Source organism: Gobio gobio (genome assembly GCF_949357685.1).
Source record: "Gobio gobio genome assembly, chromosome: 5".
Taxonomy (NCBI): domain Eukaryota; kingdom Metazoa; phylum Chordata; class Actinopteri; order Cypriniformes; family Gobionidae; genus Gobio; species Gobio gobio.
This window is the reverse complement of record NC_137101.1, coordinates 4,241,456-4,310,936: the sequence shown is the minus strand read 5'-3', so window position 1 is coordinate 4,310,936 and position 69,481 is coordinate 4,241,456. Positions and strand designations below refer to the sequence as shown.

Below are 69,481 nucleotides of genomic sequence, written 5' to 3'. Positions count from 1 at the left end.
GATGAGGAGCCTCAGAAGCGCGTATGATGTGGAGGAGTTCAGGAGAAGATCCGGAGAGATGAAGCTCAGACGTGGATCAGTTCCTGGTGAGAGTTTGTTTACTGTCGTTTTCATCACATCTATCAGGTTATTGTGGATTTACATGGTCTGTGGTTTGGCATTTCCTTCCAAATTAGCATCGTAACTCGTAAATTGTCTGTGAAGACGAATCAACTCGTCAGACCGTCACTGCTGTTTGATTAAAGGTGCAGTGTGTAATATATTGACAGCCAGCGGCTGAAAAACGATTGGATCTGCCCAGAACCACTCTGGATCTGCTATAACCAATCGCTAACGTTTGGTCGTGACCATAGTTGCCAAGACCGTGATAACATACGACTTTGGGCTTCTTTTTTTTTTGGCAAGTCTCGTTAAAAAAATCACGCGGGTTGCGTTTTTTTGGGCTTATTTTTTAAAAATGTGGTGGCTTGTTGGGAAAATATAACAAGCAACTTTGTTTCTTTACATTTATGGTTGCTGTTTTGTCCAATACATTGGCTGACACTGTCTTCTCACCGCTAATAGCCATTCAGTGCAACGATACAAGTGCTGTAGTAATCCGTCCTTATATATCCCGCCTCCTTCTCCCCCTTAATTGTTGAAAAATCGCATTCAACGTGCAGGCATGTGATGCTATAAATGTATGAAGGTAAATTGATGCCATAAAGAATCGCGAGCGCAGGGTAAGATTTGTGAAAGTGTACATAAGATTGCAAGCGTAAATTAAATTTGCATGCGCAAGAAAAGTTTTGTAAAGGTGTAAATTGCCTTTCAAGTGTAAGAAAAAATATAGAAGTGTTCTGGCGTCTGGGGTGTTTATTGAACCAATCAGATAAGGGTAAATCGAGAGTCAGCAAGCAGCTCATTTGATTGGCTACAGAAGAAGGTGGACCCGCCTTCCTCCTCGCGCTTGCAAAACTCAGCGAGTGAGAGAATCGTGCCAACTTTAAGCGCAGCTAAAAGAAAGACGGAACTGTACAAATCGGTTTCTCTCGGGAAAATTTTTGCCCTACGTACACAAGTCATTTAGACATTTTTACACAAAGGTTGGTTTTACACGGTCAATCTGTTTTGCAGTTCGTGACTCTGATGTTTTCGCTAATCGATGTTCACATTCATGCAATGATTTTGGCCGCATCTTGGCGAAAGAAACATGTCAAAAGTCTTAGCACGGAAAAATGGAAGTCAGAAGAATACAGTCATATTTATTTTGCGTTAACATGAAGCTGCAGTTTCACAATACATACACTTACGAATAACAGTAAAATGCTGCAAATATTTTTTTCTTACACTTGAAAGGCAATTTACACCTTTACAAAACTTATCTTGCGCATGAAAATTTAATTTACGCTTGCAATCTTATGTACACTTTCACAAATCTTACCCTGTGCTCGCGATTCTTTACGGCATCAATTTACCTTCATATAAATGCATGTAATGTTAGTTAGTAGACGAAAATAGACATTTTCACAAACAATGCCACCAACAGAGATGTACAGAGATGGAGAGGAAACAGGGAGAAGAGGTACCTAATTTAATTAAAAAAATATATTTTTATAATGTATTTATCATTACAGGCTATTATAAAAAACAAAAAAACAAGTATAGTACTAATAATAACAGTAGGTATGGTTCGAATGTATTTTATTATAAATAGTGGCTATATTGCAGCGCTCCCTTATGCTGCGTTCACACCAAACGCGAATAGAGCGTCAAAATCGCATCTAGTTGGACGCTTGAACATTTTGAATTAATTTGCGCATCCACAGCGAATTGGACACGCGTATAAATTGAGCGTTTGAAGCGAAATAGACGCGTGTTCAAGGCGCTCCAGGAGAAATATGTCATAAAACACCACTCTGCCTCTTTTCATTTTCATTAAAAATATATATTAAACATTAATAGCCACACACATGTGGTCCAGGAAACGCCTACATTATCTTCACTGCATATATATTTAAATATCCTTAAAAAATAAAGTTATAAAACTTCTCTTTGCCCTCAGTCAAAACGATTTGGCAGACAACAAATTATAGATTCATGACACCAAAGATCGCCCATAAGATCCACACAAGATGAACCACTACAGGACATCAGAACCAGCGGCAAATGTCAGAAGGACTAGCCGAGGAAAGGCTGCTCTCGCTGGGGTTAATGAGCGGTGAGTGCCGCTGATCCACTGGATCTCACAACTCCAAAAACAAAAGATAATTTTGTTTAAATAGGCGCTCTCTTTATAAATAAACCACAGATTTGAGCTTTAAACAACTACATTCTCACCTGAAAAAGTCTTAAAACTACATTTTGTGACACAGTAGTATTTTAAAATTATGCGGGGTTTCTCATCACGTCACTTTACCACGTGACAGCAGTAAGCAGGCTCCTGATTGGTTAACGCGGCGCGAATTGACGCCAAAGTTCAAAATTTTCAACTTGGTCGTCAGATGCGAATTCGCTTCAAATGCGTGAATGCACAAAAAACACCACTCGCGCAAGACGCTCAATTTGCGTCCACTTCGTGTAGAGGCGAAACGCGTCTATCGCGCAGCAGGACCTCCAGACACGCGTCAACGCACCTTTCCATTGACTTAACATTGAAATCACTCGCTCCTGACGCTCTATTCGCGTTTGGTGTGATTTGCAGTGTGTGTGTGTTCACTCATGGGTTACCATAATTGGCCTACACGTCTCTTTTTGCATCTCCAAACTTCTTCTGTTCACAGCTGATCGGAGGATATTGCGTGCCTTTTATCGCAATTTGATGATTTTTGTACAATCACATCGGTTTTTGCTTTTCAAACTCTGAGAGTTTTCTGTTTAATGGGCCTCATTCATGAAACACGAGCAGAACGAATTTGTGTGTAAATCGTTCGTAAAGCCGTTCTGACGTAAATTTTCGGATTCACGAATATGTTCGTATTTTCAAAATGTTAGTTGGTACGAAAGAAATTAACACCTGCTCCCTACCACGTGTAGATGGTGCGTAAAACATTTGAACGTTCAATGTTGTAATTTAGGCAAACTGACAACATTGCATTTTGATGCACTATGTACCATAATTATATTTCAAGAGTTTATTTCCCCCGTCTTTTTTTAAATATTTTTTTTTACTGTTCAACATTGGGTAATAGGCAGCACTCGTCACTGTCCCTTTTTACCCGGCCGTCCAATCACAGTGGAGGAGGGGCGGGACAAAAACTACACCGACCAATCATCCCACTTGTACACCGTCTGAACAACAATAATGGAGAAGTTAATACTGCTTTTTACTGAATTTTTTATATTCAGTAATATTCTTCAAAATGAGATACTAGTAACACATTACACACATGGATATTCTGTATCATATTCATAGCAATAAAAGTTATCTCAGTTATTTCAGATGGAAAAACGCTGCCCTTGCCACCAGCTGGCCGTTTTCAGAAGAGCACCAGGCATTTTTAGCTGGCTAAAATGCTTTGATGGACACACGATAATTGAATATTTATTGCTAGGCATATGGCCAATTAGTCTCTTTAGCATTTATGCAAAATACTGGAGCCAAACCTGAGAAAGAAGTCACGAAGTTTCCACAGCGTTCCTGGCCGTGTCATTTGCAGTTGTAACTCATGGGCGGGGATTATGCAAATGATGAATGAGTGTGCACGCGGGTCCTATTTACTGTTTGGAATTCATTAATATACACACGTTTTACTACCGAATCCGTGGTATATGAAGCGTTTGTGAATCTGGAGGAGAGTTTACGTAAATGTAAATTTTACGCACAAATTACTCTGAATTTGCTCATATATTTACAAAAGTTTCATGAATGAGGCCCAATATGTTTCAGGCTCATTTATTGATAAAAAATTAGTGATCATAAATTATATTGATGATAATACATAATATAATAATATCGGGCTTGTTTTTGAAGCTGCGGTTGTTTATTTGTCTCGCGAGAGTTGGCACTCTCGTGACACTGGTCGTGACGTATGTCATCTAAAACATCTAAAAAAATCGGATATAGTCACCAAATCGAAATTGTGCATCAAGACCTGCAGTGTAAATGCAACTTAAGAGACTAGGGACAACCCTTTTTGGCCATGAGCCGGGCGTCCCGACTGTTTTTCTGTCGTTAAACTAGCCAAAGATGATTCGGACACTGGGACACGGCCTAAATGCACGCTTTAGACCATGCGCTCAGATCATGAAACCCACATTTCGAAGTAGAATAACTGGCTGTTGCTTTGTTTTTTAAAGAAACATGTAGCTTATGTGAACTTAATATGTTTGCAGATATTTACGAAACATGCTATTGGTATTATGCCTAAAAAAATACATACAGCACCTTTAAATGCCATTTTCCATCAGCAAAAACGTTTCTTTTCGGCATCATTTGGGCTGTTTGTATTAACGTAAGATTATTTGTAGTATTCATTGTGCTAATATTCAGTGTTTATTTTACATTTATGTATTATATACATAAATATAAATGTTTAGAATTGATATATTATATGTGTATACATTTTAGTGGTGCTTGCGTAGCAAGGCATCACTATTACTATCTAGCCCGAAAACGGTTTTAGTGATGCCTTGCGAAGCAAGGCATCACCATCACTCTCAAACATACATATTAGTGTTGCTTGTGAAGCAATGCATCAATATTGTTATTCTCCATATTTTTATTATTATTGGGGCTTGCGTAGCAAGCCATAAATATTAATATCTCGGTTTATTATTCTTCTTCTTCTGGACACTTTTTCGGCGCGCTACTCCTCCCACAAATTTTGTCACAGACCCATGAATGAGGCGTCAAATCGACCGGCCTATACGGGAATGGTGTGCTATATCTTTTCTAAGGGATCGGGGGTGCGCTGTTCGCCCCAGGGGCGAAAAAGTAGCCGAAAAGTCAATGGGATTTAACATTGCGGAAACTTTGACCCCTCATAGCTCCGAGCGAGGATTTCGGAGAAACTTGTGTGTCACCACATTTGAAGAGGCTGGCAGGCCCTGTAAGATGACACATCTCAATGGGGTATAAGTTGTACCCCTGGGGCGCTAGAGCTGCCCAAATTTCCTCAAATTTCCCCATTGACTTATAATGGGGAGGGACGTCCCATAAAACTCATGCGTTTCTCTTACTATAGGAAATTGCATAGGGATTTTGTATTGACCATAGCTCTGGCTCACAGTGTCTCAGAGACAAGGGGGTGGGCTCAATTTACTCAGACAGCCAATCACTATCTCAGGATGATTGTCAACCTATGAAGCCACGCCCTAGCAACCATTTAGAGCTCCCTAGCAACTGATCCCATAGACTTCCATTGAAAGAGATCAAAGGGATATCTTTTGATAGAAGTGTCATAGAATTACGAGGGTGGGTTTGTTTGACTCGGGGCATCAACAGCCAATCACAAATCACCTTCAACACTTCCTAGCCACGCCCTAGCAACATTATCAAGCAGCCTAGCAACCGTTTACCAACACCAATATCTCTGCCTCAGAACATCATAGAGGCATGGGGGTTGCTTTATATCATTCATACTGACAAGCAGCCTTTGGAGTATCATCATTGGATGCTGCCAAGCCACTCCATAGCAACCAAAAAGAGTACCCTAGCAACCGTTTACCAAGACCTATATCTCTGCTTCGGAACATCGTAGAGACATGGGGGTTGGTTTATATCATTCATACAGACAAGCAGTATCATCATTGGATGCTGCCAAGCCCCCCTAGCAACCAAACAGAGTACCCTAGCAACCGTACACCAAGACCTATATCTCTGCTTCAGAACATCATAGAGGCATGGGGGTTGGTTTATATCATTCATACAGACAAGCAGTATCATCATTGGATGCTGCCAAACCCCTCCATAGCAACCAAACAGAGTACCCTAGCAACCGTTTACCAAGACCTATATCTCTGCCTCAGAACATCGTAGAGACATGGGGGTTGGTTTATATCATTCATACAGACAAGCAGTATCATCATTGGATGCTGCCAAGCCCCTCCATAGCAACCAAACAGAGTACCCTAGCAACCGTTTACAAGGACCTATATCTCTGCATCAGAACATCGTAGAGGCATGGGGGTTGGGTCTTTTGACTCAGACTGGCAAATAGTCTTTAAATGTCACCCCATAAATTGTATAGCCACTCCATAGCAACCATGTAGAGTACCCTAGCAACCGTACAAACACATGAATAGGACATATCTCAGCTCCACAACATCGTATAGACTTGGGGGTGGCCTCTTTTGTTTCGGGTGAGAATCCAGTACACACAACATAGCATCCGAGATAATTTTTTTGCCACGGCAAGCACCACTCACATTTTCTTCAGGAAATGTACATTCTAGTTATTTATATTATTTTATTTTATTCCTGATCCAGTGAATGACTCGTGGAAGTTCATTGGTCGAAAGGTGTAGGAATATTATTTTCTAATTTTTGATTTGTTCAAACAAATGATTCATTCAGGATTGACGTAAACGGCTCTCTTTATGAACGAGTCATTGAATCATTGGTTCAACCGATTAATTCATTCAAACAGCTGATTCATTCAACAATGAAGTAAACGGCTCTCTTTATGAACGAGTCATTTAATCATTGGCTCACCTGATTGATTCGCTCAAACAGCTGATTCATTCAGGAATGAAGTAAACGGCTCTCTTTATGAGCGAGTCATTGAATCATTGGCTCACCTGGTTGATTCGCTCAACTCGGATTCATTCAGGAATTAAGTAAACGGCTCTCTTTATGAACGAGTCATTTAATCATTGGCTCACCTGATTGATTCGCTCAACTCGGATTCATTCAGGAATTAAGTAAACGTCCCGACTGTTTTTTTTTCCGTCGTTAAACTAGCCAAAATGATTCGGACACTGGGACACGCCCTAAATACATCGTGAGCTTTAGACCATGCGCTCAGATCATGAAACCCACATTTCGAAGTAGAATAACTGGCTGTAGCTTTGTTTTTCAAAGAAACATGTAGCTTATGTGAACTTAGCATGTTTCCTAAATACCTGCAAACATATTATGGTATTGTTATGCCTAAAAAACATACATACAGCACCTTTAAATGCCATTTTCCATCAGCAAAAACGTTTCTTTTCGGCATCATTTGGGCTGTTTGTATTAACGTAAGATTATTTGTAGTATTCATTGTGCTAATATTCAGTGTTTATTTTACATTTATGTATTATATACATAAATATAAATGTTTAGAATTGATATATTATGTGTATACATTTTATTTTATATTATTTTATTTTATTCCTGATCCAGTAATGAATGACTCGTGGAAGTTCATTGGTCGAAAGGTGTATATTATTTTCTAATTTTTGATTTGTTCAAACAAATGATTCATTCAGGATTGACGTAAACGGCTCTCTTTATGAACGAGTCATTGAATCATTGGTTCAACCGATTGATTCATTCAAACAGCTGATTAATTCAGGAATTAAGTAAATGGCTCTCTTTATGAACGAGTCATTGAATCATTGGTTCACCCGATTGATTTGTTCAAACAGCTGATTCATTCAGGAATGAAGTAAACGGCTCTCTTTATGAACGAGTCATTTAATCATTGGCTCACCTGATTGATTTGTTCAAACAGCTGATTCATTCAGGAATGAAGTAAACGGCTCTCTTTATGAGCGAGTCATTGAATCATTGGCTCACCTGGTTGATTCGCTCAACTCGGATTCATTGAGGAATTAAGTAAACGGCTCTCTTTATGAACGAGTCATTTAATCATTGGCTCACCTGGTTGATTCGCTCAACTCGGATTCATTCAGGAATTAAGTAAACGGCTCTCTTTATGAACGAGTCATTGAATCATTGGCTCACCTGGTTGATTCGCTCAACTTGGATTAATTCAGGAATTAAGTAAATGGCTCTCTTTATGAACGAGTCATTGAATCATTGGCTCACCTGGTTGATTAGCTCAACTCGGGTTCATTCAGGAATTAAGTAAACGGCTCTCTTTATGAACGAGTCATTTAATCATTGGCTCACCTGATTGATTCGCTCAACTCGGATTCATTCAGGAATTAAGTAAACGGCTCTCTTTATGAACGAGTCATTTAATCATTGGCTCACCTGGTTGATTCGCTCAACTCGGATTCATTCAGGAATTAAGTAAACGTCCCGACTGTTTTCTTTCCTTCGTTAATGATTCGGACACTGGGACACGCCCTAAATGCATCGTGACCATGCGCTCAGATCATGAAACCCACATTTCGAATAACCGGCTGTAGCTTTGTTTTTTAAAGAAACATGTAGCTTATGTGAACTTAGCATGTTTCCTAAATACCTGCAAACATATTATGATGTTGTTATGCCTAAAAAACATACATACAGCACCTTTAAATGCCATTTTCCATCAGCAAATAAGTTTCTTTTCGGCATCATTTGGGCTGTTTGTATTAACGTAAGATTATTTGTAGTATTCATTGTGCTAATATTTAGTGTTTATTTTACATTTATGTATTATATACATAAATATAAATGTTTAGAAGTGATATATTATGTGTATACATTTTACTTTATTTTATTCCAGATCCAGTTATGAATGACTCATGGAAGTTCAGTGGTTGAAAGGTGTACGAATATTATTTTCAATGCAAATTTTGATTTAAAATGTCTAAATTTTGTAGTATAACTGTGTCATAAAAACCCTATATAACCGGGATAAAGGCAAGATAGGCCTACATTACCAGCTCATTTGGTTTTCATCAAATTGGACAGTGTTGATAATACAGCGTTCTGCCAGAAGAGGACAGTATCAACTCTTGTATATACTTGTATGGCTTTATTATTTGACACATTATCGCATAAAAAGCGCATGATTTCAAATGATAGGCCAATGAAAGGGTAAATCATATATAGTAGACTCTTAAATGCCAAACTAACCCGTGTGCTTCAGAGTTGATCATCTATTGTAATGTTATTTGTTCCAGTAAAGGAATGAAAACAAGTATTTGGGAAATTGCAATGTTAATTTTCCAAGGAAATGTGTGTGTGTGTGTGTGTCTACTTCAAATAAACAACCTACCTTATCAAACTAATTGGACGAGGCTTGATAGACTCTAAATGTCAGCCGTTTCTTGCTCAATAAATGCCACACACATGCATTCATGTAGAAAAAAGGGAAATGCAGTGAAGCTGAGAGAGATCTGAGCCATCATGTGAACCTGCTTGATTTAGGACGGCAGTGTGTAGCCGGAGATCAGGTCAGTGTGTGTGTGTGCGCTTTTGTGTTTAATTGCATTAAATTGCTTTATATGCATTTATCATCTATCCTTTTCAGTTCATACATTTCATCTTTTTTACCTGCTTTTAAAATGGGGGACATTTGGTGCTTGTCACTGTTTATTAATGTCTGTTGTTTTGAAGTTGAGTGTTGATTAAACGGTGTTACTCTTAGTTATGACAATTATATTCAGCGTTTAATTTTGAATCGAATTAATTACACAATTTTTTTTGTTATTGAAATTAAATAAAATGTAAATATTAGGGGGGGATTACACTTAAATTTTATAAAACTAAAGTAGACTAAGTACTAAGTAGAAACTAAGTAGAAATATTTAAAATACTAATACAATTACAAACGTGTGTGTGTGTGTGTGTGTGTGTGTGTGTGTGTGTCACAAAGATGGCAATATCCAAAATCCTCGTCCTTGTGAGGACATTTTTTGGTCCCTATGAGGAAAACATCTTATAAATCAGACTAAGTGATGTTTTTTGAAAATGTAAAAATGCAGAATGTCTCCTGTGATGGGCGTGTGTGTGTGTGTGTGTGTGTGTGTGTGTGTGTGTGTGTGTGTGTGTGTGTGTGTGTGTGTGTGTGTGTGTGTGTGTGTGTGTGTGTGTGTGTGTGTGTGTGTGTGTGTGTGTGTGTGTGTGTGTGTGTGTGTGTGTGTGTGTGTGTGTGTGTGTGTGTGTGTGTGTGTGTGTGTGTGTGTGTGTGTGTGTGTGTGTGTGTGTGTGTGTGTGTGTGTGTGTGTGTGTGTGTGTGTGTGTGTGTGTGTGATGGGTAGGTTTAGGGGCAGGGGCAGTGTAGGGGGATAGAATATACAGTATGTACGGTATAAAAACCATTACGCCTATGGAAAGTCCCCATAAAACATGAAAACACAACCCTGTGTGTGTGTGTGTGTGTGTGTGAGTGTGAGTGAAAATATTAAGTAATTTAATATTTAAAAACTATGAAAATGACAAAAAAAGCACGTAACAAAATTTAATTAAACTAAAATAAAAATTTAAAATATATAATTAAATGCTTGTTTAAAATATAAAAAATACCATAGTATTAAAAAAGGGAAATTACAAAAAAAGCACATAACAAAATTTAATTAAACACAGTAAAATTTAACTGAAAATAAAAAATATAAATAAATTCTAGTTCAAATATTAATAAATACTGTAATATTGTTAAAAAAAACTAACAAAAATTAAAAAAAATAACAAAATTGAATCAAATCTTAAACTAAAATTAACGTTAAAAATATGTAAATAAATGTGATAAATATTAATAAATACCACAATATTGTAAAAATAAATTACAAAAAAAACATAAATTGAATCAAATCTTAAACTAAAATGAAAATTAAAAATGTTAAGTATGTCAATTTTCATTTTTGGCTGAACTACACCTTTAATAGTTTTTTATTAATATGGTAAATGAATTATACTCTAAATAAGAAGCTAAAACTTCCATTAGGTGGCGTTAATGTCTAAATGAATCGGTCATTGAGTCATTCATTCATTCGATTTGCTCAAACAGCTGATTCATTCAGGAATGAAGTAAACAGCTCTGTTTATGAACGAGTCATTGAATCATTGGTTCACCCGTTTGATTCGTTCAAACAGCTGATTCATTCAGGAATTAAGTAAACAGCTCTGTTTATGAACGAGTCATTGAATCATTGGTTCACCCGTTTGATTCGTTCAAACAGCTGATTCATTCAGGAATTAAGTTAACAGCTCTGTTTATGAACGAGTCATTGAATCATTGGTTCACCCGTTTGATTCGTTCAAACAGCTGATTCATTCAGGAATTAAGTAAACAGCTCTGTTTATGAACGAGTCATTGAATCATTGGTTCACCCGTTTGATTCGTTCAAACAGCTGATTCATGCAGGAATGAAGTAAACAGCTCTCTTAATGAATGAGTCATTGAATCATTGATTTACCTGATTGATTTGCTCAACTCAATTAATTCAGGAATGAAGTAAACGGCTCTCTTTATGAACGAGTCATTTAATCATTGGTTCAACGAAGCACCGCTGTGAAACTGAGCAAAAGCCGACAACATTGTTTCTAAAATATAAGAGAATAAACATATTTTTTGAGCTGTTGTATAAAATCAATATCATATATAGGCTATAAATGGAAGCTGTGAGCAGTTTTAGGTTTCTCTTTTGGTTCCCATGACACAGAGAGCTTGTGGATCCAGGACTTCTCCTTATGAAAGTGTCAAGTGTCAAAGTGAGAGAAGCTTTGTGTGTGAGGAACTGAGACACTGGCCTGAGGAAGCTCCTCAAACCACAGTCAAACGTGCCTTTGTTTCTGCACAATCAGGCTGTTTTTATCCACTAAAGGACATACACTGGCCATGAGACGAGGCCTCATATATTCAGAAGACCAGGAGAAGTTTCCAAAGTCTTGGCTGAGATATAAAAACAATTGAACTTTTCTATGATTGCTTTGCACATGATTTAATGCACACCGGCGGGGCATGTTGGATGTGATTCTAATGTTTATTGCAGTGTTGATATTGTGAACCAAAACTATTGGAAATCATTTTTTGGTTATTGAAATTAAATGTAAATGTAAATATTAGGGAGAAAATTTAAACTTAAATGAACAAAATTAAAATTAAGTAGAAATATTTAAAATACTAATAAAATAAAAAAAATCACGTGAGTGCGTGTGTGTGTGTGTGTGTGTGTGTTTGGTGTGTGTGATTCAAAATAATAAGTAATTTAATATATAAAAAACTATACAATTACAAAAAGCGCATAACAAAATTGTTATAAACCTAAACTAAAATTAAAAATATATAATTAAATACTATTTCAGAGTATTAATAAATACCAAAATATATATAAAAAAATAGGACAATTACAAAAACAATTTAATTAAACTAAAATTAAAATGACAAATATTTAATTAAATGCTAATTCAAAATATGAATAGATACCATAATATTGTAATTATTTTTAAAAAACTAATAAAAAATGACACAAACTTAATTCAATCCAAAACGTAAACTAAAATTCAAACAGAAATTTAAAGTATATAAATAAAAGCTTATTTAAAATATTAATATATACCACAATATTAACAAAAAGAAAATGACAAAAAATGCACTTTAATTAAACAAAATAAAATTTTAAAAAAGTATAATTAAATGCTTAAATATTAATAAATACCGTATTTAAAAAACTAATAAAAATGACAAAAAACTTCTAAATTGAATCAAAACTAAAATAAAAATGAAAAGCTAATTCAAATTTTTTATAATACCATAAAAAATAGGAAAATTACAAAAAAAACATAACAAAATTGAATTAAACTTAAATTAAACTTTAAATGAAAAATATACAATTCAATTGTAATTCAGATATGAATAAATACCTATATAATTAAATGCTAATTTAAAATATCAATAAATAACATATTTTAAAAAGACAATAAAGCAACTAAACTTAATCAAAACTTAAACTGAAAGTCACATTAAAAATTTAAAGTACATAAATAAATACTAATTAAAATATTAATAAACACCACAATATTTAAAAAAAGAACATTACAAAAACATAACAAAATTGAATTAAACAAACTAAAATTAAAAATATATTAAATGCTAATGCAAAATATTAATAAATACTGAATTTAAAAACACAAAAAAAAAACTAAATTGAATCAAAACTTAAACTAAAATTAAAATGACAAATGTTAAGTATATAAATAAAAGCTTATTAAAAATATGAATACATACCATATAAAAAAATAGGAAAATAAAAAAACTAAAATAACAAAATTTAATTAAACTTAAACTAAAATGATAATAAAAATATATATTTAAATGCTAATTTAAATATTAATAAATACCATAATATAAAAAAATAGGAATGACAAAAAACACATAACAAAATTTCATTAAACTTAATCTAAAATGAAAAATATATAATAAAATGCTAATTCAAAATATGAATAAATACCATATTTATAAAAGAAAACAACTAAATTGAATCAACTTAAACTGAAATTCACATAAAAAATATAAAGTATATAAATAAAAGCTTATTAAAAAATATTAATACATACCATATTAAAAAAATAGGAAAATTAAAAAAAAAATTTTGAATTAAACTTAAACTAAACTTATAATAAAAAATATACATTTAAATGCTAATTTAAATATTAACAAATACCATAATATAAAAAATAGGAAAATGACAAAAAACACGTAACAAAATTTCATTAAACTTAATCTAAAATGAAAAATATATAATTAAATGCTAATTCAAAATATGAATAAATACCATATTTAAAAATTGAATTAAAACTTAAACTGAAATTCACATTAAAAATAAATAAAGTATATAAATAAATACTAAACCTCAAGATTTATCTCATAATAAATTCAAAATATGAATAAATACTATAATATTAATGCTAAATATGACAAGCAAAACCAGTCATCTCACACAGCATGTGTATTTTATTTATTTGAGTAAAACAGGACCATTTATGACATAATAAACCGATACTTTGAATCCATAATGAGCTCGATATTTGAAACCCCCATTAAAATAACATGTTCATAAAGTCTATAATCGCCCAATTGTGTCCAAGAGGATATGTGTTCAAGCGCACAATAGAGGAAGTGCACAAATGAGACTCTCATTCAGGGGATTTAGGAATAAAACCGAACTTTCGGAGCAGGTTTACTGCAGACATATGAATCCTAATGACGTGAAGTTGTGTGTGTGTGTGTGTGTGTCGTCAGGAGACGATCCGGACCGGAGTTTGCTGAGGGACCGGAGCGCGGTGCTGAGGAAGAGCGCGGTGTACACCGTCTCACCAATGCCTCCTCCTGCAGGTACATCAGCATCTCACCTCCCTCACTGGAAACCACCAGCGGCCCAGACTCTGCACCACAGAGCAAATGCTCAAAACCACTCCGGACACCCTTGCAAAATGAGCCAGAGTTAGTTTACCACTCGCACTTTCTGAAGAAAATGTACAGTTGTGAGCTTTAGTTCTGTAGAAACACAGGAAGTGATGCACTACCCACAAACTGAACCTCCTCTACAAAATGGCCGTCATGTTTATGATTGTGTTATAGGTCAAATGGTGACATAAACAACTAGTAACTTAATTCTGAGATAATGAGATGTACTATGAGAGAAAAAGTCAAAATGATGATTTGCTAAGTCATAATTCTGATACGAAGTCATAATTTTGTCTTTTTATCTCATAGTTATGTCAAAAATGATGATAGATATTACCACATACTTAGATTTAAAGTCACAATTAGGACTTTCTATGTCATTTCAACTTTTATCTCATAATTTTAAGTCCATTTCGATTTAGTATATCATAATTTCAATTTAGTATGTCATAATTATGACTTTACATCATAATTTGAACTTTTATCTTTTTGTCTCGTTTATTACTTTGTCATAAGTATTACTTTCTACATCATAAAACGTTTAAATAATAACTTAGTTTGTCATAATTTTGACTTTCTACATCATAAAACGTTTAAATTATAACTTAGTTTGTCATGATTATGACTTTCTACATCATAAAACGTTTAAATTATAACTTAGTTTGTCATAATTATGACTTTCTACATCATAAAACGTTTAAATTATAACTTAGTTTGTCATAATTATGACTTTCTACATCATAAAACGTTTAAATTATAACTTAGTTTGTCATGATTATGACTTTCTACATCATAAAACATTTAAATTATAACTTAGTTTGTCATGATTATGACTTTCTACATCATAAAACGTTTAAATTATAACTTAGTTTGTCATAATTATGACTTTCTACATCATAAAACGCTTAAATTATAACTTAGTTTGTCATGATTATGACTCTACATCATAAAACGTTTAAATTATAACTTAGTTTGTCATGATTATAACTTTCTACATCATAAAACGTTTAAATTATAACTTAGTTTGTCATGATTATGACTTTCTACATCATAAAACGTTTAAATTATAACTTAGTTTGTCATAATTATGACTTTCTACATCATAAAACGCTTAAATTATAACTTAGTTTGTCATGATTATGACTTTCTACATCATAAAACGTTTAAATTATAACTTAGTTTGTCATGATTATGACTTTCTACATCATAAAACGTTTAAATTATAACTTAGTTTGTCATGATTATGACTTTCTACATCATAAAACGTTTAAATTATAACTTAGTTTGTCATGATTATGACTTTCTACATCATAAAACGTTTAAATTATAACTAGTGCTGTCAAACGATTAAAATATTTAATCGCGATTAATCGCATTAATGCCATAGTTAACTCACAATTAATCGCACATTTTTATTTATTCTAAATGTCCCTTGATTTCTTTTTGTCCCATTATTTTTTCTTATTTTAATGCTCTTATCAACATAGAAAAGTGGATCGGCTTGCTTTGTTCAAATGTTTGTTTTATTGAAAACAACATTGGCATACTGTAGTGTTCGATTTCACACCAACATTCTCACTTGAAGCAGTCATTCACACTTGGAGCAAATAATCGCTCACACAATGTAACACTGTCCATCAATAAAAGGGTGAAAAAAAATACTTTGTTGCACAAACAGCCCCTTCAACAGCCCTTTCTAAGGGATCAAAACAGGGTGATACAAAATAAAATTACAAAGTGCACATGCAAGGTAAACTAGGACTCCGCCTATAGTGCAGTTAAACCAGGGGTCGCCAACTAGCGGACTCCGGTCCAAATCCGGACCGCGAAGCCTTTTGACGTAGGCTAATGAAACAGTTAACGTTGCAATGCTCACTGTTGCGTTCAGACCCAGACGCGCGGTCAAGCATGCACACCGGACGCGAATGACGCGACATGCACGCCGCTTAATTCGCGCCGCAGAATGTCTATTTGCGTCTTTGCGTTGACTTAAATCACTCGCGCAAAACGCTTCATTCGCGTCCGGTGTGAATGCACCATCAGAGCAGAAAGCAGCGCTCAAGACAAGCACTTTTAGTTGAAGACCCCTGAGTTAAACCATGGCATAATACGTTTCTCATTTCGGCGTCTCACGCTTGCCATCCACGTCTACTCTTTTAATGGCCCAAACAAGTGTGGGCAGCCGCAGCGTGCCTGATGTTTTGTTTCCGGTCTAGCTACATCCGGAGTGGTGTTGTAGTTTTTCTAACGTTACTAGTTGCTGCAACAGCATGTGAAAAAACTACAAAGTTTGTTAGACCAAAAAGAACGTTAATCTCGCGATAAAAAAATTGACGCCGTTAAAATAGGTTTGCGTTAACGTCGTTAATAACGCGTTTAACTGACAGCACTAATTATAACTTAGTTTGTCATGATTATGACTTTCTACATCATAAAACGTTTAAATTATAACTTAGTTTGTCATGATTATGACTTTCTACATCATAAAACGTTTAAATTATAACTTAGTTTGTCATAATTATGACTTTCTACATCATAAAACGTTTAAATTATAACTTAGTTTGTCATAATTTTGACTTTTTACATCATAAAACTTTTAAATGATCTCAATTTTGACAGTATCTTAATTATAATTTAGTTTGTCATCATAATTTCAATTTATCTCATAATTTAGCCAGTCTTAATTTTGATTTAGCATGTCATAATTTTGACTTTTTACATCATAGAAAGCTTAAATTATCTCATAATTGCGACATTATGACTTTCTACATCATAATTTCATTTTTTGTCTCATAATTTCGACAGTATCTTAATTATAACTTAATATATCATAATTATGAATTTCTACATCATAAAAAGTTTAAATTATCTCATAATTTCGACAGTATCTTAATTATTATAACTTATGATGTTGAAAGTCATAATTAATGACATGCTAATTTCAAATTTTATCACAGAATTTCGACAGTATCTTAATTATAACTTAGTATGTCATAATTATGACTCTACATCATAAAAAGTTTAAATTATCTTATTTCAATTTATCTCATAACTTAGCCAGTCTTAATTTTGACTTAGTTGACTTTTTACTGAAGCATAATTTTTATATTTTTTATAATATTTTTGTCCCTTAATGCTTGTGTAAATATTACCAGTGCAGTTTTTACGAGCTCATTTTTTATGACAGATAAGTCTTTATGTGAAATATGGTGAAAGACTTACATGCAATTTTTTTACACCTACTATACAATCTTACATTTGAACAGGAAGGACCGAAGGAAATATTACAGATATATTATGATCATATCATGTCCTTTGTCTTGTTGTGTGGGTTAGATTACACTGACCCCTGCTGTTTGTATTGGAGAAGAATAAATACAAATAAAAAAACCTCTTTATTTTCCACTTTAGTGCTTCCAAAACCCAAATTCCAGTGTCCAGTGAAGATTTCAAGCGGAAACATCATGGATGGGGAGGAAGCCATGACAAACATAACCCGAGGGAGGACGTCAGCCGTCTCCAAATATTACAGACACTTAGACAAGAGGTGTGTGTACATGCATCAGAAAGACATACACTGTAATATATACAGTGGGACAAAAAAGTGTTTAGTCAGCCACCAATTGTGCAAGTTCTCCCACTTAAAAAGATGAGAGAGGCCTGTAACTTTCACCATAGGTACACTTCAACTATGAGAGACAGAAATTCGGAAAAGCAGATTGTCTGATTTTTAAAGAATTTATTTGCAAATTATGGTGGAAAATAAGTATTTGGCCAATAACAAAAGTTAATCTCAATACTTTGTTATATACCCTTTGTTGGCACAAGGTTTGTACACACTGTTGCTGGTAGTTTGGGATCATTGTCATGCTGAAAGACCCAGCCCCGTTTCATCTTCAATGCCCTTGCTGATGGAAGGAGGTTTTTACTCAGAATCTCACGATACATGGCCGCATTCATTCTTTCCTTTACACGGATCAGTCGTCCTGGTCCCTTTGCAGAAAAACAGCCCCAGTGCATGATGCCCCCCCCCCCCCCCCATGCTTCTCAGTAGGTATGGTGTTCTTCTTTCTCCTCCAAACACAACAAGTTGAGTTTTTACCAAAAAGTTCTATGTTGGTTTCATCTGACCATATGACATTCTCCCAATCCTCTTCTGGATCATCCAAATGCTCTCTAGCAAACTTCAGACCGGCCCGGACATGTACTGGCTTAATCAGGGGACACGTCTGGCACTGCAGGATTTGAGTCCCTGGTAGTAATGGGCGATATAAACGATATGCGATATAAACGATATGCGATATAAACGATACAAAATTGGCCTACGATAGAGATGTTAAGTCTATTGCACTATCGCGATAATGCACGTTGATGACAGAATCTACCCGCGAAATTTAGAGCCACGAGCTGCAACTGGCAGCAATGCATCGTCGTATTGGTCATCTTGAGTAAACATAGCTGAAAGCGAAACGGAGGAGCTGGTAAAAAAGACCGGTGCAACATCCACTGTTTGGACACACACACACACACACACACACACTCTCATTTCCCAACCGGAACCATTTTTTTTTTCCTTTCAAATGTTTCAAATAATTCTCTCTTTGTAAACTTTGTTCAATGCATGCGAGTGCTGCCGTATGTTCGAATATGTCCAGTCATTTCCGCCGTCATCACCCGGGTGTAGTGCCAGAAGAAGCGAAATGAGATGTCGCGCACGCTGTGAGATGTGTCTCTGTTCACTCATCCGAAAGTGTGTACACATCTCACATCGCGCAAATATTGAGTTATTTTTCAAGTCTTGCTCTTGAACGGACAAACTCACACAAAAAGTATGTCAACATGTCCATCTTGAGTATTCTAGCAGACATAGTCTGTATATGCCTTAAAGGGTTAGTTCACCCAAAAATGAAAATTCTGTCATTAATTACTTCCCCTCATGTCGTTCAACACCCGTCAGACCTCCGTTCATCTTCAGAACACAAATGAAGATATTTTAGTTGAAATCTGATGGCTCTGAAAGTCCTCCATTGGCACAATGCACTTTACACTCTCAAGACCCTTAAAAGGTACTAAAGACGTCATTACAAAGTCCATCTCACTACAGTGGTTCTACAATAACTTTATGGAGTGACGAGAATAGTTTTTGTGCGCAAAAAAACCCTAAATAACGACTTATATAGTGATGACGATTTCAAAACACGGCATCATGAAGCTTCGAAGCGTTATTAATCAGTGAGTCGAATCATGATTCGGATCGCGTGTCAAACTGCCAAACTGCTGAAATTTGGCGATTCAAACTGCTGAATCGACTCACTGATTCATAACGCTTCGAAGCTTCATGAGGCCGTGTTTTGAAATCGTCATCACTATATAAGACGTTATTTAGGGTTTTTTTGAGCACAAAAACTAATCTCGCCGATTCATAAAGTTATTGTAGAACCACTGTAGTGAGATGGACTTTGTAATGACGTCTTTAGTGCCTTTTAAGGGTCTTGAGAGTGAACCGTGCATTGAGCCAATGGAGGCCTTTCAGAGCCATCAGATTTACACTAAAATATCTTCATTTCTGTTCCGAAGACGAACGGAGGTCTTACGGGTGTCGAACGACATGAGGGTAAGTCATTAATGACAGAATTTTCATTTTTGGGTGAACTAACCCTTTAAGTAAACTTTATACAGGCGAGAAAAGATGACGCATATCCATGCATTAGGTCTTAAAGGGGCAGTAGCCTTTACTGCTGTCTGTTTAATGTCAAACAACAAAAGACAAGGACATCACTCACTCACTGCTCTTGATTGAAATGCTTTTGTAAGTTTAATAGGATTAATCTTTAATTTATACAGTCAAATATGCAATGTTATTTTACATTTGATCATTTTCTGTACCTGAAAACTAATGTTAGATGTGCCTGAAAAACCTGAAAAGCATAGTTTATTTTATTAGTATCTTTGCTCAAAAGTATTTATTTGTGCTGCTGCTTGTATTTAAATTATTTGTTCTTATTATTTTCTTTATTTTTATTTGACAGTAGTTCTTTTTTCCCGGAACATAGCAAATACTGAACCGTACCGAAACCGTGATACAAACCGAACCATGAGCAATCTGTACCGTTACACCCCTAACGCTATTCACTGCCATTATATGGATAAGCGCGTAAAGGACGTTTTTAAAACGTTCTGCTTTTTCTTTTGTTAAAGTCTCTGCAGCTAGTGTACCTGAATTGTATTTATCTGCAACAATATGTTATAATTACAGTTTTGCACAAGAAATGTTCTCAAAACTACAAACAACATTTCTTTCTTAAAAAAAAAAAAATTGTTTGGCTTTCCTTTGGGTCTAACCCGTTCTGAAATGGTTCTATTATAATTTTTATATCGCAATATATATATCGTTATCGCAAGAGGCTGCAATGTATATCGCAATATGGATTTTAGGCCATATCGCCCATCCCTAGTCCCTGGTGGCGTAGTGTGTTACTCATGGTAGCCTTTGTTACTTTGGTCCCAGCTCTCTGCAGGTCATTCACTAGGTCCCCCGTGTGGTTCTGGGATTTTTGCTCACCGTTCTCGAGATCATTTTGACCCCACGGGGTGAGATCTTGCGTGGAGCCCCAGATCGAGGGAGATGATCAGGGGTCTTGTATGTCTTCCATTTTCTAATAATTGCTCCCGCAGTTGATTTCTTCACACCAAGCTGCTTACCTATTGCAGATTCAGTCTTCCCAGCCTGGCGCAGGTCTACAATTTTGTGTCTGGTGTCCTTTGACAGCTCTTTGGTCTTGGCCATAGTGGAGTTTAGAGTCTGACTGTTTGAGGTTGTGGACAGGTGTCTTTTATACTGATAACGAGTTCAAACAAGTGCCATTAATACAGGTAACGAGTGGAGGACAGAGGAGCCTCTTAAAGGGTTAGTTCACCCAAAAATGAAAATTCTGTCATTAATTACTCACCCTCATGTTGTTCGACACCCGTCAGACCTCCGTTCATCTTCAGAACACAAATGAAGATATTTTAGTGTAAATCTGATGCTCTGAAAGGCCTCCATTGACACAATGGCACGGTTCACTCTCAAGACCCTTAAAAGGTACTAAAGACGTCGTTACAAAGTCCATCTCACTACAGTGGTTCTAAAATAACTTTATGAATCGGCGAGAATAGTTTTTGTGCGCAAAAAAACCCTAAATAACGACTTTCATAGTGATGACGATTTCAAAACACGGCCTCATGAAGCTTCGAAGCGTTATGAATCAGTGAGTCGATTCAGCAGTTTGAATCGCCAAATTTCAGCAGTTTGGCGGTTTGACACGCGATCCTTCAAAAAAACCCTAAATAACGACTTACATAGTGATGACGATTTCAAAACACGGCATCATGAAGCTTCGAAGCGTTATGAATCAGTGAGTCGAATCAGCGGTTTGAATCGATTCATGATTCGGATCGCGTATCAAACCGCCAAACTGCTGAAATTTGGCGGTTTGATACGCGATCCGAATCATGAATCGACTCACTGATTCATAACGCTTCGAAGCTTCATGATGCATTATTTTGAAATCGTCATCACTATATAAGTCGTTATTTAGGGTTTTTTCGCGCACAAAAACTATTCTCGCCGATTCATAAAGTTATTGTAGAACCACTGTAGTGAGATGGACTTTGTAATGATGTCTTTAGTGCCTTTTAAGGGTCTTGAGAGTGAACCGTGCCATTGAGCCAATGGAGGCCTTTCAGAGCCATCAGATTTACACTAAAATATCTTCATTTGTGTCTGAAGATGAACGGAGGTCTTACGGGTGTCGAACGACATGAGGGTGAGTAATTAATGACAGAATTTTCATTTTTGGGTGAACTAACCCTTTAAGTGGGAGAACTTGCACAATTGGTGGCTGACTAAATACTTTTTTGCCCCACTGTATATATATATATACATGTGTGTGCCCTTCTTACTCTAAATCCTACACCTTTTCCAGTGTATTTTGTGGAACTTAAGCCGTGTTTAAGATGATTAGAAGCATAAATTCCACCTGTTGACTTGTACAGTACCACATAATTCATAAATAGGGCAGTGAAGGGAAACTCACCCCCTCATTTCTCTCTGTAACCCTCTGCTCCGCATTTCAGACTTTCACTTCCTGTTGCGTTAGACGCAGTGTTTCTCATCTAACGCTCTCTTCCAGTGTCACCAGAGCCACACCAGACCATTCTCCACTCATCGAAGCGCCCGTGAACCCCGAGGTTTTCTCTCAGGAGTCCGGCTGGCACGTGTGGTCGGGCTGGTGGTCTGAAGAGGTCAAAGGTGGAGGTGTGTTTGAAGAGCGAGTGACGAACGCAGAGCATCTCCTGTCGCCGTCAGAAACCAGCGAGAGTGGAAGTGCTGGACAGGACCAAGAGGACGAGACTCGATGGCTGGAGGACGTCCTAAATGAAGAGACGCAGAACATGGAGAAAGATGAAGACAAACATGTGAGCTAGCATCGCTATTGTAGTCTCAGACTCTGTGTTAGGAGTGTGAATAAATGCCAAACACTTCAAATTAATGCTTGTTAGATGATAAAATGGGTGAGTAATAATACTAAATAAAATTGCTTTTGTATTATTATAATATTTTTTAACTATTACCATATTTAAATGAATCATTTAACATTATTAAAGTTATTAAAATTATACAATTATTCATTATAATGATCATTTTTAAAAGTAAATTATTTAAATGATTCATTTTAAACTTATTTATTTTTTAATTATTGCTTTAAATTATTTGAATATAATTATTTGTATTTATTGTAATTTTAAACATATATTTTTGATATATTATTGTCATTTTTAATTTAAATGAAAAGTATAAAGTTATAAGTAAATTAGTAAATTATTTAAATGATTAATTGTAAAAGTATTACACATTTTTAAAGTTATTACATTTATTTATTTATTTATTTATTTATATATTTTTTATGAGTAAATTATTTAAATGTTTCATTTTAAAAATATTTGAATATGATTATTTGTATTGTTGTAATTTTTTTAAATATATTTTTGATACATTACTGTCATTTTAATTTTAATTCAGTATTTAAATGATTACTTATAAAAAAGTTATCAAATTATCTTTTTAAATTAGTAAATTGTTTAAATGATTAATTGTACAATTATTATACATTTTTAAAGTTATTAAAATGATAAAAGTATTCATTTATTTGTATACTTTATTAATTACAATTATCATTTTTAAATGTAAATCATTTAAATTATGAATTTTATTATTAATTACTTATTACAATTATTTGTATTAATTAATGTAATTTTAAAAATAAATATTTTAATACATTATTGTACATTTTTATTTATATACAATATTTAAATGATTACTTGTAATAATTTTACAATTAATAATTTTTGATATATTTTTGATATTATACATTTTTAAAGTTATTAAAATTATAAAATTATTCTTTTATTTTTAATTATTAATTAAATTTATTCTTTTTAAAAGTAAATTATTTAAATGATTAATTTTAAAATTATTTATTTTTTAATTAAATTAAATTATTTGAATATAATTATTTGTATTGTAATTTTTAAAAATATATTTTTGATACATTGTAATTTTAATACAGTATTTAAATGATTACTTATAAAAAGTTATCAAATTATCTTTTTAAATTAGTAAATTATTTAAATGATTAATTGTAAAATCATTATATTATACTTTTTTAAAGTTATTAAAATGATAAAAGTATTTATTTTTTATTTTATTTATTTATATAATTATTTTTAAAAGTAAATTATTTCTTTTTTTATTATTTTAATTTAATATTTAAATGATTACTTTTAATTATCAAAAAAGATTAATTGTAAAATTATTATAAATTATAAAACATTTAAATTTTTACTTAAAGCTTTGAAAATTGTTTTTAAAATTTAAAATAGATTATTTAAAAAATTAAAAAATGTTTGTAAAGGCTTTGGATAAAAGCTTCATGAATGCAATGTCAAATATCCAATATACCAAAATATCCTAGAAACACCCAAGCATCATCTATTCTAAGGAACCACAAAACAACATCCTGGCAACCAATCACAACACCCCAGCATCAAGCTTTACATGTCATTTTACAGAATCTTGCTATTTCTGTCATTATAGTCCTCCAAATGTCAAATTAAAGCTGCAAAACAGTCTTTGTATGACTTGATTCAGATATTTTGGTTATTATCACAAGTGGCCCAATCACATGACGCTATGTTTTTCCACTCTGAGAGGGTATTTTTAGAGGCGTTCCAATATCAGACATAGTGCTTAGTGAGATACCACAGTGACATGTCATACTTTCAGGTTTAATAACAGAGAGGAAGTAACACAGGCTGTCTTCAACAGGAGCAGATCAAAGAGCTCAAGCTCTACAAGATCGCCAACGAGCTCCTGCAGACGGAGAGGGCGTACGTGACCCGCCTGCATTTGCTGGACCAGGTCAGTCGATGCCAAAACTTGTTCTTAAAGGATTAGTTCACTTTTAAATAAACTTTTGCTGATCATTTACTCACCCCCATGTCATCCAAGATGTCCATGTCTTTCTTTCTTTCTGCAGTCGAAAAGAAATTAAGGTTTTGGATGAAAACATTCCAGGGTTTTTCTCATATAATGGACTTCAATGGGCTCCAAACGGTCCAAATGACAGTCTCAGTGCAGCTTCAAAGGGCTTTAAACGACACCAGACGATGAATAAGGGTCTTATCTAGCGAAACCATCAGTTTCTGAGAGAAACCCAGCAGTATTTATGCTATTATTTTACCTCTTTTCAGACGAAACGTGATCATCTCTGAGCTCCGCTATAACTTCCGTTAAGTGAGGTCAAAATATGAGTGTGGTCCAGTGTTTCCCACAGATTAGAAACCAATTTGTGGAGGCGGACAGGTGGGCGGTGGCGGGGGCGGAGGTTGAGGGAGGTGGTGGTGGTTGGTCTGTTTGGGGTTGATGATTGTCACAAATATCAATTTCGATCTTGATTCAGTATCAATTCATATGTATATAGCCTACTGTACATATAAGGAAAAATAAGTTTGCCTTTTTAGCACTATTTTAAACTTTTCTTGGGTTAAATTATATTTGCTTGCATTCATTAATATTCACTTGTGTGTGCTTATATAAGTATCATTCAGAATATTAGGATGTAAGTTAAAGGGTTAGTTCACCCAAAAATGAAAATTCTGTCATTAATTACTTCCCCTCATGTCGTTGGACACCCGTCAGACCTCCGTTCATCTTCAGACACAAATGAAGATATTTTAGTGTAAATCTGATGGCTCTGAAAGGCCTCCATTGGCACAATGCACTTAACACTCTCAAGACCCTTAAAAGGCACTAAAGACGTCATTACAAAGTCCATCTCACTACAGTGGTTCTACAATAACTTTATGGAGTGACGAGAATAGTTTTTGTGCACAAAAAAACCCTAAATAACGACTTGTATAGTGATGACCGTTTTTTAAACCACAGCATCTTGAAGCTTCGAAGCGTTATGAATCAGTGAGTCGATTCAGCGGTTTGAATCGCCAAAGTCACGTGATTTCAGCAGTTTGGCGGTTTGACACACGATCCGAATCATGAATCGACTCACTGATTCATAACACTTCAAAGCTTCATGATGCCGTGTTTTGAAATCGTCATCACTATATAAGTCATTATTTAGGGTGTTTTTGTGCACAAAAACTATTCTCGTCACTTCATAAAGTTATTGTAGAACCACTGTAGTGAGATGGACTTTGTAACGACGTCTTTAGTGCCTTTTAAGGGTCTTGAGAGTGAACCGTGCATTGTGCCAATGGAGGCCTTTCAGAGCCATCAGATTTCAACTAAAATATCTTCATTTGTGTCTGAAGATGAACGGAGGTCTTACGGGTGTCGAACGACATGAGGGTGAGTAATTAATGACAGAATTTTCATTTTTGGGTGAACTAACCCTTTAACTGTTACACATTAGCGCCACAACGCTATTTATTGTTTGAATTTCGTATTAAAACTTAAAAAAAAATTAAAATCTTAGACTTTGTTTCATATCAAAAGCAGGTTTGGCAATTTGAGAAGGACTTGCAGCTGAACGAATTCACTGCGTGTTTTAAATTGCGTAAAAAAAATGAATACATTAATAATGACACATAATATGTGGCGGCCGGTGTTGATTCTGTGGCGCACCGCCTCCAATTAGTCTATGTGTGGGAAACACTGTGGACACAGATATATCAATCATAGATGCCTCATTCTACTGATCCGTGCAGGCGCTAATGAGGCATCTACGTATACATCTATGACCATGATCGTATTTTGACCTCACTCAGCGGAAGTTATGGCGGAGCTCAGAGATGATCACGTTCGTCTGAAAAGAGGTAAAATAATAGCATAAATACTGCTCGGTTTCTCACAGTAACTGATGGTTTGGCTAGATAAGACCCTTATTCATCGTCTGGTATCGTTTAAAGCCCTTTGAAGCTGCACTGAAACTGTCATTTGAACCGTTTGGAGCCCATTGAAGTCCATTATATGGAGAGAAATCCTGGAATGTTTTCATCAAAAAACTTAATTTCTTTTCGACTGCAGAAAAAAAGACATGGACATCTTGGATGACATGGGGGTGAGGAAATTATCAGCAAAAGTTTATTTAAAAGTGAACTAATCCTTTAAACCTCTTTCTGAACCTTTATTTTTTAAACGCTGTTTCTGCAGGTGTTCTGTGCTAAACTCACAGAGGAGGCTGGGAAGGGTGCGTTTCCTGTCGAGGTGGTGAAGAGCATCTTCTCGAATGTGGGATCCATTTACACCTTCCACAGCGAGTTCCTCCTGCCTGGTCTGGAGACGCGGATGAGCCAGTGGTGAGCGTCCATTCCTCTTCACGCTTGCTCTCAGATCTCCTCCTCTCACCCGTCTCCATCTCCGTCTCCGTCTCCTCCTCTCACGTCTCCATCCTCCCGCAGGGACTCCACACCCCGCATCGGGGACATCCTGGCCCAGCTCGCGCCCTTTCTGAGGATGTACGCCGAGTATGTCATCAACTTCGACAGCGCCATGGATCTGCTCAAACAGTGGATGGAGCGATCGCCGCAGTTCAGCGCCATCATTCAGGACATACAGGTGCTGTCACCGGAATAACACAATTATATGCTCTGATTTTACAGTTAAATAGCTATACATATATATACATTAAAATTATTTTAATTAATTGGGTCTGGTTTTTGCAGTTAAATATGTAATATATATACACACAAAAAAATTCTATATGGCACCAAAAATGGTTCTTGGCTCGTAATCATAGGGGAACCTTTTTAAGTGCTGTATAGCACCAATTTTGGTGCTTCAGTGGTTCTTCAGCGGTTCTTTGACTAAGGTGCTATATAGCACCGCTACCATATACAGAACATGTTAAGACATACCCAGTCGTCATACATACATACATACATACATACATACATATACATACACATACACATACACATACACATACACATACACATATATATATATATATATATATATATATAAAATAATTTGGTCTGATTTTCCAGTAGCTAAAATGTAATTAAATTAAATTAAATTGTTATCTAAAACTCAAGTTTCAATTTAAATATATAAAATATATATATAAAAAATAAAATAATTTGGTCTGATTTTCCAGTTAAATCGCTACAATAAAATAACATAGTTATCTAAAATATATAAAATAATCAGATTTTCAAGTTAAATATCTAAAATATACATAAAAATATAATTTGTCATATTTTCCAGTTAAATATATATAATATACATTAAAATATTATAAAATAATTTGGCCTGATTTTACTATTAAATATCTAAATATGTATAAAAAATATTATAAAATAATTTGGTCTGATTTTCCAGTTAAATATATAAAATATACATAAAAATATTATAAAATAATTTGGTCTGATTTTCCAGTTAAATATCTAAAATATATCTAAAATATTATAAAATAATTTGGTCTGATTTTCCAGTTAAATATATAAAATATACATAAAAATATTATAAAATAATTTGGCCTGATTTTCCAGTTAAATATCTAAAATATACATAAAAATATTATAAAATAATTTGGCCTGATTTTCCAGTTAAATATCTAAAATATACATAAAAATATTATAAAATAATTTGGCCTGATTTTCCAGTTAAATATCTAAAATATACATAAAAATATTACAAAATCATTTGGTCTGATTTTCCAGTTAAATATCTTTAACTAATAAATATACATTAAATACATTAAATGTAAAAAACAATACAACATACATTAAATATATAAAATGTACATAAAAATATTATAAAATAATTTGGTCTGATTTTTCCAGTTAAATATCTAAAATATACATACAAATATTACAAAATAATTTAAATTAATTGTGGCTGGTTTTCCAGTTAAATATCTATAAATATTTATATAAAGAATTGTTAGTTATCTTAAATATATAAAATAAATTAAATAATCAGATTATCCAGTTAAAAATCTAAAATTTATATACAAATTAGATAAAATAATTAGGTCTGATTTTCCAGTTAAATATATAAAATATACATAAAGATATTACAAAATAATTTGGTCTGATTTTCCAGTCAAATAACTAAATATCAAATTAAATAATATATGTATTCTTCAACACCAATTTACTTAAAGAATATAATAAATGATATCAAACATTATTTCGGCTTTTGATTGGATTGATTTAACTGTTTGAGATGTTTCACACACTGTTTTAAAACGGCAGGCGATATATACAGTGTGTCCTTCAGTACAATTCCAGACGCTTCACACAGTGGCACGACAGCTGAAAATCTGTGTGTGTGTGTGTGTGTGTGTTTTAGAGTCAGGATGCGTGTGGGAATCTGACTCTGCAGCATCACATGCTGGAGCCGGTGCAGCGGGTCCCTCGATACGAGATGCTGCTCAAAGACTACCTGAAGAAGCTCCCGGAGGACGACCCGGACCGCAGCCAGGCCGAGAGTGAGATAGATTTCTGTTTCCATGAGCAACTGAACGTGAACATGCAGGATAAAGTGAAAGTGTTGTTTAATCCCAGCTACTTTCAGTTCCATTACGGGATGAGTCAGCTCCGATATCACTTCTCCTTCCCGTTTTCCAGAGTCTCTGAACATCATCTCAATGGCTGCCGCTCACTCCAACACGGCCATCCGCAAGATGGTGAGACACACTTTCACTTAACGGATTAGTCAGAACAAGATGGCCGTCTTCCTGACTGGGATTTATGATTTTTATATGCAAAACATCAAGCCACTATTTTTATGATTTATATATACACCGATCAGGCTTAACATCATGAACACCTTCCTAATATTGTGCTGGTCCCCCTTTTGCTGACCCGTCGAGGCATGGACTCCACTAGACCCCTGAAGGTGTGCTGTGGTATCTGGCAGGAAGATGTTAGCAGCAGATCCTTTTAAGTTCTGTAAGTTGCGAGGTGGGGTCTCCATGGATCGGACTTGTTTGTTCAGCTCATCCCACAGATGCTCGATTGTATAATTTGAAATAATTTGGTCTGATTTTCCACTTAAATATCTAAAATATACATAAAAATATTATAAAATAATTTGGCCTGATTTTCCAGTTAAATATCTAAAATATACATAAAAATATTATAAAATAATTTGGCCTGATTTTCCAGTTAAATATCTAAAATATACATAAAAATATTATAAAATAATTTGGTCTGATTTTCCACTTAAATATCTAAAATATACATAAAAATATTATAAAATAATTTGGCCTGATTTTCCACTTAAATATCTAAAATATACATAAAAATATTATAAAATAATTTGGCCTGATTTTCCAGTTAAATATCTAAAATATACATAAAAATATTATAAAATAATTTGGTCTGATTTTCCACTTAAATATCTAAAATATACATAAAAATATTATAAAATAATTTGGCCTGATTTTCCAGTTAAATATCTAAAATATACATAAAAATATTATAAAATAATTTGGTCGTATTTTCCAGTTAAATATCTAAAATATACATAAAAATATTATAAAATAATTTGGTCTTATTTTCCACTTAAATATCTAAAATATACATAAAAATATTATAAAATAATTTGGTCGTATTTTCCACTTAAATATCTAAAATATACATAAAAATATTATAAAATAATTTGGTCGTATTTTCCACTTAAATATCTAAAATATACATAAAAATATTATAAAATAATTTGGCCTGATTTTCCACTTAAATATCTAAAATATACATAAAAATATTATAAAATAATTTGGTCGTATTTTCCACTTAAATATCTAAAATATACATAAAAATATTATAAAATAATTTGGTCTTATTTTCCACTTAAATATCTAAAATATACATAAAAATATTATAAAATAATTTGGTCGTATTTTCCACTTAAACATCTAAAATATACATAAAAATATTATAAAATAATTTGGCCTGATTTTCCAGTTAAATATCTAAAATATACATAAAAATATTATAAAATAATTTGGCCTGATTTTCCAGTTAAATATCTAAAATATACATAAAAATATTATAAAATAATTTGGTCTGATTTTCCACTTAAATATCTAAAATATACATAAAAATATTATAAAATAATTTGGCCTGATTTTCCACTTAAATATCTAAAATATACATAAAAATATTATAAAATAATTTGGCCTGATTTTCCAGTTAAATATCTAAAATATACATAAAAATATTATAAAATAATTTGGTCTGATTTTCCACTTAAATATCTAAAATATACATAAAAATATTATAAAATAATTTGGCCTGATTTTCCAGTTAAATATCTAAAATATACATAAAAATATTATAAAATAATTTGGTCGTATTTTCCAGTTAAATATCTAAAATATACATAAAAATATTATAAAATAATTTGGTCTTATTTTCCACTTAAATATCTAAAATATACATAAAAATATTATAAAATAATTTGGTCGTATTTTCCACTTAAATATCTAAAATATACATAAAAATATTATAAAATAATTTGGTCGTATTTTCCACTTAAATATCTAAAATATACATAAAAATATTATAAAATAATTTGGCCTGATTTTCCACTTAAATATCTAAAATATACATAAAAATATTATAAAATAATTTGGTCGTATTTTCCACTTAAATATCTAAAATATACATAAAAATATTATAAAATAATTTGGTCTTATTTTCCACTTAAATATCTAAAATATACATAAAAATATTATAAAATAATTTGGCCTGATTTTCCAGTTAAATATCTAAAATATACATAAAAATATTATAAAATAATTTGGCCTGATTTTCCAGTTAAATATCTAAAATATACATAAAAATATTATAAAATAATTTGGTCTGATTTTCCACTTAAATATCTAAAATATACATAAAAATATTATAAAATAATTTGGCCTGATTTTCCAGTTAAATATCTAAAATATACATAAAAATATTATAAAATAATTTGGTCGTATTTTCCAGTTAAATATCTAAAATATACATAAAAATATTATAAAATAATTTGGTCGTATTTTCCAGTTAAATATCTAAAATATACATAAAAATATTATAAAATAATTTGGTCTTATTTTCCACTTAAATATCTAAAATATACATAAAAATATTATAAAATAATTTGGTCGTATTTTCCACTTAAATATCTAAAATATACATAAAAATATTATAAAATAATTTGGTCGTATTTTCCACTTAAACATCTAAAATATACATAAAAATATTATAAAATAATTTGGCCTGATTTTCCAGTTAAATATCTAAAATATACATACAAATATTATAAAATAATTTGGCCTGATTTTCCAGTTAAATATATAAAATATACATAAAAATATTATAAAATAATTTGGCCTGATTTTCCAGTTAAATGTTTAAAATATACATACAAATATTATAAAATAATTTGGTCTGATTTTCCACTTAAACATCTAAAATATACATACAAATATTATAAAATAATTTGGCCTGATTTTCCAGTTAAATATCTAAAATATACATACAAATATTATAAAATAATTTGGCCTGATTTTCCACTTAAATATCTAAAATATACATTAAAATATTATAAAATAATTTGGCCTGATTTTCCAGTTGAATATCTAAAATATACATACAAATATTATAAAATAATTTGGTCTGATTTTCCAGTTAAATGTTTAAAATATACATACAAATATTATAAAATAATTTGGCCTGGTTTTCCACTTAAATATCTAAAATATACATAAAAATATTAAAATAATTTGGCCTGATTTTCCAGTTAAATATCTAAAATATACATAAAAATATTATAAAATAATTTGGTCTGATTTTCCACTTAAATATCTAAAATATACATAAAAATATTATAAAATAATTTGGCCTGATTTTCCAGTTAAATATCTAAAATATACATAAAAATATTATAAAATAATTTGGTCTTATTTTTCACTTAAATATCTAAAATATACATAAACATATAATAAAATAATTTGGCCTGATTTTCCAGTTAAATATCTAAAATATACATAAAAATATTATAAAATAATTTGGTCTGATTTTCCACTTAAATATCTAAAATATACATAAAAATATTATAAAATAATTTGGCCTGATTTTCCAGTTAAATATCTAAAATATACATAAAAATATTATTAAATAATTTGGCCTGATTTTCCAGTTAAATATCTAAAATATACATACAAATATTATAAAATAATTTGGCCTGATTTTCCAGTTAAATATCTAAAATATACATACAAATATTATAAAATAATTTGGCCTGATTTTCCAGTTAAATGTTTAAAATATACATACAAATATTATAAAATAATTTGGTCTGATTTTCCACTTAAACATCTAAAATATACATAAAAATATTATAAAATAATTTGGCCTGATTTTCCACTTAAATATCTAAAATATACATACAAATATTATAAAATAATTTGGCCTGATTTTCCAGTTAAATGTTTAAAATATACATACAAATATTATAAAATAATTTGGTCTGATTTTCCAGTTAAATGTTTAAAATATACATACAAATATTATAAAACAATTTGGCCTGATTTTCCACTTAAATATCTAAAATATACATAAAAATATTATAAAATAATTTGGTCTGATTTTCCAGTTAAATATCTAAAATATACATACAAATATTATTAAATAATTTGGCCTGATTTTCCAGTTAAATATATAAAATATACATAAAAATATTATAAAATAATTTGGCCTGATTTTCCAGTTAAATATCTAAAATATACATAAAAATATTATAAAATAATTTGGCCTGATTTTCCAGTTAAATATCTAAAATATACATAAAAATATTATAAAATAATTTGGCCTGATTTTCCACTTAAATATCTAAAATATACATACAAATATTATTAAATAATTTGGTCTGATTTTCCACTTAAATATCTAAAATATACATACAAATATTATAAAATAATTTGGTCTGATTTTCCACTTAAATATCTAAAATATACATACAAATATTATAAAATAATTTGGCCTGATTTTCCACTTAAATATCTAAAATATACATAAAAATATTATAAAATAATTTGGCCTGATTTTCCAGTTAAATATCTAAAATATACATAAAAATATTATAAAATAATTTGGTCTTATTTTCCAGTTAAATATCTAAAATATACATAAAAATATTATAAAATAATTTGGCCTGATTTTCCACTTAAATATCTAAAATATACATAAAAATATTATAAAATAATTTGGTCTTATTTTCCAGTTAAATATCTAAAATATACATAAAAATATTATAAAATAATTTGGCCTGATTTTCCACTTAAATATCTAAAATATTATAAAATAATTTGGTCTGATTTTCCACTTAAATATCTAAAATATACATAAAAATATTATAAAATAATTTTGCCTGATTTTCCAGTTAAATATCTAAACGTGCATTAATGAGCCATGACCCTGTGGCCGGTTCTCCACTGTTCTTACACTTTTGAAAAGACTGACCACTGCAGACCGGGAACATCCCACAAGAGCTGCAGTTTTGGAGATGCTCTGACCCAGTCGTCTAGCCCAGCCCAGTCGTCACAATTTGGCCCTTGTCAAACTCGCTCAAATCCTTACGCTTGCCCATTTTTCCTCCTTCTAACACATCAACTTTGAGGACAAAATGTTCACTTGCTGCCTAATATATCCCACCCACTAACAGCTGATGAAGAGATAATCAGTGTTATTCACTTCACCGGTCATAATGTTATGCCTGATCGGTGTACATATATATATATATATATATATATATAATACATTAGTATATACATTTTATATTTTCATTACATTCATTCATTAACAGTTACAGCTGTATAAGCTGCTAATATTTTACTCCATATAAAGTCTTGATTTGTTTTATATACCCAAAAGTTCTCTGCATGTTTTCCAGGAGAACCTGAAGAAGCTGATGGAGATCTATGAGATGCTGGGATGTGAGGAGGACATCGTTAACCCGTCCAACGAGCTCATTAAAGAGGGACAGATCCTAAAGCTGGCCGCCAGAAACACCTCGTCCATGGAGAGATACCTCTTCCTGGTTAGATAAATCAAAGACGGTCATACATGCAACACACTATAAAATATTTTTGACTTGTTTCACAGTACACGTATCTAAACATTGTTAATTCAAGATACATTTATTTAAGAAGCAAACCGATTCTGGACCGATTCTTTCCCAAAACAGCCGAGCTCGTGCAGTGGGCAGAGCTAAAGAGTCACACACACACACACACACACACACACACACACACACACACTACATCATGGTATTTTCCCTGGATAACTTTTGATTCTCTATACGTCGGCCGATTGCCAACAAAACACACACATTTGATGCAGTTTCACTCGCCGCCTGTGGTTTCCACTCATGACTCGGAACAAACACACACACTTACAGAACTCTGGGAAAACAAACTGCATCCACTGTTCCCTTATCCTATTTGGGAAGCTGAACAAGGTTATCTTTCCCTCACACACACACTTCTTTAATTACATTGTTGATCTTGTGTCTAAAAACAAAATGACAGCGCCGCCGACGGCTCTGTAACCCGAACGAAGCTCGATGATGGGCGCGCACTTGCTCTCGCTCTGGTTGATGTGAGTGTGTGTGTGTGTGTGTGCGCCCATATAAGGAATTCCGCCATTTATGACATCATACAGGGGCATACTTGAAAAAAACTTTCCGAAACTTGTTCGAATCCTGAAGGAGTGTATTTGGCACAGAAATACTCCGTCATATGTCCATCTCGTTTTTTTTTTGTTTTTTTTTACATGTTTAGCATGATAATCAACTCTTTAACTTTGTAAATAAGGCAGAATGCATGCAATAGCATTAGACCCCCCCACTCCTTTAAGTGACTTTATACTTAAAGCAATTAACAGAAATAGTAACACTTTACTTAAAGCCTTTATGTACAGTATAATGTTGTAACGTTCATCCAGGAAACACAACATGCACCCTTTCACCAGATTTGTAACGTAAATCATTTATAAACCTACGCCAACAAAGGAGAATACATCCATATGTTTCTAAATATGCGAAATTAGCTTTCAACGTGATTTCAAAATAAAAATCCAAACCCTCACTGTAGTATTTCTGTTGTAAAGTGGCCTTTGAATTAAACGTTGTTTGGCTAATATATTAAACAATGATTTTATCTGTTATAAAGTGTAACAACAATCACCCGGCCACTGGCGTCCTCTGCAAGCATTTGTTATAACACATAATGCACACAAGATGATTTAGTTTATAATATATATATATATATAATATATATAATATATACATAACATTATATGTTTTTACAGTGTTGTTCATACAACCAAATGATTACTTGCTTTTGATACTTTATTTGAACCCTCATTGTTATTATATATGTATTTTAAATCATTTTAAAGGCTATTATTCTATATATAGGTCTATTTTTATCACCACAATTTTTTTTTATCTGATTCCTCGTTTAAGCGGCAAAATAATCGTCCGATTACTCAATCAAGCTGCAAAAATAATAGCAGAATACTTGATTAATCACCAAAATAATCGTGGCTACTTGATCAAATGGTAAAAAAATAAGCGCCAGATTAACCGACAAAACGTCAAAATAATCGGCCGATTGCTTGATTAACTGCCAAAATAATTGCAGACAACTCGATTAATCGACAGAGAACCCGACCAAACGACAAAATAATCGACGATTACTCAGTCAAGAGCCAAAAAATGGTCGCAGAATACACAATTAACTGCCAAAATAATCAAACAATTACCCGATTAATCGCCAAAACAATAAACCGATTAATCGCCAAAATAATCGTGGCTATTTGATCAAGTGGTAAAAATTAGCACCAGATTAGCCGACAAAACGTCAAAATAATCGACCGATTGCTTGATTAACTGCCAAAATAATTGCAGACAACTCGATTAATCGACCAAAATAATCGTCAGAGAACCCGACCAAACGACAAAAAAATTGACAAAAAATTGGTCACATTTTTATTCATTATTTACTAATCAGTTATGAATATCTTATGTCATTTTGCATCTCAAGTAAATGTATCTTGATTTGAAAATCAAGACAAAAATGCTTTCGTTTTCTTCAGCGTGTGCTGTCATTTTGAGAGTTAAATCACGGCACCCTTCTCTTCACAGTTTAACAACATGCTGCTGTACTGCGTGCCCAAGTTCAGTCTTGTGGGTCAGCGGTTCACCGTGCGCACGCGGGTCGGCGTGGCGGGCATGAAGGTGCTCGAAACCTCCAATGACGCCTATCCTCACACGTTCCAGGTGTCGGGTAAAGAGCGAACGCTGGAGCTGCAGGCCAGGTGAGGGCAGAATCCACTCGTTTGCCATGTGTATAGAAAATAGCATCTGTTTTTTTAGCTCATAATGACTGTGGCTTTTCGTTGTTCACAGCTCAGACCAAGACAAAGAGGACTGGATTAAGGTATCAGTGTCGTTCCGTTGCTCAAAGCTGAATTAAATCTGAATTATGAATGTAAGAATTAGGAACATATGGAAGCTTATTTCTGCAATGGAATGGATTTTATCTCACAATTCAGACTTTTTCTCTCACAATTGAGTTTATATCTCACAATTGATTTACCTTTACGGTGCTCCGCAGGTGAGAGAGACACAACAATGGGGTAAAGATATCATTGAAAATGCTGGTTTCTTCTAAATACTCCTAAAAACCTTACTTTGTGCATCTGGCTTGACAAAGCAATGCCCTAGCAGTCATTCTGAATACATTAGGATCTGCTAAGCAACACCCTAGTAACAACTCAGAACATAGCAAATCTTGAGGAACCACTTTGAACACCTTAGCAACCACTTAGCAACGTCCTTGATACCATCTGAAACCCCAGGAACTACTCTGAACACCTCAGCAACACCCTATCAACCACTCAAAACACCTTAGCAACCACTTAGCAACATCCTTGCTAACATCTGAAACCCCAGGAACTATTCTGAACACCTCAGCAACACCCTAGCAACCACTCAAAACACCTTGGCAACGTCCTTCCTACCATCTGAAACCCCAGGAACTATTCTGAACACCTCAGCAACACCCTAGCAACCACTCAAAACACCTTGGCAACGTCCTTCCTACCATCTGAAACCCCAGGAACTTCTCCGAGCACCTCAGCAACACCCTAGCAACCACTTAAGCAACCACTTAGCAACGTCCTTGATACCATCTGGAACCCCAGGAATTTCTCTGAAAACCTTAGCAACACCCTATCAACTCCTCAAAACACCTTAGCAACCACTTAGCAATGTCCTTGATACCATCTGAAACCCCAGGAACTACTCTGTACACCTTAGCAACACCCTATCAACCCCTCAAAACACCTTAGCAACCACTTAGCAACGCCCTTGCTACCATCTGAAACCCCAGGAACTACTCTGAACACCTCAGCAACGCTCTAGCAACCACTCAAAACACCTTAGCAACCACTTGCCAACATCTTAGCTACCATCTGAAACCCTTGCAACTACTCTGAAAGCTTCTTAGCAACATCCTAGCAACCATCTGAAACCTTGGAAACCACTCAGAACACCTTAGCAACATCCTAGCTACCTTCTGAAATCCCGAGGATTACTCTGAACACCCAGCAACAACATAGCAACCACTTAGCAACGTCCAAGCTATATCTCACAATTCAGATTTTTTGTTGTTGTAGTTATGAGGGGGAAAGTCTGAATTGTGAGATATAAACTTGCAATTGTGAGATTACAAAGTCACAATACATTTTTTATGTTTTTTGTCTCACAATTGTGAAATATAGATTTCCCCCCCCCTCAAAAATGGTAGTTTATACTGAAAAATATTGTGAGAAGTCACAATTACCGTATTTATTTTTTATTTTGTGGCGGACTCAAGCTTGTGACTTTATCTCACAATTCTGACTTATTTTCCTCAGAATTGCCCATTTAAATCTTGCAGATCTAAGAATTGTGAGGGGGAAAAGTCTGATTTGTGAGACATAAAAAGAGTTTTTTGTGAGATAAAAAGTCGCAAGTTACCTTTTTTAATTTTTATATTCCATGGTGAAAACAAGCTTCCATTGGAAAGTTTCAATGTGGGTCGTTTGCGTTCCAGGCGTTCCAGGAGACCATTGAAATCTTTCAGCAGAAGAATGAAACTTTCAAGTCGGCCTCTAAAGAAGTGGCGGATGAAGTGTCTGTAAGTAGAACGTGCAAAATAGGCACAAGGGCGAATCCATGAACTATGAAAACACTTGCTTTATCATGTGTTTTTCAGAAAGAAGAGTTGGGGAAGAGAGCTCCGCGCTGGATTCGGGACAATGAAGTGACCATGTGCATGAAATGCAAGGAGCCCTTCAACGCTCTGACCCGCAGGAGACACCATTGCAGGGCATGTGGATACGTGAGTTTGCATGCATACACTGGCCCTGTCCCAAATGGCACCCTAAACCCTCGCGGTCTTCCTCAGAGTCCACACTTTCACGACGTTTGACTGCCGGGTAGAAGTCCTCTGCGTAGCTCACAAACTTGCAGGCTCAGCTGAAGTGCACATCGAGGGCACATGGCAGCCGCAAAGGGGGCGCTCACGAGCACCCTTCTTTAAAGGATTAGTTCACTTTTAAATAAACTTTTGCTGATAATTTACTCACCCTCATGTCATCCAAGATATCCATGTCTTTCTTTCTGCAGTCGAAAAGAAATGAAGGTTTTGGATGAAAACAGTCCAGGGTTTTTCTCCATATAATGGACTTCAATGGGCTCCAAATGGTTCAAGGTCCAAATGACAGTTTCAGTGCAGCTTTAAATAATTTAAATAGATCGTGGTCATAGATGTATACGTAGATGCCTCATTAACAACTGCACGGATCAGTAGAATAAGGCATCTACTATCGCTATATCTATGACCAAGATCTAATTTGACCTTACTTGCCGGAAGTTATGGCGGAGCTCAGAGACGATCGCGTTCGTCTGTTAAGAGGTAAAATAATAGCATAATTACTGCTCGGTTTCTCTCAGAAACTGATCGTTTCGCTAGATTAGACCCTTATTCATCATCTGGTGTCGTTTAAAGCCCTTTGAAGCTCCACTGAAACTGTCATTTGAACCGTTTGGAGCCCATTGAAGTCCATTATATGGAGAAAAACCCTGGACTGTTTTCATCCAAAACCTTAATTTCTTTTCGACTGCAGAAAGAAAGACATGGACATCTTGGATGACATGGGGGTGAGTAAATTATCAGCAAAAGTTTATTCAAAACTAATCCTTTAAGTTTAAATGACGAATGGGACACCCTACGGTCTTGTGGGCTTAACGGACACGTTAAAGGAACACTCCACCGTTTTTAGAAATAGGGCTTATTCAACTTCTTTCCTACATTTAGATACGTGGGCAAATGCATTTTTGTCTCAGTGCATGCATTGTTTTAGTTTGGCAGGGTCGCTGCTAGCTTAGCTTAGCATAATGAATGTAATCCTATGTTGCCAGCTAGCATGTCCCGAGTAAATGCATTTGCCCACATATCTAAATGTAGGAAAGAAGTTGAATAAGCCCTATTTCTAAAAACGGTGGAGTGTTTCTTTAAGCGGCCATTGTAAGTCCAAAAGACCGAAAGTGCACACGAAGTGTGCCATTTGGGACATGGCCGAACAGTGTGCGACCGCACAGGGCCTCGCGCAAAGTAAAGTGAGCTGACTTGATGATGTAAAGCCAATAGTTAAAGGTCATGTTTTTGTCCTTGGATAATAGTTAAAAGACATAGCTAAAAATGAGACTGCTTGTTAAAATTTATTATGCATGGGCGTCACTAGGCCCTTAAAATTCTGTCCAGCCCCCCTAAAAAATGTGTGATTAACCTTTTAAACATATGAAACTGGCAGGAGGCTTCATCCTGTCTTTTTAATCTGCATGAATCAGCCTGTTCTTCAATCCACAGCGGTGGCGAATCAGAAGCAGAGGTGTGTGTGTTGATCTGAGCCTCATTGGTCTGTCACCGCTCGTCAATGTCAAAATATTTGCGAAAACCAATCAAATCAGAGTAGGCGGGCTTTATGTTCACAGAAGCTGCTGAGGCTGACACAAATTTTAGCAGCGCGACTCGACGTCAAGTGCGAGATATTTAGCTAAACTAAACATTTCATATTTGACAGCGGCTTCTTTAAGTCAGAAATGTTAAACAAATGACAAAAATATTCAGCCAAATTAATAAACTTTTGTCTAATTTCGCCATTTTGATTGGAAATAGGCCTATGTAATGTCATTTATAATATAATTAACAAACAATAAATATTAACAAAGGCATTTTCTTCAGATTAGGCATGAGATTAATAGTAATAAATGTGTGCATATTGTAAATTAATAATTTCATGTGTAGCTCTCAGTAAATAAAAAAAGCTCAGCTTTTTTCAGCCTGTATTGGGCATAAGATCAGTAATGAATGTGTGCATATTGTGAATTCATTTAATACATCTAGTTACCTAGCTTTCCTGTTAGCCTTCGAAAATGATTAAAAAACATAAATATCAGTTAAACATATGTTTACTTTCTTCACTGACAAAAATGGAAAAACTTAATCAGTCATATCTGCCCACTGACATGGTTTTCAATCTATTGTTATGTAATTTTAAACATCTTAAAATGCACAGATGTAGATCATAGAAATCTAAATTTTCTCGAGGGGCCATGCCCCCGAAACGAAACAATAAACAGCCAATATCCACTCTAAAAAATGCTGGGTTAAAAATAACCCAAGTTGGGTTGAAAATGGACTAACCCAGCAACTGGGTTGTTTTAACCCAGCGGTTGGGTTAAATGTTTGCTTAAAACAACCCAATTGCTGGGTTAGTGAGTGTCCTAATATGCATATTAATAAACTACTTGTTAATAGAGAATTGGACCCTAAACTAAAGTCTTACCAATTTTTTTTTCATACACTCACTGGGGGCTAAGCCCCCCTAAAATGAAAATCCTAGAATCGCCCCTGGTATTATGCAGTAACTTACAATATTTATCTTTGTGCGAGACTGCGTGTGCCAGTGATTTATGCGCAAACATGTCATCAGCGCGGCATCGCACGTCAAGTTCGTAGAGCTTTATTCACAAAGCCCATTCCAATTCTGATTTTTGCCGCCTCTGAAATGGGTCAAACCATAGATATTACCTGAGAAGTTCAAGTAAATACGCTAGAAACCCGGCGCTCATTCGAGGATTCATTCATTTATTGCAAATTCAAGTGGATTCAGGCCGTTTTGCAAACGCGTTTGACACATTCATAATTTAGAACATATTTTAAGCGTCAAAATGTGTACAGCGCTAGGTTCAAGTTTAACTTCTTGAACCTAGTGCTGTTAAACTGAATATACCATTTTTTTCTTAAATAGCCACATAAACAACATTCAAATTCTTGCCTATTGTTTGCTGTAGCAGTTTGAAGCGCGCTTTCAGAAACCCTCCACCTTCCCCAGCTCCACCTGTATAGATGTGCTACATCTCATTCATGTTTGCGTGTACAGCAGCAGCATGTCTTGCTTGCTCATAGTAGCATGTCTTGTGTATTGGCAGTGGCAATTACGTACGTACCAGCAGCAAAACTAAAAAAAATTGTTACCATAGACTGTACAAAAATATGGACGTAGTATCCGTGACGTCACCCAAAAGATTCTGAAGAGCAGTTTTGAAGCTTAAAGTAGGGACGAGATGGCCGTTGCCATCTTGGCAGCGCGTCACTCCCGGATAACAGATAATGGGCAAAGAGGCGGGACGTGGGCGGAGCTGAGGTGACTAGCAGACAGCAGACAAACGGCAATCCACCTGTCACTCAAAGTGGCCACGCCCTTAATTATGCAGGACTTTAAGGCTTTATATAATGTTAACGAATGAGTTTAAAAAAAATTCACCCCTCCTCACAGTCGTCATGAAGGGCAAAATTAGGTATAGGTATTAAACCGTATAGACCAAAACCACAATTTGTACCAGACTGTAAACGTGTTCTTCTGCTGTAAAGTTGGGCATTTTAACATGAGCTCAATGAGATTCTGAGTCTCTAGTGGCCAGTCCATGAACTGCAGTTTAAGTCACTTCCGTATTGGCTTCAAGAGAAACTGCAGGAGTTACCGCTTGGTTTTCACACAAACATTTTCTTTTTTTAAGTCTTTCTATATGACTTTACATGGTTATAATATTGTTTTTAAAATGTTTTGAAGTGAATAAAGCTTTTTTGTACTTTAAAAGAAGAGCTAATATTTTGAGATGCGTTTCAGGTTGTGTGCCATAAATGTTCGGACTACAAGGCGCCACTGAAGTACGACAGTAACAGATTAAATAAGGTCTGTAAGGACTGTTACTTCATTCTGACCGGCAGAGTGGACACCGAGGAACCAGTTACCGGGAAGAAAAGAGGAATTCTTGAGGTGCTTGTTATTGATGTGTTTCGTTCTTTCTGTCTGTGTGAACTGTTTTTGATTTTTCTACCCCTGACCTTTTACCAGATTGAAGCAGCTCAGGTCTCAGGAAACAGTTTTCTATGTGGCTTCCTGCAGTACAGTGACAGAACTAAACCATGTCAGAGGGTCTGGTGTGTGATCCCACAGCATGATGCACTGGTGCTTTACCTGTACGGCGCTCCACAGGTGAGAGACACACTCACAATAATGGGCTAAAGATATCACTGAAAATGCTGGTTTCTTCTAAATACTTCTAAAAACCTTAATTTGTGCATCTGGCTTGACAATGCAATGCCTTAGCCCCCACTCTGAACACATTAGGATCTGCTTAGCAACACCCTAGCAACCACTATAAACCCTAGTAACAACTCAGAACATAGCAACTCTTGAGGAACCACTTTGAACAACTTAGCAACCCCTTAGCAACATCCTAGCTACCATCTGAAACCCTAGCAACTACTCTGAAAGTATTAGCAACCGCTTAGCAACATCCTATCAACCACTAGAAACCCTAGTAACAACTCAGAACATAGCAACTCTTGAGGAAACACTTTGAACACCTTAGCAACCCCTTAGCAACATCCTAGCTACCATCTGAAACCCTAGCAACTACTCTGAAAGTATTAGCAACCGCTTAGCAACATCCTATCAACCATTAGAAACCCTAGTAACAACTCAGAACATAGCAATTCTTGAGGAACCACTTTGAACACCTTAGCAACGTCCTAGCTACCATCTGAAACCCTAGCAACTACTCTGAAAGTATTAGCAACCGCTTAGCAACATCCTATCAACCACTAGAAACCCTAGTAACAACTCAGAACATAGCAACTCTTGAGGAAACACTTTGAACACCTTAGCAACCCCTTAGCAACATCCTAGCTACCATCTGAAACCCTAGCAACTACTCTGAAAGTATTAGCAACCGCTTAGCAACATCCTATCAACCACTAGAAACCCTAGTAACTCAGAACATAGCAACTCTGAGGAAACACTTTGAACACTTTAGCAACCCCTTAGCAACATCTTAGCTACCATCTGAAACCCTAGCAACTACTCTGAAAGTATTAGCAACCGCTTAGCAACATCCTATCAACCACTAGAAACCCTAGTAACAACTCAGAACACAGCAACTCTTGAGGAAACACTTTGAACACCTTAGCAACGTCCTTGCTACCATCTGAAACCACAGGAACTACTCTGAACACCTCAGCAACACCCTAGCATCCACTCAAAACACCTTAGCAACCACTTAGCAATGTCCTTGCTACCATCTGAAACCCGTGCAACTACTTTGAAGGCTTTAGCAACTTCTTAGCAACATCCTAGCAATCATCTGAAACATCGGAAACCACTCAGAACACCTTAGCACCGTCCTTACAACCATCTGAAACTCCAGGAACTACTCTGAACACCTAGCAACCACTTAGCAACATCCTAGCTACCATCTACCTTTGCAACCACCCAAAACAACTTAGCAAACAATTAACAACATCCTAGCTACCTTCTAAAACCCCAGAGACTACTCTGAACACCTAGCAACCATTTAGAAACATCCTAGCTACCACCTGTAACCTTAGCAACCACACAGAAGACCTTAGCAACCACTTAGCAACATTCTAGCTACCATCTGAAACCCTAACAACTACTCTGTAAATATTAGCAACTAATTAACAACATCCTAGCAACCACTAGAAACCCTAGCAACAACTCAGAACAACTTAACAGAAACTTGGCAACATCCTGGCTACCATCTGAAACCTTAACAACCACTCTGAAAGCAGTAGCAACTGCTTAACAACATCCTAGCAACCATTATAAACCCTAGCAACAACTCAAAACACCTCAACAGAAACTTGCCAACATTCTAGCTACCATCTGAAACCTTAACAACTACTTTGAATACATTAGCAACTGCTTAACAACAGCCTAGCAACCACTAGAAACCCTAGCAACAACTCAAAACACCTTAACAGCCACTTAGCAACATTCTAGCTACCATCTGAAACCCTAACAACTACTCTGTAAATATTAGCAACTAATTAACAACATCCTAGCAACCACTAGAAACCCTAGCAACAACTCAGAACAACTTAACAGAAACTTGGCAACATCCTGGCTACCATCTGAAACCTTAACAACCACTCTGAAAGCAGTAGCAACTGCTTAACAACATCCTAGCAACCACTATAAACCCTAGCAACAACTCAAAACACCTTAACAGAAACTTGGCAACATCCTAGCTACCATCTGAAACCTTAACAACTACTTTGAAAACATTAGCAACTGCTTAACAACATTCTAGCAACCACTAGAAACCCTAGCAACAACTCAAAACACCTTAACAGCCACTTAGCAACATCCTAGCTACCATCTGTAACCTTGGCAACCACTCAGAACACCTTAGCAATGTCCTAGCTACCCCAGAGACTACTCTGAACACCTAGCAACATCCTAGCTACCATTTGTAACCTTGGCAACCACTCAGAACACCTTAGCAATGTCCTAGCTACCCCAGAGACTACTCTGAACACCTAGCAACATCCTAGCTACCATCTGTAACCTTGGCAACCACTCAGAACACCTTAGCAATGTCCTAGCTACCCCAGAGACTACTCTAAACACATAGCAACATACTAGCTACCATCTGTAACCTTGGCAACCACTCAGAACACCTTAGCAATGTCCTAGCTACCCCAGAGACTACTCTAAACACATAGCAACATACTAGCTACCATCTGTAACCTTGGCAACCACTCAGAACACCTTAGCAATGTCCTAGCTACCCCATAGACTACTCTAAACACATAGCAACATACTAGCTACCATCTGTAACCTTGGCAACCACTCAGAACACCTTAGCAATGTCCTAGCTACCCCAGAGACTACTCTAAACACCTAGCAACATCCTATCTACCATCTGTAACCTTGGCAACCACTCAGAACACCTTAGCAATGTCCTAGCTACCCCAGAGACTACTCTAAACACATAGCAACATACTAGCTACCATCTGTAACCTTGGCAACCACTCAGAACACCTTAGCAATGTCCTAGCTACCCCAGAGACTACTCTAAACACATAGCAACATACTAGCTACCACCTGTAACCTTGGCAACCACTCAGAACACCTTAGCAATGTCCTAGCTACCCCAGAGACTACTCTAAACACATAGCAACATACTAGCTACCACCTGTAACCTTGGCAACCACTCAGAACACCTTAGCAATGTCCTAGCTACCCCAGAGACTACTCTAAACACCTAGCAACATCCGATCTACCATCTGTAACCTTGGCAACCACTCAGAACACCTTAGCCACAACGTGGCAACATCCTAGCTACCTCTTAAAACCACAGGGACTACTCTGAACACCTAGCAACAACCTAGCAACCACTTAGCAACATCCTAGCTACCATCTCAAACCCTAGTAACTACTCTGAAAGCATTAGCAACATCCTTGCAAATACTAGAATCCTTGAAACAACTCGGAACACCTTAGCAACCACTTAACAACGCCCAAGCAACTTCTCTATACACCTCAGTTCCACTCAGAGCACAGTTAAGAACTGCATAGCAATGTCCTTGCTATTACCAGAAACCCTAAAAACCACCATAGCAACGCCTTCGCAACCACTCAGAACACCGTAGCAATCCCCTAACTTTAGTAACTCCTCAAATGTTAACATTGACCTTTAAATGTTAATATCAGTCCAGTTTCTTCTTTGATATTTTTCCCTAAGGATGTCAAAGCCCAGTGTACCATCCCGCTCCTGGGTTACCAGGTAGATGACGTCCAACGGTCTGTGGATCATCATCCTCCCACCAGCTTCCGTCTGTGTCAGTCCAAATCTGTCCACTGCTTCACTGCCGAAACAGAGGAAGTGAAACTGCGCTGGCTGAGAGTGATACGCAAAGCCGTGATCGGGGAGATGCCAGAATGCCAGACGCCAGATGATGCCGACCTTGCCAACGGTTGCCATGAAGGCGTGCCTGATGGTACCTGAGAAAAGACAGCTGGTGTTCCACCTTTTAGGTGTGCAAACTCTTAAAATCCCAGCAGATTAGAATATGTGTTGGTTAAGAAAACACTTAGGGAACAGATTTGTTTGGGAGTGTATAAATAGATGACAAATCAGATATTTTAATGCACTATAAAACATTCAGTGATTAATTAAATGATTTTACTGCTTTAGTTTACAAAGGTTTTTGTTCGCAGTCCAATCACTGCAAAGCTAATCCAAATTTTGCCTTGTGATTTATTAGTCTTTCTCTTTGTGCCATCTTTTATGTATATTTTTATTTCTTTATGTTTGTCATTGTCACTGTCCCTAAGATTTATGCACTTTATTGCTTTTTGTAAACCAGGACGTTGACATTAAAATAAATAAAAGAATAAAAAATGTCTGTGGTGGATCTTCTAAACACTGCATCTTAATTTATTATACAAGCTATTATTTTGAATTCTCTTTTTTCGGGTGAAATGTGCCTTAGCAGTCGCTTCAGATTCACACACAAGTAAAGGAAGTCTTCACACTCATTTGACAACAGGAAACAACACTTGTTAAGTCAAATGAACTATAATGGTAAAAATAGCCGCACTATTTTCACACTAATGAAGATTAAGACCGTACTAATTGTTGTTGTATGTAGGGGAAGTGACACACCATGGCTTGCCTTTTTTTTTTGCAATCAGAATGTGTGAAGACGTGTGTGTGAAACGAACCCACTAAAAGAGGAAGTCCGAATTGGTAGAATAGACAAAAACTGCATCAACAGAAACATGAGAAGCCAATAAGTCATTTTTAACATTGCAGAAAACCTGTAATTTAAGTACGGAGCCCTGCACATGCCATGCATGTTTTGAGTTAGTGCGAAAATGCGCAGAAAAACAATTCCAAACACCACAAAACGCACTGACAAAGATATGCTATTTTATGACCCACTGTAAAAAAACAACAACAACATAGTAATTATAAACTTCAGTGTTTATTTTTGTGCAACATGGACGTCAATGTTTAATTTGTGTGACTTTACCAAAGCATTTGATTTGTAGGCATATGTATTCCTCCAGTTGTGAGCCTGTGTGCTTTACCTGACGGTTCAAGGTTAGGCCCGGCAGCTGCGCACGGACTGGGACTGAAAATAATTCAGACTGACAAAATAATAAAAATGACATTCTTCTTCTTTTAAATAATAATAATAATAAAATAAATAATAATAATAATAACGACATTCTTCTTCTAAATAACAATAAGCGTAATTAATAATAAAAATCATAATAATAATAATAAGAAGAAGAATCTTACAAATTGTCATGCAATTATTAATGTGAATGAATGGTACTCCACATCCCATCATCATCACTATTGTACACCCCAATACATGTGACGTGATACGAAATTAAATGCTAATTGTTTCAAAACACGTGCTGTTTAATAATGCATTATGATAGGTTATTTCTCATCCAAACAGCTATTTAAACTGGATTTCCACCATACACCATATTTTGTTTTTGTGGGCACCCTTAATCCCGCTCTTTAAACTCCCAAATAAAACAATTTAGTTTTTTTCCACTTCCCTGGTGATGGTCTCGATCTCCACGTCAGAGAAGTTTCGCTTCATTGCCATCTTCCGTGTGTCCATGGCGTAAAATGAGGGCATGGGGGAGGCAGAGACTTGAATATAGGGGCGTGTTATTCTAATGACGATCGTTTTCAGCCGCTGCATTTATCATTTTTATTAGATAGATAGATAGATAGATAGATAGATAGATAGATAGATAGATAGATAGATAGATAGATAGATAGATAGATAGATAGATAGATAGATAGATAGATAGATAGATAGATAGATATAGATAGATAGGTATTAGATTTCACCTGGATTTCAAAGGTGCGCACAGCTTCGTAAATCAGGCAGTGAGAGGAGTTTAAGCATAATCTTACGCCAACATATACGTCCGTTTCTACGCAAGATTGATAAATGAGGGCCATTGTGTATTAAGGCCGACGGAAAATGCAAAGTTGTGATTTTCTAGGCCGATATGGCTAGGAACTATACTATCATTCCTGCGTAATAATCAAGGAGCTTTGAGCCATGAGTGCAGCGGCGCAATGATATTACACAGCGTCGGAAAATAGGCCAACTTCCGTCAACATAACAACCTCCTTACACAGGGAGCGCGGGGACTATTTTCAGGCATTGTGCGTAATATCATTGCGAAGTTCCTTGACTATAACTTATAGCTAGTACTATCCGAGAACGTTCCCTGTAGACCTTATAAATTCTGAGATGCGCATTTAGGATTGTGCATAAGCTTTGTCCAGCCTAAAAAATAATGGGGGTTTTTGTCATGATTCCAGCCAACAAAATATATCAGACAGTTGTTGTCAGATTCCATTGGTGATTTCAAATATGTTTTGGAGAATTTGATATCTCCCCATTTAAAGAGCTGCACTTGCATACCCGAGAGGCGTTTCTAAGATGGCCGCCGAGTGAAATGACACGTCTTAAAGGGACTTTGACCTTATTCACAGCACCACCCGCTTTGATTGTTACACTATAGTATACTATAGTATATTGTAGTAAAATTACTCTAGTAAATACTATAGTGTTTTTGAACCATAGGCCTACTATAGTAAAGATACTACAGTAAATTGTATAGTATTTACTACACTTTGTCAATTTACTGTAGTATATAGTACGGTTCAAAAACACTATAGTATTTACTAGAGTAATTTTACTGTATAGTATTTTTTCATGTGGGAGGATGTAAGGGATAGATCTCTTCAGTCAGTGTACTATTATTTAATGTGTTTTTGGATTGTTCTGCTGACGAAACACTGCAAAAATATCTTACCAAGAAATTTCAGTAGACCAAAAAAAAAAAAAAAAAAACTCCAATGACGAGTTAAAATTAAGCGATCTAGAAGTTATTTTTACAGTGGGAAGTCCCTCACAGCCTGGCTTTCATACCAGTTAAATTATATTTGTAAAAACATAAAATTACTGTGTAATACGTAGAGAAAATGTGTTCCTGCTATTCACAAAAGAAACGTTTGCTGCTTTTCGTCGTTGGAAATGTTCCTCTTCATGATTTCAAGGACCATCACGTGATCCTACAGACAGACAGGAAGCGTTTGTTCGCTTTCAAGGTTGAGAACATGAGGGGGGGTGTAAAGGTTTATATTCACATTTTCAAATTAAAAATAATCAATGGTCAATTCCAAACAAGATAAACTTTGGTGGCGCCAAACTGTAGGCCTACAGTCCTGTACAGATAAAAACAGAGATCTCTAGGTAAATATAGGCGGAAAGGAAATTCTTCCTCTGGAATGAATGGAGAAAAACTGGAATTACTACATGGAACAAAGACTTACCTCTGTCAAACAGTTGTCCATGTTCAGTGAAACGTGATGAAGGGATAGTTCATCCCCAAAATTACCAATATTTACTCACCCTTATGTCTAACTTTGTTCTTTGGAACACAAAATAATAGCCTATTTTTTGCAAAACGTCAACATGTTTTTGTAGATATTAATAGTCTATGGGATTGAAAACCTTTGAACCCCACTGACATTAAATGGAAAAATATCTATATATTTAGTCAAAAACGTGTACATTATACATTCATGCATTCAGATTAAATAAGTCATTTGAATTAAGATGAATAATTGTCATGACACTGTTTATTTACAAAGCAATTTAATATAAAGTATGTTTTTTGTGGGGTTTTTTTTTTATCATGTTGACATGTAGCCTAGTCAATACAGTACAAACGAAGTGCTCTAGGGTTAGATATTAAACTAAATATTACAGTTAATATTAATGATTATCATCAATATAGTTTCCACTGCCTCTTGTTTTCTATTATTTATTTATTTTTTTCTAGAAAAAGCTGTTTTATTCTTAATAACATGTCCACCTTGTTGACATCACATGACCAGACAAGTACTCATACAGAATAAATTAATCAAGGGTGACAAATAAATGTGAATAGGGCATTTCAACCATGACATTTGACCAAAAACAACAACAACAACAACAACTTTTGTAAGATGTCAGTAAAAAAACCAAAACCATTTTGTATCGACCAGGGATTAAAAAATAAAAAAATGACTTGGTGCTCCATCTCGAAATTTGCAAGACAAACAGAATACCAGTGCTATTTACATCTTTATTATGGGCATTTAATTAAAACGACCCAATCTCTAAACCAAACAAATAATGTGTTGTGTTGCAGTGCAAGACAATATCAAGGCTGCATTAAGAACAAAGCAATGCATGACGTGCATGCATTAAATAGGAATATCTTTTAGGTCTATAAAAAGCTAAAAAAAAAAAAAATACAGTAACACTTGAAAAATCCTCTCTTTTTTTCCAAACAAAGACATTGATTTACTTCATGAAGTAGCTGTACTGTATGTCCTCAAGCTGAACGCTTCTCCACTCCTTGTTTAATGCCTAGCACCAAGTGTAGGAACCAGTTGAACTGCACCGTCCAACCCTTGTCTCGACAGATCTCGATTTGTTCCAAGAAGTGTTGTTTGGCCTCGTCCTCCGAGCGTCCGACTGTCAGCGCTTCCCTTATGTACTCAATGTCCTCCTTGCTGGTCAGCTGAGGCATGCCGGTCATCAGCATCATGGAGAACAGGATGATCAGCAGGTTGGTGTGGTGTCTCAGAGCCAGGTAGGCCCTCAGGCAAACGTTCTGCGTTTATGAGGAAGACTATGTTCAGTGACAGCAGAAGAATCTGCGGTAACACTTTATTTTGATGGTCCACTTTAGACATTCTACTAGCTATATGTAACCTTGCAACTACATATCAACTAACCCTCATTCTACTAACCCTATCCTAACAGTCTACTAATACTCTAATGAGAGTTAGTTGACATGTAGTTGCAAAGTTACTATAGTTAGTCGAGTGTCTAAAGTGGGCCATCGAAATAATGTATAACCGAATCATGAAATATTACGAGCGTATGCGTCTACCTGAAATTGGAGGAAATGAGGGCTGCTCTTTTTTCCTGTTGTGCCCATCAAGTAGAGGAAATCAGGAGTTAGCACAAAGGGAACTCGCTCCTTGCTTATCCCCAAGAAACTCTTGTAGTTTCCAAGTATGTGCCCGAAATCAATGTGAAAGAGGTTTCCTGGTGGAAAACATACATTTTGTTATTGTTCCTTGAAGTGATTATTGACTGACGGAAGATTCAGGCTTCAATACAAGTTAAACTCAGTGTTTGCTGCATGATTTTAATATGCACTAAAAAATAATTAGGATTATCAATTACCTATTGTGATTGTTAGTAGAGTTCTTATTATTATTATTCCGCTCTGGAAGTCTATGGCAACCCATAGAACCACTTGCAGGAAAGTTATGAAATTTGGCACACAGATAGAGGACAGTCTGAAGTCTGAACATTAACCACACTAATTTTGGAGTCTCTAACTCAATCGCTCTAGCGCCACCAACTGTCCAAATATGCACTCACGTTTATGAGCGTTACAACTTTTAAACCGTAAGAGCTCCTCTGATTCCTTGGCTCAAGACGATCCGATTGCAAATGGCAATTTTGCCATAGTCAGTCAAACTTCATGTGCAGTTTTGTTTTTCTTTTAAAACCTACTTTTTCAAACATAGTGTTGTCGAATTAAGACCTAAGTGTTGTCGAATTAGTTGAAAATCGGACAAACACTCTAGGAGGAGTAGTGTTGTCAAAAGTACTGACTTCGGTACCAAATTGGTAATGATATTTGGTAGTGGCTTTCCTGTAGCTCAAACATGGCGCTAGCAACGCCAAGGTCATGGGTTCGATTCCAAGGGAAAGCAAGAACTGACAAAAATGTAAAATGTGTGCCTTGAATGCAATGTAAGTCGCTTTGGATAAAAGCGTCTGCCAAATGCATAAATGTAAATGTAATAAATGACATTTAAAAAATGTGATCATACCATGATACCAGCATTTGCCTCCAGCATTTTGAGCGCTGTTGAACGGATTCTTAAACACCTGATTGGCCATTGTGTTCACACGCTCAACATACATGTCTCTGATTGGCCATTGTGTTCATGCGCAAATATGTTGAGTGCGTGAACACAATGGCCTATCAGAGACATTTATGTTGAGCGCATGAACACAATGGCCAATCAGAGACATATATGTTGAGCGCATGAACACAATGGCCAATCAGAGACATATATGTTGAGCGCATGAACACAATGGCCAATCACAGACATATATGTTGAGCGCATGAACACAATGGCCAATCACAGACATATATGTTGAGCGCATGAACACAATGGCCAATCACAGACATATATGTTGAGCGCATGAACACAATGGCCAATCACAGACATATATGTTGAGCGCATGAACACAATGGCCAATCAGACATATATGTTGAGCGCGTGAACACAATGGCCAATCACAGACATATATGTTAAGTGCGTAAACACAATGGCCTATCAGAGACATATATGTTGAGCGCATGAACACAATGGCAAATCACAGAAACATATGTTGAGCGTGTGAACACAATGGCCAATCAGAGAAATATATGTTGAGCGCATGAACACAATGGCCGATCACAGACATATATGATGAGCATGTGAACACAATGGCCAATCAGAGACATATATGTTGAGTGCATGAACACAATGGCCAATCGCAGACATATATGTTGAGCATGTGAACACAATGGCCAATCAGAGACATGTATGTTGAGCGTGTGAACACAATGGCCAATCAGAGACATATATGTTGAGCGTGTGAACACAATGGCCAATCAGAGACATATATGTTGAGCATGTGAACACAATGGCCAATCACAGACATATATGTTGAGCGTGTGAACACAATGGCCAATCAGAGACATGTATGTTGAGTGCATAAACACAATGGCCAATCACAGACATATATGTTGAGCGTGTGAACACAATGGCCAATCAGAGACATATATGTTGAGCGTGTGAACACAATGGCCAATCAGAGACATGTATGTTGAGTGCATAAACACAATGGCCTATCAGAGACATATATGTTGAGCGTGTGAACACAATGGCCAATCAGAGACATGTATGTTGAGTGCGTAAACACAATGGCCAATCAGAGACATATATGTTGAGCGTGTGAACACAATGGCCAATCACAGACATATATGTTGAGCGTGTGAACACAATGGCCAATCACAGACATATATGTTGAGCGTGTGAACACAATGGCCAATCAGAGACATGTATGTTGAGCGCATGAACACAAAGGCCAATCACAGACAAATATGTTGAGCGTGTGAACACAATGGTCAACCGCAGACATACATGTTGAGCTTGTGAACAAAATGGCCAATTAGAAACATATATGTTGAGCACATGAACACAATGGCCAATTAGAAACATATATGTTGAGCTTGTGAACAAAATTGACAATTAGAAACATATATGTTGAGCACATGAACACAATGGCCAATCGCAGACATATATGTTGAGCACATGAACACAATGGCCAATTAGAAACATATATGTTGAGCTTGTGAACAAAATTGCCAATTAGAAACATATATGTTGAGCACATGAACACAATGGCCAATCACAGACATATATGTTGAGCGCGTGAACACAATGGCCAATCAGAGACATATATGTTGAGCATGTGAACACAATGGCCAATCAGAGATATGTATGTTGAGCGTGTGAACACAATGGCCAATCAGAGACATATATGTTGAGCGTGTGAACACAATGGCCAATCAGAGACATATATGTTGAGCATGTGAACACAATGGCCAATCAGAGATATGTATGTTGAGCGTGTGAACACAATGGCCAATCAGAGACATGTATGTTGAGCATGTGAACACAATGGCCAATCAGAGGTGTTTAAGAATCCATTCAACAGTGCTCAAAATACTAGAGGGAAATGCTGGTCATCACATTTTTTAAATTTCAGTTCCAACTTGGTACCCGAAGTCGGTACTTTTGACAACACTACTCCTCCTAGAGCGTTTGTCCGATTTTCAACTAATTCGATTCAGATCATCTTTAGTCCACGCCGGCAAAAAGTTCTGTTTTTTGTGTCTATATATTTTCTCATACAACATCAACAAATGTAATGACATAATGCCAAAACAACTCTGAGGCAATGCTTTGCATTGCATGTGTAATTGCATCGTACTCTGACCACAACGCATCAATTTGATCACAGTGCCACCTATAGTTTGAAAGGGATAATAAACCATTAAATCATATTACTAGTGATTGTATTTGTGATTTTTCAGCCATTTTGCCTACAATCATCTTGTCTTAAATAGTTCATTTTTGCAGTTGGTCTGATTCTCCCAGCCATGCTGGCATGACTTACCATACCTTCTTTGTGCTTGGGCCCTTAAATTAACCCTAATCTATCATTTGAGCTGTAAAGTGGCGAGTGGACATCATTTTTATTTTTTATATTTGTTGCATAATCAACACTATGGCTCAAATGCTGTGGACTGAGCTTAACTTGTACTGAACCTGGAATATTCCTTTGCAGAGAGGTTACTGTAATAACAATAATTACCTGTCTCTGTGATCATTATGTTGTCATTGTGACGATCACCAATGCCCAGGACATAAGTTGCCACACAATACCCTCCACAGGAGAACACAAAGCGTTCTACAGCCTGCTGGTGCTGAAGAAATGGTGTGGGGATGGAAAAAAATACACAAACATGACATATCACCAATGCCTGACCTGTTACACATTTGCATCAAGCAAACACAAACATGCAAACAAGCGAGGCAAAGGTCTGACGTATGATCTAACCTCCTTATCAGAAGCTGAACTTGACCAAACCAGCAGGTGTTTGTATATGAGTCAATAGAGCTTGTTTAAAAATAGCTCACTGGATGTGTGTAGGTGCTATGTCTGGTCTCCACAAAGGCAAACGCCCTCAAACCAAGACTCCAGGAAGTGAGGCGTTTCCTTCCTCTTTAGCAAATACAACAGTTCAAATGGAAACAACATACCTTGTCCTCAATGACACACTTTTCACTGAGCCACTGGCTGAGGATTTCATCTTTAAAAGCTCCGGTGTTCCCAACAGTACTTTGCTGAATGTTAGCAATAGTAGTGGCATCCTTCACTATTTCAATCATTCCTAGAAGAGGAGCAGTCCTTACATTGTTCAAGAATGCGGTGTTATTTGACCCATAATAGTGTTTGCAAAAAACGTAACTTTAAAAACACATCAACCGCCTTTACCAATTTTATTCCCAGTGGAAATGCAGCCGTACGGCAACAAGGAAAGATCCAAGGATTCCAGCTCCCAGATAGACTCCATTATTAGTAAAATCTGAAAGACCAAAAAAAAAGGGCTATTTGATTGGTAATGTGTGCTAGCATGTATCTAAACGATCATGTCTACCTGTAATATAAGCATGTCCTGGCGAAGGTCATCCCCGTCTTTAAAGATGATCCCAATTGTGTCACTTGACAAAGTGGTGGGATCGGCTCGCTTGAACTGCAGCCACAAGGGTTTCTTCTTGGATGCCATCACTTTGCATTGTTCAATCTACAAATAATACGGTGCATTGTTTAATGGGTGCATTATCTAAGACTATTTATCTTGCTATATTTATTAATGCTCTAACAGGATATTAATGGAATGTTCCAGGTTCATTACAAGTTAAACTCAATTGACTAAATGTGGCAAATTGCTGATTTCCACACAAAAAACAAACTTTTTTTGAAAGTCAAACGTGCCGATTATAGTAAACGTTAAAACTAGGGCTGTCAAAAGATTAATCGCATCCAAAATAAAAGTTTGTGTTTACATAATATATGTGTGTGTACTCTGTTAATTATTATTTATATATAAATACACACACAAGCATGTATATATTTAAGAAAAAAAATATTATTTTTATATATAAAACATTTATATTTATATATATTAGAGATTATATAAATGTATATACAGTATATACATGCAAATATTTCTTAAATATATACATGAATGTGTGTGTATTTATATATAAATAAAAATTAACAGAGTACACACACATATATTATGTAAACACAAACTTTTATTTTGGATGCGATTAATCGCGATTAATCTTTTGACTGCCCAAGTTAAAACCTTCTCAGTTTCAATAGTATATACATGATTTTAGAGTAAAAAATGCTCTGTAAAGTTATATGCTATTTAATTACCATGACAATGCAATGTAATAAACCCTAAAACGACAGCGTTTTAACAGAGAATTAATGTTTTGTACAACATTATAATCTTCACATTTCTGCTTTTAAATCCTCCAAAAATCAGTCTCATTCATTTCCAGTGCAAGTGCCTGACTGTAATTTAGATTTTTTTTTTCAAAATGATTTATTGTGGTTATCAATATTTTGCTGCAAATGCTGTCGATTGAGTTGACCTTGTATTGAACCTCAGATATTCCTTTAAAACTAGAAGCACTGTAGGTCAACAGCAACTAAAATGGAAAGAGTACAGTATAGTTTTACGTACCACAAGCGCCCCTGCCCGTAGGCCCGGGTCGTAAGGCACTTTAAAGCTGTCCGGCAACCCTGAGATCTGCAGACATTCCAGTTTCTGGCGCAGCTGAATAACAACTAGAGTGTTCCCACCACATTAGATATTAATGTAATGAGTTGGCCTATTGCTATACACTAGGGACAAATACTGGCTGTAGTCATCACCTTGTGCTGAAACGTCATACTTTTCCGCAGACATTTGCTTAATCTCACGAGTGACTTTTTGCAAGGCCTCTGTGATCTCCACCTGCTTCCTGAAGTCCTGCAGCATGGCTTCACCACAACCACGGAGGTAAGCTTCCAGTATTACTGCATACCTCTGCTGGTAGTGCATGGATTGAGCGATTTCACTACGCAGGAACCAGAACAAGAAATGGCCGATGCGCTTGCTCTGCGAAGGAGTCAAAAGAGTTGGCATTACTAAAGTGAAAACATTTTGAAAGCTGCAGACGGAGGAGATTCTGACTTACTCGGAGAGCACGTTTGAGAAGGAACCTGGCAAGTGCGCTGTCGTGGTACGGTTCAAATTTTACAGCCTACGAAACAAATAACCAACAACAAAGATTATACTGTTAACAATCATACAGTCGGCTGGTTCATTTTATGTAAATATTCCCTTGCTGATTTTAATAGCAGGCTGAAGTTTCTTTGTTGAGTTCTGAGCAATTATGCAAAACTAACCAAAGCGTGTTGTAAGGCTCACCTGTACAAGCTGCAAGAGGTACCGCAGGACATCATCATCTCCCAGAGTCTCCAACTTCCGGACGGCCAAAGAGCGCACATTTTCATCAGAGAAGTGGCAGTCCAGTAACTGTAAAGCCAAACCCACATCGAGCAAGCTTCGGTCCCATACGGTGCTCCTCTCCAGAAGGCAGTGTGTAATCGCCACAGCCTCTTGTTTGCCCCACTTAACGGAGGAAAGAAACTTCGGATACGCTTTGGGATCCCTCATGCACTCCTGCCGGAAGTGCCAGAGCAATTCTTTATCTTCGGAGGTGAGTGGGTGCAAGGGGTCAGTGGCAATAATCAGCTCGAACTGTTTGCGCAGATGGTTGGGCATCTCTCTCTGCCCTCTCTCGCCTTCCATTTCCGAGTCCGGAGAATCCTTGCTCTTGGGAAGAGCCACCGGGTAGCAGTACTTGTCCAGGAGAATAGCAACAGCCATGGAGCTGTTCTTGTCCGGGTTGGTTGCGGACGTAAGTTTGTCTGCGTTGACGCTGCTGTTGTCTTCATTCTTCTCGGGCATCTTCCACATGTGCAAGATGAACTCGCCCTGTCTGAGCAGGGAGCGATGGTCCACCAGTAGCAGGTTGACATAGTAGAGCAAGCGACTCTTGTTTTTGCAGTCGTTTTCCCTGCACGTTTGAGTCTGCGCTTTTCCACACAACACCTGCAGGCTAAGTCGGGCACCTTTGGGCAAGTCCTTGATCTTTATGTTGAACTCCAACCAGGTGTTCCAAAGCACCTCCTCTGTGAAGGGCTTGGACGCGGTCCTTTCTTGGGCCAGCAGCTGTTGTCCGTGGAAAATGCTGCCCTCGACAAACACGATCAACTCAGAGTTACGCGGGAGCACTGGTATGTCAATCCCCAAGATCTTCACCCTGAATTTACGATTGCAGTCCCAAAGGGAGATGGTGAACACCTTCTCGTGGTCTTTCTCAGTGATGGTCAGTTGTTCGTGAGTACCAGCAACTCCGGTGCAGTCATCGACCTGAGACCAGTCCTCTTTTTGGACCACATCTTGTTCTGGGTTTGGGGGATGCTCTAAAACCAGATGGATCTCTTCCCCGTTTTTAAGACACTGTCTGATCCAGTGGAAATCTTTGATGGCATGGTTGCCATATAGGTACTCCTCTCGTCCACAAACCCTCAAGGCGAAATCGGATTCACTGACGTCTTCCGAAATGCCTAGAAGCGCTCTCTTGTTAGTGATCTTGGCGAAGAAGCTCTGAAGAACCCCGACAGGTGTGTCATCTATAGACACCTTAATGGTCTGGCTTGTTGTATCCTTGTGTATCACCACCAAAATGTGATTGTTACTTATTTTGCTCAGCAAGTACTCAGGGAGAGGCTTCGAAGTCATCCAGGGATCCATCGAGTAAAGTTTGGGGTCTCGATCCGACAGCTCGATTTTCCGAGGGGTCAGTAGCTTTCTTCGTGTGAACTCCAGTTCGTCGTCATGGACGTTGCTTACATCGGTAACATCGTATCCGATTAGGTGGTTCAGAAACCGTTGGTACAGAAGCGAATCCTCAGCAGGTTGTGGTCTAACAACTAGATGAATCTTCCCAACCTCTTTTCTCAATGCTTTCCAATATCTGATACAGTCAAGGGTTTGGAATACCTGCTGCTTGTCGTAGATCTCATACCAGTTGCCCTTCTTCTGGTAGAGCAGGATGCAGTAGTCCGGGGAGTATTTTTGGTAAAACTCAGGGCATAACTTAGTGGTTACGGCTCTGTGCCAAAGCTGGACCTTCACCTGCTCGACCGTCCAATTTCCAGTCACGTCCAGTTGCAGCGTGTCTTGGGTCTTGGTGTTTTTGTTGATGGTGGGAAGTACAAACTCAACAGGTATTTGATCCATCGATACAGCGGAGTTAGACGTAAATGCTTTCATCTTCCTTCTTCTCCTCTTGTTTTCTTCTCTACGAACTACTGGCGGTTCATCATCACTGGCTTGCTGTTCCATAACCAATGCTAAATTGGTAAAAGAAAGAGCAATTTTCTCTCAAAAACAACTAGGGCTGCTTAAAGGAACAGTTTACCCAAATATGAAAATCATCCTATAATTTACTCACCCATAATTATCCCATAAGAAATTAAATACTTAAAGGATTAAAAGGGATTTAAGAGCAGAGGTGGAAAGAGTAACAAAATATTCTACTCAAGTAAAAGTACTATTACTTCAATGAAATTTTACTTAAGTACAAGTAAAAGTACCGGTCTAAAAATGTACTCAAGTAAACGTAAAAAGTAGTTCATTTAAAATGTACTCAGAGTAAAAGTTACTGAGTTACTTTTTTAACAGCAGGGGTGGGGAATCTCCTGTGTAGGGTTGTGGTAGAATGAGATTTTCACGATATGAAAACATCAGTTTCACAGCATCACGGTATTAAATAATTATTTTATAAATAAACTGTATTATTAAATTATGGTTATTGTTATCACCAGTTAAATTGGCATTAAATGAATGAAAACAGTTTTTTTGTGTGTTTTTTTGGTTGAACAAATGCTTTATTATAACAAACTTGAAACCATTTGTTTTGTTTATTAAAATTTCAATAAAACATGTCTAATCAACCAAATTCAATAAATGGTTATGAATTAGGTTAACAACTTATTTTTATCATTAACTTATTGAAATGTTTAAGAATCCTATGCATGTTTTCTTTTTATGATTTTTATACAAATATATGACCAAAACGGTGGTAATTAAATAAAATGTAACAAACTTTTATCCTTTTATTTTTTGGCAAAGTGCTGCAAAACAGAGATTTTCAAAAACGTTTATTTTGATGGGTTTTAGTGAAGAGCTGCTTCTGTGAAAACCTGTTTCAGAGTGTTTTTGACTGGTTTTCAAAATGTTCATGTGTTCATGGCCAAATATGGTTGAGACGTTAAAACACCACGAGCATCGCGTACTTGAGTAGCCTATGTAGTAGACGAAACGGCGCTGCTCATCACAGACACAGAACAAGCAGATCATTTATTTATATAGCAGTGTTTTGCTTTAATATTCACAGACCATGTCGCGATTTGATTTATTGTACAGCTCTACCGTCGATGTATTCATTCATCCATCAGTTTGCTTGTTTTACGTGATATCTGCGTTATACTGTAAATTAATTTTCGTGACTGGATTCCGGGATTCCCTCTGCATCATAGAAATCACTCGGCCTTAAGTTGAAAACATACCTTTATCTACACAGAGGGATGTTCCCGAACATGTTCTATGCGTTTCCTCATTTGCATCAACATTTTTTGTAACTTTGATAGCCTGTCCTCTAGGACAACACCACTTCATTTTTTTCTATATCCAAAGTATTCCCATACTAACTGGTTCATGACGGCGTTTCGCTTTCAGCTCGATCTGCATCACTGACATGTCTTGTCCGTCTCCATCTTTTTGTGATTTTTGCACGTTCTCCCGCCCTTCAATTCAATGCAGTCGTTTCTGGATCGCTTTTTCCCCACTTTCATATTATTTATTTATTTTACTCAGTAACGGATGTGGTTTAAAATGTAGCGAAGTACAATACTTAAAAACAAAACATACCTAAATAAAAGTAAAATTACAGATTTTTAAAACTACTTAAAAAAGTAGAAGTACACAGAAAAACTACTCAATAACAGTAACGCAAGTAAATGTAATTCGTTACTTTCCACCTCTGTTTAAGGGAATAGAGAAGAAATAAAAACGCCTAGTTGTGAAGTAATCCACTCTTTGCAAATAGCATTTCATTTAATAATATGCATACATTCGTTCTTGTTAGTACGTCTAATATGTCAAAACTGTAAAAACGTTTCTTGTCTCATCACAATTATGATTGACATTTAAATGATTGCATATTTTCAAATCAAAATGGCGAAATTACATTAAAAAAGTTGAGTAGTTTGGATCACTGAATGTTACTGTGGGTCGTTAAACATCATAAAACAGTCATCAAATATGAAATGTTTAGAAACTTATATCTTACCACGCACGCACTCTTTCACTGTAAAAACTACAAGCACCGAGTTGGAATTCACACTCATCTTCTGTCAACATTAAGCCCCGCCTTCTTTGATCTGATTGGCCGCCATTTTGACATTGACGAGCGCTGTTAGACCACTGAGGTAGACCAGCCTAAAACTTAAAGTTTTTAAACTGTACTTCCATCCTAACAACAAACAGAGCGGTGCAGAATGGAGAACAGCATTAAGAAATATCAAATATTGGGGGGGACAATTTGGCAATTTCCAATTATTGGGGGGGACATGTTCCCCTCAAAGCCTATGGTGGTTATGGCCCTGCTGTACGTGAGTTCTGGCAGAATAGTGACCTCTGACCCCATGTAGGATGTAGGTGTAGCGCAAGCTTACCTGAGAATAGACGCCTCTCGCGAAAACCGCGCAACTCTCTCGCAAATGCGTGTACAGCCTCTGCCGGAAGCCAGTGATTATCGTTTATATAGTTTTAAATATGGATATTTTTCTTACAAAAAGCCCATCGCTTCGCTTCAGAAGGCATTTATTAACTCACTGGAGTCGTATATGGATCACTTTTATGATGGATGGATGCACTTTTTGGAGCTTCGGGCACTAATCGATGCCATTACAAAGCTGGGAAGAGCCAGGATATTATTTAATATTACTCCGATTGTGTTCGGCTGAAAGAAAGACATACATATAGGATGGCTTGAAGGTGAGTAGCCTATATTATGGGATCCTTTTTACTTGTGGGTGAACTTTTTCTTTAATTTCATGCACAAATAAGCCACAATGGACCATGATTACACCTAAAATAGTTTCCTCTAATCCAAAAAATACTAATCCAGGGGACTCAATTATGCTGCCTTCACGTGCGATCGGAACTGTCGTAAATACTAGTTTCCTAGTTGAAAAAATGGACATGAAGTGGGAGGTACGAAATTTCCGATAGCATTAATAGTATAGCAGGTGAATAGGTGAAAAATATCCTTCAAATGTTACCTTTAGTCTTTAGTACGGATTTAAATGTGCATTTATTTGATAAACATATGTTACAGGGATACATTATCTAAGAGTTAATGTTCACTTTATGCAAAGGAAGTCACCAAAGCAGGAAGCACAAATGTGCTAAGCCCTTCAAACAACAACACAACTAATGTTGACAAAGCAGAAAAGTAAAACGCAAACCGAATGCCAATGAAATCAATCATTTGTTTCAATCATTGACCGGTTCGCGAGAGGAAACTCTGAAAAGTTCCATGTTGTTGAAACACACAGCAAACGCGGAAGTTTCTTTAATAATACTCTGACAAGTGGGATATTTAGAGTAAAAACACAAGTAGTTTATCTATATTGCAACGTCATTGTTAAACAGAAATAACAACACACACTAATCATAACACTGACAGCTCAGAAGTAACGGTTTTACCGGAAGGTTGCCGTGAAACAGCGGATAATAATACAACTCACCGTTCAGCAAACGCAGAGCCAGTGACCCTGAAATCGGTCGAGTGAATACTTATTCATGGATGCGGTGAAACTCAGTACAAATAAATAAGTATAATCAGCAGTTATTTATCCAAAATAAACGCGATCAGTCACAGAGGCGCGCGTTTCCCCTCCTCTCACCATCCGATCACACGCGTTCCGCTGCTGCGCCCATTGGCCTGACACCTCCACTCACACATCAATAACATGGAGGGTTTCTTCAATATGCAAATATGTTTTGCATAGATAATACGGGTTTAAATAAGGTATTTTCAAGTTCAATCACTTATGTAAACACTGCATATTAGACTATTTATTTCTGCTTTTTATTTAGTTGTTTACATGTCAACAACACGACAAAAATGATGCAAGCAAAGACTAAAGATCTAATGAAGGTTTTTGTCAATGTTAGACATTTCATTTGCCAAGTATGACAACATTTGACTATGTTATTTGTGCAATGGTGTCCTCTAGTGGTGTGTTACACACACACACACACACACACACACACACACACACACACACACACACACACACACACACACACACACACACACACACACACACACACACACACACACACACACACACACACACACACACACACACACACACACACACTCATGTTGGGTTTTCATGTTTTGTGGGGACTTTCCATAGGCGTAATGGTTTTTATACTGTATAAACTGTACATTCTATCCCCCTACACTGTCCCTGCCCCTAAACCAACCCATCACACACTCACTCACACACTCACTCACACACACACACACACACACACACACACACACACACACACACACACACACACACACACACACACACACACACACACACACACACACACACACACACACACACACACACACACACACACACACACACACACACACACACACACACACACACTCTGCCCCTAAACCTGCCCATCACAGGAGACATTCTGCATTTTTACATTTTTAAAAAACATCACTTAGTCTGATTTATAAGATGTTTTCCTCATGGGACCTAAAAATGTCCCCACAAGGACGAGGATTTCAGATATTGCCATCTTTGTGGGGACATTTCGTCCCCATAACATAGGGATTACCAGTCCACACACACACACACACACACACACACACACACACACACACACACACACACACACACACACACACACACACACACACACACACACACACACACACACACACACACACACACACACACATTTCATTCTAATGCACATTATAATTAATTAAACATAATAATACAATATACATATTACAATAATTCTAAATTTTTCAACTAAATGTCGAAATAAATCTAATTATTAGACAAAATTAACCATATAAAATAAATTATTGATCTAATTACTGATCTAAAGCCCACACTTTCACTGTATGATAATTGAAATGAACTGATGACATCACCGTTTTCTCCAGAATGGCTATACAGCTGAATAAAATTATGTTGCATTATTTTCCTGTTTAACACAGTGAAGCTGCTTTGAAACAATCTGCATTGTTAAAAGCGCTATATAAATAAAGTTGACTGACTGACTGACACACACACACACACACACACACACACATGGTATGCCATTTAGGAAATTATTGTATTTATATGAAGTTTGAGTATATGTAATGAAACTAATAATGCAATGGAACTTGAATATATTGAATATACATTATATTGCCAAAAAGTATTGGAGGATTTAGAAGTATTTAGTATTCAATCACTTCATGGCCACAGGTGTATAAATCAAGACACAGACGCTTCTACAAACATTAGTGAAAGAATGTGTCCCTCTCAGGTCTCAGTGAACTCAAGCGTGATACCGTGATCAGTTCCCACCTGTGCAATAAGACCATTCGAACAACAGCAACTCAGCCACGAAGTGAAATCACAGAGCAGGGTCAGCGCATGCTGAGGGTCACAGAATTCGCCAACTTTCTGCAGAGTCAAGAGCTCCAGACCTCCAAACTTCTGTGGCCTTCAGATGAGCTCAAGAACAGTGTGTGGAGCTTCATGCAATGGGTTTTCATGGCCGAGCAGCTCATCCAAGCCTTACATCACCAAAGCGTGGGATACAGTGGGGTAAAGCGCGCCGCCACTGGACTCTAGAGCAGAGGAGACGTGTTTTCTGGAGTGACCAATCACGCTTCTCAGTCTGGCAATCCGATGGACGAGTCTGGGTTTGGCGGTTGCCAGGAGAACGAGACTTGCCTGACTGCGTTGTGTCAAGTGTAAAGTTTGGTGGAGGGGGGATTATGGGGTGGGCTTGTTTTTTAGTTAGTTAGTTCCAGTGAAAGGAACTCTTAATGCTTCAGCAAACCAAGACATTTTGGACAATTTCATGCTCCCAACTTTGTGGGAACAGTTTGGGGACGGCCCCTTCCTGTTCCAACATGACCCAGTGCACAAAGCGTCTGGCCATAAAGACATGGATGAGCGAGTTTGGTGTGGAGGAACTTGACTGACCTCAACCCCGATAGATCACCTTTGGGATGAATTAGAGCGGAGACTGAGAACCAGGCCTTCTCGTCCAACAGGCGTCCCAAAACTTTTGCCAATATAGTGTATGATGTAATGAAACTTGAAGGAATGGAATTCTTTCTAATGCAAATATGTTTCAATGAATTTGAAATATTAGACTATTTATTTCATTTTTTTTATTTAGTTGTTTACATGTCAACAACCCAACAAAAAGGATGCAAGCAGAGACTTAAATTTGTCAATGTTACACATTTCATTATTTGTGGAATGGTGTCCTCTAGTGGTATTTTAGAGGACAGACACACACACACACACACACACACACACACACACACACACACACACACACACACAAGCTCACACTCTCTCTCTCTCTCTCTCTCTCTCACACACACACACACACACACAAACACACACACACACACACACACACACACACACACGGCATGTCGTCCAGTATATGGAATGAAACTCCGTAGAAAATCCATTCACTTTTCCTTTCAAGTTGTTTGTTTGGTTCAGCAACTATTCAGCCAAGCATGCATGATTTCATCATCATTACATAACACTTCATATCCTATGCATTGCTGTTACACAACAGGACAGAATCTACAAATATATTACTTTATGTTTGTTTAAAAAAAAGAACCAACAAAAAACTGTAGACTTGCTAATTTCTTTCTGAGGCCAATATTTAACCTTAGAAATCGTGCTCTTTAATGACGCCTGTGGCGCCCCCTCTGTCCGTCATATGAAACTGCAGTCACTGATGTAGAACTGACGTCATGTACAGAGCCCTTCGCTCGGCCAATCAGAGAGCTGCTACAAACAAACCCTGTGATTGGCTGAGTTTGAGGTGGTGGGCCCTGTCTTGACGTCATTGTCAGCTCGTCCAGAGATTGGTCAGACCATGCCAACACAGTCATGTAAATATGATAAACCTGGATTAAATCATTTTAAATCAAATTAAACTAAAATATTGGCTAAAAATAACGTTAGGTTTCATAATTAATCTTTATAGCTTCATAGATGTCTTGTTTGTCTGCAAACAAGAAACCAAAACCATCCCACTGATGTGTCTCATGTCTCAAACACAAATTAAAATTAAATTGCATAGAAATTCAAGAGTCAACATCAGTCCAGAGAACGGCAATATTGTCCTTATTGTCCATATTAATTGTAATGTTTACTACATTATTAAGCAAACAACATTTTTCCCTGACGTTTGTCGTAAAAGAATGATATATATATATATATATAGTAAAATATGTTATATTTTTATGAAAAATTATATTTATATATAAAATTATATATACAGTATATACATGCAAATATTTATTAAATATATACATGCATGTGTGTGTATTTATATACACATAATAATTATACACAGTACACACACATATTATGTAAACATACACTTTTATTTTGGATGCGATTCATTTTTCCCCAGCACTAACACACGCACACACACGCACACACACACACACACACACACACACACACACACACACACACACACACACACACACACACACACACACACACACACACACACACACACACACACACACACACACACACACACACACACACACACACACACACACACACACACACACACAATTTTATGGCAGCATTTGTAAATAAAACGTAGTTAGATAAACTTTTAACAATTAAATAAATGTCCATTGCTAATTATATAAATATATACATGCATGTGTGTGTATTTATATATACATAATAATTATACACAGTAGCCTACGCACACATATATTATGTAAACATAAACTTTTATTTTGGATGCGATTAATTAAACACACACACACACACACACACACACACACACACACACACACACACACACACACACACACACACACACACACACACTACATTTTATGGCAGCATTTGTAAATAAAACGCGGTTAAATAAACTTTAACAATTAAATAAATGTCTCTTGATAAATATATAACGTACAATTATATTGTAGGACGATCATAGTAAATGGCAAACCAAAACACGATCAGTATAATTAAATAAATAATAATAATTTTTCTGTTTCATCCATTCACGTTTCCGTAAGCACCACGCCTCACCCCCTGCAATGACGTCTCGGTCTCCTCATCCACTGATTGGCCAGTCCACCCCACCGGGTCCCGCCCATTCTGCTTCCGTCATCCACCCTCCTCAGCGACGGGGGTTGGTTGAGAGTCCGCGCGGCGGAGAGGGAACAACAGAACTGACAGGCAGCAGCGCGCGACTCCAGTCTCGTCAAGGGGAAGATGGAGCAGCACACGGGAGCCGTGGACTTCAACATTTTATTAGCCACTGACTCCTACAAGGTGAGCACCGAGTCTGACCCGGTGTATTACACACCGGAGAACCCGTGACTGTGAGGGAAAGAGAAATGAAGGTGGTTTCATCCTTCAGGCCGTTAACGGTCGGTGTCAGTCAGGTCGCTAGGCCGAATGTGTGTGAGGAGAGACGACAGGTACACCCGCATCTTTATTTATATGAGAATAATATAAGTGTGTTTATCAATAATAGCTGAATATAACCAGATAATAGTGTGAATTACACCTTAAAGGCGAGAGTCGCAGGTCCTGAGAGGAGATTTCTTTTTTTTTTCAAAAGCAAAACTGAAAGTACTTGATTTCTCAGGAAATGGATTCACCTCGCATAACTAAATAAAGTTCGTTAATACCCAAATCTTCGCCTATTTAAGCGATTTATTAAATTTATTGAATGGTAGCTGTGTAACTAACCCCCTACTAGACCGGTGTCACCGGTATGATTTACTCAATTGGATATATTTGACATTTAAATAATACAAAAAAACCCGTTAGATTATTAGATAACATTTTTTTACAGTGTCCTTGTTTCATGTAATAACAGTAAATTATGCGTAATTACACGTAATTTGACACTCAACCAAACCCTAACCTTATAGGTTAATTAAAATGATTCAGTACTTAACTATATTTGATTCAGTACTTAACTATAATATTACACTGTAATAAAGTGTAACCGATTATTATATTTCTAAATGGCCCAAGTTTAGAAAATTCAACATATTTAGTGCGCGTTTTAAAATGATGAAATGT

The 69,481-nt window shown here is 36.0% G+C and overlaps 3 protein-coding genes across 4 annotated transcripts in view; 2 read left to right on the top strand and 1 right to left on the bottom strand.

The window, feature by feature from the left end:
- Positions 1 to 9,183: 9,183 nt before the first annotated feature.
- On the top strand, positions 9,184 to 47,597 carry fgd4b (FYVE, RhoGEF and PH domain containing 4b). Of its 2 annotated transcripts, XM_079818273.1 has the most exons (17): positions 9,184 to 9,255; positions 14,043 to 14,135; positions 17,619 to 17,754; positions 22,382 to 22,667; positions 24,577 to 24,669; positions 26,920 to 27,065; positions 27,168 to 27,324; positions 29,065 to 29,203; positions 29,343 to 29,401; positions 34,654 to 34,800; positions 36,910 to 37,082; positions 37,174 to 37,204; positions 38,864 to 38,947; positions 39,026 to 39,151; positions 43,005 to 43,154; positions 43,233 to 43,373; positions 46,930 to 47,597. In XM_079818273.1, the coding sequence occupies exons 2-17, from the start codon at positions 14,120 to 14,122 to the stop codon at positions 47,191 to 47,193; spliced, it is 2,148 nt and encodes a 715-aa protein (XP_079674399.1). In that variant the 5' UTR covers positions 9,184 to 9,255; positions 14,043 to 14,119; the 3' UTR covers positions 47,194 to 47,597. The 2 variants fall into 2 exon arrangements, with proteins under 2 accessions (XP_079674399.1, XP_079674398.1); XM_079818272.1 differs by lacking the exon at positions 9,184 to 9,255 and having other exon boundaries at positions 13,852 to 14,135.
- Positions 47,598 to 51,046: 3,449 nt separating this feature from the next.
- Positions 51,047 to 64,099, bottom strand: pik3cg (phosphatidylinositol-4,5-bisphosphate 3-kinase, catalytic subunit gamma). Its single transcript, XM_079816846.1, has 11 exons — positions 63,875 to 64,099; positions 58,419 to 60,412; positions 58,186 to 58,251; positions 57,881 to 58,106; positions 57,690 to 57,793; positions 56,589 to 56,735; positions 56,426 to 56,516; positions 56,191 to 56,321; positions 55,742 to 55,853; positions 52,182 to 52,339; positions 51,047 to 51,899 (listed from the first exon to the last, which is right to left on the bottom strand). The coding sequence occupies exons 2-11, from the start codon at positions 60,402 to 60,404 to the stop codon at positions 51,618 to 51,620; spliced, it is 3,303 nt and encodes a 1,100-aa protein (XP_079672972.1). The 5' UTR covers positions 60,405 to 60,412; positions 63,875 to 64,099; the 3' UTR covers positions 51,047 to 51,617.
- A 4,474-nt stretch (positions 64,100 to 68,573) lies between these two features.
- The window catches only part of nampt1 (nicotinamide phosphoribosyltransferase 1), a 45,196-nt gene continuing 44,288 nt past the window's right edge, over positions 68,574 to 69,481 (top strand). Inside the window, exon 1 of the mRNA XM_079818200.1 lies at positions 68,574 to 68,719. Within this exon, the coding sequence (XP_079674326.1) occupies positions 68,660 to 68,719 (60 nt within the window). The 5' untranslated portion in view covers positions 68,574 to 68,659. The remainder of the gene's footprint in view (positions 68,720 to 69,481) is intronic.

Bases quoted from the DNA above. Each gene is read 5' to 3' on its own strand.
- fgd4b (XM_079818272.1), top strand. From the start codon at position 13,928: ATGAGACTCTCATTCAGGGGATTTAGGAATAAAACCGAACTTTCGGAG. The intron at 24,670-26,919 runs GTCAGTCGATGC...CTGTTTCTGCAG, and splicing joins GCCTGCATTTGCTGGACCAG to GTGTTCTGTGCTAAACTCAC. The intron at 37,083-37,173 runs GTGAGGGCAGAA...CGTTGTTCACAG, and splicing joins ACGCTGGAGCTGCAGGCCAG to CTCAGACCAAGACAAAGAGG.
- pik3cg (XM_079816846.1), bottom strand. From the start codon at position 60,404: ATGGAACAGCAAGCCAGTGATGATGAACCGCCAGTAGTTCGTAGAGAA. The intron at 58,107-58,185 runs GTAAGTCAGAAT...ACTCCTTCGCAG, and splicing joins TTCTCAAACGTGCTCTCCGA to AGCAAGCGCATCGGCCATTT. The intron at 56,736-57,689 runs GTACGTAAAACT...TATTATTTGTAG, and splicing joins TACGGGCAGGGGCGCTTGTG to ATTGAACAATGCAAAGTGAT.